Raw genomic sequence first — 72089 nt, 5'->3', positions numbered from 1 at the left:
ATCGGCACAGAGAAGGAGAGACAGGGAGGCTACCATGCTCAGGCACCTTGGTGCCATCAGCTGCCACATTCCCTGCGCAGAGGCTGAGAGCATGCCATGGACGCTTGGAAAGCAGCACAGGGAAGCCTCCTAGTGGCCTTGCAGTCCCCGTTTCTGGCTGTTTCTAAGGACCAGACATGTGCCTGTCCTTTCTAAAACTGGGAATGACCCTTTATGAGGGGACATTCACACAACATAGAATTAACCACTAACACGTACATGTTTTAGGGGCATTTAGCACATTCACGATGTTGTGTAAACAGAATCATACAACATGTGACTTTTGTCTCTGGCTTCTTTCACTTTGCATAAAGTCTTCAAGGTTCAACCACATAGTGTGTATCAGAGTCTTTCTTTCTTGTGGCTGAATAACATTCCATTATATGTATATACCACATTTGGTTTGTCCATTCATCCATTAATGGACATCCGAGTTATTTCCACCTTGTGGCTATTGTGAGTAGTGCTACTATAAACATGTACATACAAGTTTTTGTCTGAGCCTCTGTTCTCCATTTTGAGGGCTACACATCTAAGGGTCAAATTGCTGAGTCACAGGGCAATTCTTTCCAACTTCGCCATGCTTTCCTCCAAGGGAATCTTCCTGACCCAGGGATCGAACCCGCATCTCTTAACGAGTCACGTATTGGCAGGCAGATTCTGTACCACTAGTGCCACCTGGGAAGCCATTTTGTTGTACACCTGAAGCATTGTAAATCAACTACATTCCAATTTGGAAAAAAGTTGTACATGTTGTATTTCTGTCACCTCCACCAAGAATACTCCTGTGGACTTCCCTGGTGGTCCAGTTAGAAATCTGCCTGTCAGTGCAGGGGACACAAGTTCGATCCCTGGTCTGGGAATTAAGATCCCACATGCCGCATGGCACCTACTGAACCCATGTGCTTCAACTGCTGAAGCCATATACCTAGAGTCTGTGCTGCACAAGAGAAGCCACCGCAGTGAGAAGCCCACACACTGCAACTAGAGAGTAGCCCTCACCTGCTGCAACTAGAGAAAGCCCCCATGCAGCAATGAACACCCAGCACAGCCAAAATATAAATAATTTTTTTTAATTATGCAGAGGAATATAGTTAAAAAAAAAATAATACTGCTATTATGGGCTCAAATCAGATTTCTGGTCCATTCAGCCACCCGTCAATTCCTTTACAAATGCCTAGTCCAAACACCCCCACAGCAGCAGCAGGACAGGATGCAGGGCCAGTCCTGTCACTGTGTCCTGACTCTACCTGTGCTCCACCCTCCCTGCCCTCCTTCACCCCCTCACTGCTTGCTCCTAAGCACCCTCCTGCTACCCTAAGTGCTGGCTTGGGCTCCTCATTCATCCTGGCTCCTCCCTGTCCCCATTAATTGACACACTCATTAACCGCAAGCCTCCTTGTCTTCCCCTCTACCTCCAGCGTGCTCACCTACAGTCATCCTAAGTCCCTATAAAGCTCTCTACCCCTAACCCTATGGGCCCCAGTACTCCCATCCTCCTGGGTACACCCACAGCACCCACAGCCTTTATTATAGGTTTCCACCCAGCTCAGCCATCAGTCTTGTCGTTTCTGCCTACCACTCCTATAATTTCAGGTATCAGACAGTAATCTTTGCCACCCCTTTCTCTGATGGCCCCCACAGCCTCCAGCAAGGCAGGCACTGGGGAAGCAGGTACAGATGGTCAAAATGAAGCAACAACCTCTCTGATGCAATGAACCTCCACCTCATCTCCTGTGTGATCCCAGTACATTCCTTCCCCTCTCCAGGCTTCATAAAACAAGAATGATACTTTCCAGCGCCTACTTCATAGGGAGAGGTATTCTGAGCATCCAAGGCGATAATGGACAATGACAGTTAATAGTTTCTTTTGAACAAAACAACCCTGCAAGGTATGGATTGTTATACTGATTTTACAAAGAGGCCATCAGGGCTGAGAGATTGAGAAACTCACTGAGGTCAACATGCTATCAGTGCTAATGTTGGGTTTTGATCCAGACCAGTTTGACTCCAAATTCTAGATTCCTTTCTTCACATGAAGCTGAAATTGCATTGAAATTACAACATATTAGACTATGTATTAGTAAGAGGGCAGGGAAACGATTACATTCATTAATTGTACCTCATAGGGGAGATTGGTTGGATTCTTTAGAAAAGCAACTTAGCAATAAGTATCAAAGTCCTAAAAGTGTTACCACCTCTTGACCTTGATGAATTTATTCTCAGAAAAAAAATTTTATAAAATAAGAAGGTACAGTATAAAGTATTTATTTCTGCATTATTTGTATCATCAATAAATCGGGAGTAATCTAAATGTCCAAACATAGAAGTTGATTAAGAAAATTACAGTTTCAGACTTCCCTGGTGGTCCAGTAGTTAAGACTCTGCCTGCCAATGCAGGGAACATGGGTTCGATCCCTGATCCAGGAAGATCCCACATGCTGCAGGACAACTAAGCCCATGCTGGACAACAAGAGAGGCCACTGCAATCAGAAGCCTGAGAGAGCAGCCCCTGTTCGGGCTTCCCAGGTAGCTCAGCTGGTAAAGAATCGCCTGCAATGCAGGAGACCCTGGTTCAATTCCTGGGTCAGGAAGATCCCCTGGAGGAGGGCATGGCAACCCATTCCAATATTCTTGCCTGGAGAATCCCCATGGACAGAGAATCCTGGCGGGCTATAGTCCATGGGGTCGCAAAGAGTTGGACATGACTGAGCGGAAAGCACAGCACAGTAAAACCCCATAGCTCACGACCTCTAGTTTACCGTAACTAGAACAAGCCCATGCAGCAACAAAGACCCAGCACAGTCAAAATCAAATTAAAGAAAAATCACAGTGTTAAGTCAAAGGAGGCTTACACAGCAATAGATCTCAAGTGGGGACAATTTTGCCCCTGCAAGTAACATCTGGCAGTGTCTGAAGACATTTTCTGTTGTCTGAGCTGGGGATGGAGGGTGAATTCCATGTGATCTAATGAGAAGAGGCCAGAGATCCTGCTAAACATTCTATGATGAACAACACAGGCCCCAAAATGTCAATCATGCCAAGAAACAGAAATTTAATGTTATGAATATGAAGACCTTACAATTTCACGTTAAGAGCAAAAGCAGAATTCTAAATTTGAGCTACACTATGATTATAACTATGGAAAACTATCTTGCATATCAAAGGAACACTAGGTGAAAACAAAACAGAAAAAATACATTGTTAAAGAGTTTTCAAAGAGAAACCCACTGTAATATTTTTTTTACACTAAACAAAAATTGGAAAAACTTGAAGGACAACTTGCTTCAGATAATGAGCTACAATTGTTACTTCCAGATCTAACATTGTACCTGGCACATTTTTCTGCTCAATAAATACTTTTGGAAAGAAGAAAGGAATTTTTTTTAAACAAAAGCTATGTTAACAGATCTGGAGCAGAAGTGGCATTTTTAGAAAATCATCCAAATGTCATATCCACCACAAAGATCAGGACTTCTAATAAAAAGGACAGAAGTCAAACTGAAACTAGCTTATTCCAGAGAAGAAGTATGTTGGGAAAAAAAAAAGTGGTGAACCAGGCATTAGGTCAGATGGATTCAAGAGCTCAAACAGTGCTGCCTTCAACCTGGTATGTACTGTACTCTCTCTCTGAATCTCAAACTACCACCACACACTCCCTCTCTAAAGGTGACCCTTATTCTCTACTGCATACAGCCCCCTCAGGCAGATGGGTGGCAGAAAGAGGCACAGGTGGCTCTAGACTTAAACACCATTTCATGCCAGAAAACTACTACACCTGCAGATGGACACACATTGCCTTATGTGATGCTCCCAGCAGGACCAAGTACCTAGTAGAAATCAGTGGTAAAAGGTGTCATTGCTCCCAACTCTTGGCTCCCTTTCTTGAAACATGATCACACATCTCACCATTGCCATGTGGCTTAAGAGCTTTCCTACAGGTGGGGTTCACACTGTCACCTATGTCAGGGTGGCCTGTGTCACTTTCTTGAGTCAATGGGATGCGAATGGAAATGACAGAGGAAAAGCTTTAGGGACAACAAGAGTTTCTCCCAGTTCTCCTGCTCTTTCTTTCAGCCACGGCTCGTCTCAAATGAGGGCTTTACCTTTGGCTGGGGTCCCCGATGAGAAGGCAGAGGGAGCAGAGCCATAGCTGATCTGGAGTGTTCATGACATGGAAACAAATCTGTTTTCTAAGCCACTGAGGTTTGGAGGTTGCTTGTTACCACCACAAAACTGATTAAAACAGAGCCCCACAAATAGAAGGAACAGCAGGAGGAACAGGAAGTGTAGAACAGGAGAGAAGGAGGAGAAACTTTTGAGTACCCAGTGGTGCTCAGAATCATGTGAATTTGTGAGAGATGAAAGACCAAGGTTAGGAGGTCTGTGCTGTTCTCTAGAAGCTTACAGTCTAGCTGGAGTGGAACCATGGACAAATGAAATGGCCTAACTACAGGGATAGCAGAATTTAAGGGCCAAGCGTGCTCCAGGCCTAAGGCTACCATAATTCCAGGTGTGAAGCGTAACTGTTAGTGGTGTGGACAGAATGTCAAGGACTCAGGTGAGCCCTGAAGGATGGATAGGACTCGGGGGAGGGTGCTATTGGCTGAGAAAAGGGCACAGAGCATGAGTGAGAACACATCAAGGGGACAGGCCACGGCTGAGGAAGACATTCTCGGCTTGAGGAGTCCGTGACTTCTCCTAGGGGTCATCCCAAGCACGTCCCCAATTTTCATCAAGATTTTACAGAGCTCGCTGGCCCTCCTATCTCTTTGTGGGTGAAATAAAGACTGCTGCTGCTAAGTCGCTTCAGTCGTGTCCGACTCTGTGCGACCCCATAGACGGCAGCCCACCAGGCTCCTCCATCCCCGGGATTCTCTAGGCAAGAACACTGGAGTGGGTTGCCATTTCCTTCTCCAGTGCATGAAAGGGAAAAGTGAAAGTGAAGTCGCTCAGTCGTATCCGACTCTTAGCGACCCCATGGACTGTAGCCTATCAGGCTCCTCCGTCCATGGGATTTTCCAGGCAAGAGTACAGAGATCTGTAAAATCAGATACAAGCAGGTCCCCAGAGGTACATGGAATTCTGGAGGCTGTGTCATGCTGTGGGATGGGGGAAGCGGTGGTGAGGGGTATTCAGAACAGCTGCTGGTCTTCTAAGAGGTGAGACAGACCGAGAATGTAGGGTCTTGACAAAAGATGTGTTTGGCTTTGGTTGTGACCACAATCTCCACCCAGTATGACTGCATTTCTGGTCAACGAGCCCCATCTTCCATTTCTGGAACATCTGCCATGATGTCCTGAGAAAACTAAACCTTGTCACTGGAAGGTATTGATTGCATGTAGCCAGTGAGAGAGGAAAGTTTTGCAGAATTAAGATGCAAACAGATGCTGACCTTTGTTCTCTAAGGAGAATACCTCCCCTTTGCTTTTTCCTCTGGAATTTACCATGCTGACCTTCATCAAGGGAGAGGAGGCTTTTACAAATTTAGACCCGCCCTGATCTGCTTATAAAGGGATTTGTGCCAGTTACATATATCCATATGGTATAACTAGAGTTTTGTTTCAATGAGAAGACTGAATTGAAGAGAAAATAAAGCAGACAAACGAGAGAAAAGCAGGGAGTAAGACAGAATGCTTGCGCAAAGTCCAGGAGATAGTGAAAGACAGGGAAGCTTGGTATGTTTCAGTCCATGGGGTCGCAAAGAGTCGGACACAACTTAGTGACTGAACAACAAGACACAATGCTAAGCAGAGAGACACAAATTTGACAGTATGCTTCCCAGGGCAAATACACAGAGGGTAATACAGGTTACAAGTCTGCTGGTTTCTAAAGGGTAAAAACAGGTCCCCAGATGAAGCACAGCTTGTACTGATACTAAAACCAGGGAGTATTTTCTTTGGGCCCCAGTGTAGTGCGTTGGAAGGGATTCCACCTGCAACAATGACCCACAGTGAATACAACAGCAGGTTTCAAGGGGCTCTTCTTCAGTATAGACTAATGTGTGTGTGCTAAGTCACTTTGGTCATATCCAACTCTTTGGAGCTCTCTAGAATACAACCCACCAGGCTCCTCTGTCCATGGGATTCTCCAGACAAGAATGCTGGAGTAGATTGCCATGCCCTCCTCCAGGGATCTTTCCGACCCAGGGATTGAACCCACATCTCATTACATTTCCTGTGTTGGCAGGTGCGTTCTTTACTACTAGAGCCACCTGGGAAGCCCACAGACTAATGGCCCAAATGGATGTATAGACAAATTTCAACTCCTCAAAGTGAATTACTTGAAAGACCAAGACAATGCAGTCTAAGTCTGCCCCCATCGGATGATATCCTTTGGCTCTAGGATAATATTTAGAATAGAGAGAAACAGATGAATGACTTATCCTTCAAGTCATCCTCCTTGAACATTATTTCTTTAAAATGAGCTTCTGATAAGAATAGAGCTGCAGAGTTTGAAGTTATCAGGCAAAAGTCTGAGGTTTAAGATAATCCATTGTTTCCATTAAGGGAAGACTGAATATGCTTTGGCCACAAACCAAGTGGAAGGTGGGGCCAATGTCTCCTTTTGCCAAGTTAAGGAGCCTAATCAGGACTGGAGCCAGCATGAAAATCCACTGAACCTCCACCCAGAGGGGGCCAAGAAGAGCAGTGAAGTTTCCCACAGGAATTAGTTCTACATCTACTCCAACCTGTGGCAAAGTCCCAAGAGGTGTACATTATAGAAATCAGCCACTGGCGTGTTAGCCTAGAAAATGTTCAAAGCAGCCATTACCAACTGTCCATTAAGTCCACAAAACATTTAATAAAATGCCCAGGGTGCTTAGAATCTTAATACCAGTTCACAGCTTAAAAAAAAAAACAAAAACACTGCATTGACCCAACCAAAATGAGTTACATACTGTTATCTTTACAAGTCACAAAATGAGAGTGCCAGCGTGAGAAAGAGGGAGAAGAGTATACCAATGTTAAAAGAGAAAGAAAGAAAAGGTTTGGATATCACTGTGAATTATTGTCTTTGAAAATAGATACTTGTCCCCACAAAGTCTTCTGATGACGTGAAAAGAAAGTTATAAGGAATTCTAATTTGTTTTACCCCCTCCTGCCCACTGTCCACAGCTCCCTCAGCTCACCCAGTAAACCCTGAGGGTCTGTTTCACTTTTTCCTTCCCACACACACAAGCGTCACACTGACAGTCTGGCCTTTCCAAACCACCACTAGAAACTTCAACTGAACTGATCATATATCAGGCCAGTCTTGACGCCAGAAAACTGTGACATTGTCCCCGCCAGGAATGACAACCCTCATCTGCCAAGCTGGACTCATTGCCTGGGCAAGTGAAAGGACAAAATTTTCACTTCACTCCATCTGAAGCAACAACTTCAGGACACAATTGAAACTAGCCTTAAGTATCTTAAGACTAGTTTATACGCTTATCTGATTCCCCATGACACCTAGGTATTGTGTACACAGTGGGAGCTCAATAATTGCTCTCATTTGATGAATACTTAATTTATTCCAGGTGCTGTGCTTGAAGCTTTACATAATTTATTTCAAGCAAACACTTTGTCATTCATTTTAACAATTCTCCTAGAAAGATATCATTGTCCCCATTTTAAAGATGGGGAAACAGAGGCTTTGACAAATCCACTGATTCATCCAAGACAGTACAGTTAATAAGTAGCAGAGTGGACTTTGATCCCAAGACTGCCCAAACCTAAAGCCTAAGATCTTTCCACTCCACCATGAAGCCTCCCTAAAAGCATATCACGAAAGCTACAAGCTTCTCCAGTGACTGCTGAGCCCATGATGGAAGTCAGAGGTAGGCAAAACTTGGGTAAATATCACATAAACCTTCTAACAGTTACAAAATCCAGCAACAGAATAGGTCATGAGACAGTGAAGGCTTCATCACAGAAACAACTTTCTTTCTGAGATAATATAGAGGGAATTGAAAATCTGCTTGAAAAGCTGGACTAGATGATCTCAATATATGACAGGGGGACGGGGGCGGGGAAGGCAAAACAAAAACAAGGACTGAAAGTCTGATTCTGAGAAATGAGGTCAAAGTTAAATTCCAGGTCCTTTCATAAGTACCTTATAAATGAGACATTCTGTTTCAAGAGATAGAGATGAAAAAGACAATTCCCAGTATGGAAAAAAGGTTATAATTTGAGCTGGGTATCAGAAGAAAAACTGAATTTCAGAAAATGGGAGTGGATGAAAGTTGAATATTATGCCTAGTTCCAAATGAAGAGAACAGAATGTTCAAACACAAGATATGAGAAAGTATAGAACATGTTTTGGGAAATAGAGGGTATGTCAAGAAAGTAGTGGGAGAGAAGCACAAAAAGGTAACATGAGGCCAGATAATAGAATGCTTCAAATGACTAAGGAATGTGGATTTTAGTTGACTGCACTTGACAGCCATTGAAGCTTCTGAACAAGGGAGTAATTTATTCATGGCTGTGACTTAAACAGTTTAATCTGAATCCTCAACAAAATATTAGCAAATAGAATCCAACAACATATTAAAAAAAATTAGTATAACCCACAACATCGATAGGCTAAAAAAGAAAAACATATGATCATAATAATTGATTCATAAAAAGCTTTTGACAAAATCTAACATCCATTCATGGTAAGAACCCTCGGCAAACTAGGAAAAGAAGGGAACTTCATCTGCATGATAAAGAACATCTACAAATAACTACAGCTAAGCAATGGCACCCCACTCCAGTACTCTTGCCTGGAAAATCCCACGGACGGAGGAGCCTGGTAGGCTACAGTCCATGGGGTCGCTAAGGGTCGGACGACTGAGTGACTTCACTTTCACTTTTCCCTTTCATGCACTGGAGAAGGAAACGGCAACCCACTCCAGTATTCTTGCCTGCAGAATCCCAGGGACGGCGGAGCCTGGTGGGCTGCTGTCTATGGGGTCGCACAGAGTCGGACACGACTGAAGCGACTTAGCAGCAGCAGCAGTGACATATTTAATGGTGAGAAGTGGGTAGTTTTTCCCCTAAAATCAGGAACAAGGCAAAGATGTCTACTCTCACCATTCTTCTTCACAAGCACACTGGAAGTCCTAGCTACTGCAATAAGACAAGAAAAGGAAACAAAATGTATACTGATGAGAAAGGAAGGAATGAAATCCTTTGTTCATACATGGCATGATTACCTATGTAAACAGATTGATCTGGCACCCTGTATAGGAAGGATCTTAATTTGGTGGAATAATTTTGAATCAAGAAAGTAGAACTAATGTCCTTTTTTTTTTTTAACTTGAGCAAAATGTTTATTATAACATTCTTTACAAAGGCTAACAGCTAGGGGAGAAATAGCCAACCCTTAAGGTTTGAATCACACAGATGCTACATCAAACAGTGTAATAGGATATAGCCATTTAGAGTTGATGAGGTAGAGACATTTTTCTCTGTCTCCATATTTTTTAATTTTTCTACAACTGAAATGCATCATTTTTTGCAAAACACGTAATACATAAATAATAGAATAAAATAAATTGGGGGTGTTTCAAAAATTAAACTCCTATAGAAGAAAAGATCTACAGTTTATATACTGTTCTGTGACAAACAAAATTAGAATTTTAATGCATTTATTTTGCTTCTTTTCTCATAGATAACCTTCTTTTCAAATAAAGAAGGGCTCTTTATTTTTTGTTGTTTAATTTTTATTTCATATTGGAATATAGTTGATTTACAATGTTGTATTAGTTCCAAATTTAAACAAAGTGATTCAGTTATACATATATCCATTTTTTTTCAGGCTCTTTTCCCATATAGGTCATTACAGAATATTGAGTAGAGTTTCCTGTGCTACATAGCAGGCCCTCGTTGATAATCTGTTTTATATACAGTAGTATGTATATGTTAATCCCAAACTCCAAATTCAGCCCCCTCACCTTTCCCCTTTGTAAACCATAAATTTGTTTTTGAAATCTATGAGCCTGTTTGTTTTGTAAATAAGTTCATTTTATCATTTTTTAGATTAGACTGGAACTAATTTCTTAAGCTCATGCTGGAGTAGAGACTTGCCAGAGGCCACATTAAAAACAAGCAAACACCACCAAATTCCCAATTTAAATAGCAAACTTGAACTGCATTGATACTGATGCTAAGGCACTTAGAAATTTCACTACATGCCACGTATCAGGTCATCTGTCTGTTTAGGCCAGCTCAGTAGCACTGTCCCTCTCTTCCTTCACCCTGGAAATAAACTTCTTATTCTGGAGGGTAAGGCATGATGCAATAGCTGTGTGGTATACTAATAAGCTGCTTTATAAGGGTAGTGTATTAAAATCTATCTCATCTTTTTCTCCATCTTCTTCCAGGCTCAACCCAAGCAATTAGAATAACATTAGAAACAAAAATGGCCACAATACAATCCAAAATTTCCATATTTCTGTGATGGCTTCCAAGTGACTATGTCTTTCTATAACTATCAATCTGGACAGAAAACTTGAGAACAATTAAATCAATGAGAATGTCATTGACAATGTGTACAATTCAATACAGTATAAAAGGAAATTTAAGTATAAAGCGGTGAAAGAGAAAAAGCAGGAGACTCAGAGTCAGATGGGCAAACCAGAGTTCTGAGTTTTGCAGTTACCACCAGCCCTGTGACAAGCAAGTTTCTTTTTTAAAAAACTTTTTACTTTATATTGGCATATAGCCGATTACCAATGCTGTGATAGTTCCAGGTAGACAGCAAAGGGACTCAGCCATACATACACATGTACCCCTTCTCCCCCAAACTCCCCTCCCATCCAGGCTGCCACGTAACACTGAACAGAGTTCCTTGTGCTATACAGTAGAACCTTGCTGGTTAAAGTTTCTCAATCTGTCTGAGCCCTCAGTTTTCTCCCTTTTGCAATGAGAATGATAACACCAACCTAACATTAAAAGAATGAAATGTGAAAATACACATAAATTTGATTGACAGCAAATGGCTAAACAAATGTTTAAATACATAGCTAAACCAGTTGCTTATCCAACTGGTAAGGCAGAGCCTATCCACTGAGAGGATTGTGTACAAAACAGATGATGGGAATAGGCAGTTCCAAGAGCAGTGGGCTAGGATGTGCGATGCATCCCGAAGGATGTACGATTCCGGTTGAATCCTAATGGAATCAGAGTAGAATTCAGATAGGTAGGGAGAGCTGCTGGCATAACAGGAGCTCAAAAATAATTATTGAGTGAGTGAATGAATGGAAAGCATAGAGAAACAAAAGAACAAGTTGGAATGTCCACGATACATTCTAGAGACAGCAAGAGGCCTGAGGTTAAAAATTAAAGATGGCCCTTGACTCTTTTGTTTCAATGAGTTTTTTCTACAGGTGCCCACAAGAACACTACGGAATTTTCTGGAGATGGGCATTACTGTTCCTCCCACCCTGGAGAAGCCACAAGTCTATGAAAGCACACTGGGGCTGGTCTGACCCCTGGGGCCTGGGCTGTCCCTCTCACCTACCGGTGACCTGTATATTTGGGTGAACACACTTCCTGTAGCCCCAGTGGGACAAGATAGCTCTTGTACCTGCTGACATATTTAGACACATACATTATCTCAACGGCCACTGCTCTCTCTTGATAACCACCACATCACCTAGATTGCTAAAGTCAGCTTCCTTCACAAACCACAGCACAAAATATTCTCATGGGAAAAAAAAAGTGCCAAGGCATCTTTTGACTTGGGTGTTTGAGTTTTCAAAATGAAGCTTTCGGGTAAGAGTAATGGTCAGAGGGACACAGGTTTCGTGGCCTGAGAGGGGAAGTACAGAGGTTGAGTCTGAAAACATCAGAGGAGAGACGGAGAGGCAGCAGAAATTAATAGAAAGAACCCTAGAGATTTGGTCTCTAGGTTAGGGCCTGTTATTAAATCTCTCTGTGATCTTGGGCAAGTCACTTAAACTCTCTGGGCATTCATTTTGTCATATGACAGTCAGTTGTTTGATGGAAGTAACCTCCAAGAATCTTGCAGCTCTCACATTCTGGGACTGCAAATGAAAGAGACCCTATTTTCTGTCTGGGCAGAGGTAGGTTAGGCCCAACTCTTCTTTTCTGATGCTCCTTTATCCATTCTCCCCCTCACAACACTTAATGACCCAGAAAAGTAACCAGCCCCATTATTCAGACAGCCAGTGAATAACTAAAGTGAGGCAGAATCGTAGGTCTGCTTTTTTCTGTTTGTTACTCTCACTGTCCCACAAAGAAGAAAAAGTCACTGTGGGGAGGTTTCCCCTCCCATTTGAGGCTTTAAGTAGGATTGCTTATCAAGCCCTAGTCACCAAAACATCATTATGAGCCTCACACTTTTTTCTAGGTATTGACAGACTGGCCTTCACTGGTGGGACACAGAACAGGGTGGCAAGGGTCTTGTCTAATGAACATGCAGGAATGAGGGCACTTAGGCTGAACCAGAGCAGACTCGAGAGAAGCACGATGATGACCACAAGCAGCTGAAAGGTGGACAGACAGGGTAGGTTTGCTTGGTGTCGCTCCACAGAGCGGAACTGACGGCCACCACAGGAAGCTCCAAGGGAGACAGATGACATCGCCACTGGAAGAAGGGCTCGCCCACACTAAGATCATCCAAAGGCATCTCATAGGGGTAGTGACCTCCCTGACCCAGGAAATGTTCTTGACCCAAAGGCTCTTTGCCCATCTGCCAAGAGACCTCAGACACTCAGCAGGGCAAGGGGTCAAAGGCCGACATTCTGCAATTCTACCTTAGAACTGACACTGAAGCTCAGCAAATGCTGTCTGCCTTATTTTCTAGCTGTTTTTTTGTTTTTTTGGGTTTTTTTAACTTGCCTGAGTTCAAACCACAGTTGAATCTTTTGTTTTGACTGTGCTCATTGCTTTTTCCATCAATGGAGCAGGGACTGGCAGGCTTTTGCTTTCAAGTTTCCCCTAATTTTCATTTCCTCTCCCAATCAGAATTCTTTACAAGTGTGATCGAGTATAAGTTTTGATGCATAGAGATGATCAGTTAAAGGTTTCGCAAAGTCAACTATCCTTTTACAAAGTAGAAAAATACCATTGTTAGTTTCTGTTTCTCTGATCAGGCTATTATAGAGAGGGGCCCACCCTTCTTGTGCTGTACAGAGAAGAATAAAATGCAGTCACCGCAAGTACATAGCAGCTGGGTGGACCTCACACAGGGCAGTGGCAGGGATTCAGAACAAACTCCAGAGCATCCTGGAAGACAGGACAGCTGACTGCAGCCATTCTTACGCTGGTTTCCAGTTTTTGTGCCCAATTACGGAGTCCATGGCTCAGATTGCCTTTCTTAAATTGTTTTCTAATTTGCACCTAAGACATTCCTCTTCAAGAAATCATTCAATTTGACATGGCCACACTGTGTATAAACAGTAACAACCAGCTCTTCAATCCAAGGGCACTATTAATATCTTGTTAAAGTTTGAACTGTTCATGCATTGCAATGTTATGCAGCCTGAAGAAAGAATTATTTGAAATCCATGAAGAAACGTGTGCTGGACAGTCAGGCTCTCTGGACCCCATCCCTGTCTTCTGGTACCCTCAATTCTTACAAAAGAGAACACAATCAAAGAATTCAAAATAGGACCCTCTCCCCACAGTGTTCCTGAGTTATCACCTAACATTCCCCACAATCTGACAGTTGAAGAGATCTCTCCCACCTTTGAGGAAAGCTAAAGAACTTTTACTGATAACCTCAACATTGCAGACCAAAGCCAATGCACTCCCCTCTCCCATCTCCCTGGAGAAAACAGTGCCTAGAAATACACGTGCAGCGGCCCTGGACCGCTCACCTCCCACCACTGGGCCTGATGTCCCCCCCATACAGTGATCCTAAGGGGTCTTCCCAGATGGAGCCACATAGACATTTCTAGTCCCTTAAATCCTAAACCCCTAGACACTAACTTTTATTCACTTGGTTGATCAATCACGTCAATTTCATTGGAGCTGTTGAACATTTCATAACAGGGGGAAAGTCATCGCATGGTGGCCAAATGGACCATGGAGCCCAATGTTTGCCCTCTGGTATCCATCCTACCTCCGCTTGGCTTAGGATCCGTCCTTTCCCAAACTCCAGCCGACGCTGGCCCTGCCTCTGTGAGTCATACTCTGTCAATCTTGTCTCTCTTTGATCCTCCTCTCATTTGCCCCATTTCCTTCACTGGACAGAAAGCTCTCGCTGGCAGGGCCTGGAACCCAGGCCCAGGGAATCCAGCACAGGCTGGGGACCCATAGCGTGTGCTCCCCAGGGACTTGCGGAATTAAACTCTAAACAGAGGCATTCCCAAACAGCCTAAGTAGCCCTTAATAATCCAGTAGGAATGCCATTCGTAAGCTTATCTATAACACACAAATCAAGTAATTTGTCATACAAATCCTTCAAGGTATTAGCTTCTGGAATGTGGCTGGCAGCCATGGCCCCCTGTGCCAGAATCATCTATGAATATCTGAAACACAGAATAAATCCTCTAACCACAGAGGAATGTCAAAAGTTTAAGTAACAGAGAATATTCTGCAGCACATGTATCAGAAAGCACCAAGGCATCACGGGCCCCCTCCTCTTCTCTCCCCAGCTCCTGGGCACTCATGAGCCCAGAGGCACAGCCCTCCTGAAGCCCACTCTGTGCACCCAGCTCGCTCCAGTGTCTCCAGTCCTCCTGCTTCTCTCTCTGCCAGTGTCCTTTTTGAGTCTCCCTCAGTCCCCTTCCTCCAGTGGTCCTGTTTTGTTTTGTTTTTTTTTTCCTGTTTATACATTTCTCAGGCAATAGGGGTGAGCCTTTTCCCAGGCACCTAGCTCCCAGCCAGTGACCCTCTAGAGAGGGCACTACGCTTAGTCTGCACTAATTAAAGTGGGACAGTCTAAGATGTCCTACATTCAAGTTGTCCAGGACTCCGGGGAAAGCACCCCATCTTACACTGGAGCCTCAGCTCTGAAAGCCCTTTCTTGGGGCAGGAGCAGAGCCCCAGGAAACATGGGAGCTCCCAGTCACCCAGCTGACTCCGTGTGCGGACTCTGCTCCCCCCATGTGTCTTGCAGGAGCCCCTACAACACGAGCACTTGTGACTTCCCACAGCCGAGAGCCTGTGACAATAGTGACACTTGTGACACTCTTAATCCCTGCAAACACTCAGAAGCTTGGAGTTCTAAACAGGAAGGGAACTCCAGCGGTTTCAAGTTTTTTATATCCATACACTCAGTCCTTGGGGAGGACAGACCTTTCTCCTCAAGCACTTGGCATTCATGGAAAGGAAGCTTCCTTTTCATAAAACTTTTAAAATATTTTAATGATAGAAAACATGTGCAAAATTTCTCATGGGCACACACACAGGCACATGAACACAGAAGCATGCATGCTTGCTTGAAAAACAGGAAAGAAAGACAGCTTAGTGAAAATCAGCATGTGGTTGAAAACATAATTCTAACATAGTTAAAGCACATTTAAATTCAGTTTATTTAATACCCAAATTATTCATTTGAGTCAAAATAAGATACTTTGTATCTTTCAAAGAATTTTTTCCATTTCAGCTAAATTGTCAATTTACTGACATAAAGTTGTTTATAATATTTCCTTATTACTCTTCAAAGTGACATCACCTCTTATTCCCAATATTGGAATCATCTGTGCTGTTTTTCCTGATAAGCCTGACAAGGGGTTTATCATTTCTCTTGATCTTCTCACAGAATCAGCTTTTGATATTTTTACATTTACGGAGTCTGAGTATATTTACTTTTTCACTGATTTCCTCCTTGGTCTGTACAATTCCCCTTTTCTGCTTACATTTTGGGTTTTATTTGCCCTTCTTATTCTGCTTTCTTAATGTGAAAGTCCTCTGTGCTATCATTGTCATACATTTTAATTCTACAAGTTATAAAACACATTATTATTTTTGCTTTAAAATTCGACTATCTTTTAAAGATATTTAAATAATAAGAAAAAAGCCTATACATTTACCCACATAGTTACTATTATCTCTGGTGCTCTTTATTTCTCACATTGATCCAGGATAACATCTGATATAATCTTCCTTCTAATTGAAGAACTTCCTTTAACCTTTCTTGTGTGCAGGTCTGCTGGTAATGAATTTTTTTAAGCTTTTTTAGGTCTGAAAAAATCTTTATTTCACAGTGAAGGATATATCACTGGGTAAAGAATTCTATGTCAGTATTTTTTTTAAATTTCAATACTTTCAAGATAGTGTTCCACTGTCATCTTACATTGTTTCCAATGAAAATCCTGTTATCACTCTTATCTTTGTTCCTCTGTCCTTTTTCCCTGGTCCCTCAGTTGGTTTTGTCTTTGCTATACGTAGTAAGCAATTTGATTATCATGTGCATTGATTTAGTGTTCATGTTTTTGCACTATACTAAATGCATGTATAACTGACTCTTGATGTTGTCCCACAGTTCACTGATTCTGTCCTTTCTTTTCTCCTTTCCAGTCTTTTTGCCCTCTGCTCCATTTTGAATAGTTTCCATTATTGTCTCAAGTTCATTCATTTTTTTTCTTCTACGATTTATAACCTGCCATGAATTCCATCTAGTGTACTTTTTACCTTAGACATTATAGTTTTCACCTCTAGTAGTTCAATCCAAGTCTTTTTTGATATATTTTCCATGTGTCTACCTAATATATTCCAACTTTTATGTAGCTTTTTAACGTACTGGATATTGTTACAGTAAGTGTTTTAACTTTTGTTCACAAGGTCTATCATCCATATCATTTTTTTGTCAGTTTCAATTGATTGATCTTACCAATTATGTGCTGTATTTTCATTTGTTTCTTTTGCACACCTAGAAAATTTTGATTGGATGCCAGGCATTGTGAATGCTATCTTGCTGGGTACTGAATATTTTGTATTCTTACAAAAATTTTCAAGCTTTGTTCTAAGATGGAGTTACTTGGAAACATTGATTCATTCAGGCCTTTCCTTTATCAAACAGAACTGCATTTTGTCTAGGGTTCATTTTCCCCATTACCAAGGGAAAGCCCTTCGCAGTTACTCTAACCTGTACCCTGTAAGTTATGGGGTTTCTAGTTGGCCACTGGGACTAAGCACTATGCTCGGCTACATGTGCTGTCTGGTGACTATCTGATCCTCTAAACCTTCAGGTGGTTCTTTCCCAGGCCTCAGGTAGTTTCTTCACATGCATGCATTGATCAATACTCAACAGCATGTTTGAGGGGGACCCTCTGTAGATCTCTGAAACTGTGTGCAGTTGTCGTCTGGTTACTGTTCCAAAAAGTCTAGCCATCTTGGCCTCCCTAGACTTCAGTTCTATCTCCTTAACTCAAGACTGACAGTTTCCAGGTTCCCCTTCCCTAATGCACAGCCTGAAATTTTTCCCCAGGCAGTAAGCTGGGGAAATTATAGGACTTACTCATTTACCAGTCCTTCAACGATTAATGTTCTTTGTTGTCTGATATCCAAAGTCTTGAGAGAGATAGTTTCATGTATTTTCTCTGGGTTTTTTGTTTTTTTGTGGTTTTTTTTTTAAGGAATTTTAGGCAGGAGGACCAATCTAGTTCCTGTTATTCCATATTGGGCAGAAGTGGCAGTCAGGACTGTGGGTCATTTTACTCTCTGCTCTAGTGGAAGCCATGCCAGAGTGAAAAATGCGGGGGATAAAAAGGAGGTTTGCTGCTGCTGCTGCTGCTAAGTTGCTTCAGTTGTGTCCGACTCTATGCGACCCCATAGGCGGCAGCCCACCAGGCTCCGCCGTCCCTGGGATTCTCCAGGCAAGAACACTGGAGTGGGTTGCCATTTCCTTCTCCAGTGCATGAAAGGGAAAAGTGAAAGTGAAGTCGCTCAGTCGTGTCGGACTCTTAGCGACCCCATGGACTGCAGCCCACCAGGCTCCTCTGTCCATGGGATTTTCCAGGCAAGAGTACTGGAGTGGGGTGCCACTGCCTTCTCCTAAAGGAGGTTTATCGGCTCCTAAATCAGATGATAAAATTCAAAGAGGTTATAAAATTATTTTGCAAGGGCATAAAGAGCCAGGAGCAAAATTCATTCAAACATGTCAAGTAAGTCTAAAAATGCAAACTTTAACTGAATTGAGTGGCAGAGTTTGTTGTAACCTTGGCAAAGTAATAAACTGTCACAAAAATTAGGCAATGTGTAACTTGCTACTAGATGTAGAGGAATGGGCTTACAGTGCCCAGCTGGAGGTCAGGGAACAGAACTGTGTTCCAGGATCACGGGCAAGAATCAAGCCCTGTAGCCTGGTCGGGGTTTTCTCTGATTGATGAGAAACGTGTGTCAGAAGCCCTGAATCACTCAAATTGAAATAATACAACAATACAAATAATACTATTGGATAAGGGCCTTTCTAACACTGTGTGTGCTTAGTCGCTCAGTCAAGTCCAACTCTTTTCGACCCCATGGACTGTAGCCCACCAGGCCCCTCTGTCCGTGGGGATTCTACAGGCAGGAATACTGGAGTGGGTTGCCACGCCCTCCTCCAAGGGATCTTCCCAACCCTAACACTAGGAGATTAAAAATTAAGTATAGGGACTTCCCTGGTGGTCCCGTGGTTAAGACTCTGCGATTTCACTGCATGGGGCATGGGTCCAATCCCTAGTTGGGGAGTTAAGATCCTGCAAGCTGTGCAGCACAGCCAAAAAACAATAATTTTTTAAATAAATAAATGCATGGTTTTACTGAAATCCTAGCTCATTTCAAACTTATAATAATAGTACTCTTAGAAAGCAGGTAGCGTGTGTAACCCCCATTTAGGAATGGGAAAACATACAAGAGGTTAAATTACCTTCCTAGGTCACACAAGTCAGAAAAGATCTAGAACAGTCTCAGTCCTAGAGGTTTCTGAGCACTCCTCTGAACCTCCTGTGGAGGCCAGCTTTGCCAGAGACGCAGAAGTCAAAGGCGGCCCTGGGGGCATTTACAATCTGTTTGGCAAGACGAAGGGTAAGAAATATGGAAAGCTTGTGGTCATCCCCTAACACTAATTTTGGAGGCAAAGGAATTCAAGTGGGTGAAAGTTTGGGTTTGAAAGGAGCCTTTCCAAAATAGACACATCCTCTGCCTGGGCCCAGAAGACCTAACTGCAGGAGAATTAAGTGACATCACTTCCCTTGTAACATTTGGATTCATACACGGAGCTACAGGTGACCCAGAATCTCAAGGCTTGTGTTGATCTGAGTGTGGAAAATGGTTCAAATGTGCACAAGTAGATGGCCTGGGAAAGAAAGAATCGACTTTCACTCATCTCAGGCTCCTTGCTGCCAAGGTGCTCTGGTCACCAGGATTTCTCAAGGTCCAAAGCTGGCCAGCAGCTGCCATGACCACACCAGCCCCATGTGTGCCCATGTCCCATCATAGGTTTGAACCCTGGCCAGGGAACTAAGATCCCACATGCTGAGTGGCATGGATTATTATTTTTTTAAAATAATAAAATTAAATAGGTGCTGTGTTTAGTTGTGCCCAATTCTTTGCAACCCCATGGACTATAGCTCACCAGGCTCCTATGTCCACGGAATTCTCCAGGTATGAATACTGGAATGCATTGCCATGCCCTCCTCCAGGGGATCTTCCCAACCCAGGGATGGAACCCAGGTCTCCCACATTGCAGGTGGATTCTTTACCACCTGAGCCACCAGGGAAGCCCAAGAATATAGGAGTGGGTAGCCTATCCCTTCTCCAGGGAAACTTCCCAACCCAGGAATTGAACTGGGGTGTCCTGCATTGCAGGTGGATTCTTTACCAGCTGAGCTACCAGGGAAACTCAAAATTAAGTAAGTATAGAAATAAATAAATCAAATCGATACTAAAGGTAAAACGTTAAACTGAGAAAAAAATGTGTTAGTCTAAGTCCATATAATGTTTAAGTCCATATAGTCAAGTCCATATAATGTTTAAGAGGATTTACATATTACAGTATCTAGCAAATTAGACTTGTGATTCTAATTTATAATGTGTATTACTTTTAGACTAATGATTTTAAGTTGAAAATTCTAAGATGCATTGGGTTTATATATCAGGAATTTTTTTTAAAAGAATATCAGAAATGGCCTTATTTATATGTTTAATTTCACATATTTTAAAAATTACAAATACCTCAGAAGATAGTGTTGATTAATTGGACAGTTGTAGCACTTAATAGCGGAGAAGGCAATGGCACCCCACTCCAGTACTCTTGCCTGGAAAATCCCATGGACGGAGGAGCCTGGTAGGCTACAGTCCGTGGGGTCGCTAAGCGTCGGACACGACTGAGCGACTTCACTTTCACTTTTCCCTTTCATGCACTGGAGAAGGAAATGGCAACCCACTCCAGTATTCTTGCCTGGAGAATCCTAGGGACGGCAGAGCCTGGTGAGCTGCCGTCTATGGGGTCGCACAGAGTCGGACACGATGAAGTGACTTAGCATAGCATAGCATAGCACTTAATAGAATTTGAATTTTAAAGGCAGTTTGAATATTTTAGAGGACGTTATATGGGCCCCCTTCAACATGATTCTAAATATCTGCTAGACTAATTATGAAATTTGCAAGTTAAACTTAAAAGCCCAGGGGAAAACTAGTGTTTTCGGTCTAAAATGTAAATTTTGAAAGGAAAGTAAACCCTGAATAATCTTTTGTGTGTTAATGCTCCCTCCTTCCTCCAGAATCACAAAAAACTCACCGACACCACAAACCCCAGCCCTCCTAAAGCACAGTGTGAAAACGCTTGCTGTGAGCTGGGGGCAGACACTGAAGGGTTTTCATAAGGCTAAAGGCAACTAACCCTTATTGGACACTAACTCTGTATCAGGCATTGCTCTTTACTGGTCTGCTCACTGAACTATCACCATAACCCTCTGAGGTAGGGATTATTTTTAGTCCTAGTTTTACCAGTGAGGCAACTAAGGTTCACAGCCAGGAAGTGGTACAGCTGGGGTTCAAATCAGGCCTCTTAATCCAGCGACTGTGCCTTCCAGAACCATGCCAAGTGCAGCAGGATCCCGTTAGTTTGGGTTTTATTTGTCTTTTGCTTTCAAAGAGTATTCCAGCAATAATACAGAGGATGGGCCAGCAGGAAGACAGTCTGGGAAACCAGCTGAGAAACGGCTGCCCTCATCCAAGTGATGGGTAACAAATACCTGAGTTATGGCTGTATTCCTGGAGTTGGAGAAGAGAGGACAGGGTTAAAGGAAAGTTGGGAGAAGTACCAACTTGAGAAGGAACCAACAGGCTAGCTGAGAGGCAGGTGACCCTAGGTTACTGCAAGGAGCCGGGCAGGGGAACCTGGGAGGGGACAGGGTAGAGAGGAGGAGAGAAGGATTGAATCTGAAGTGTCTGTGGGACTGGCAGGAAACTGCTGGGCATGTAGGTCCAAAGGTTGCTAGGACAAAGACAGGGGCTAAAACTCGAACAGGCCAAACATTTGTTAGCATGCATAGCGCTATGAAAAGAATATGGCGAATCCAACTCAACTCATAACTAGTTTTTGGCGAAAGTTATGGGTTTGTTCGCTAATAAAATGAAATTATTATGCATCATTTTATCGCCCCCTTGAACAGAGTCACTCAACTTGTTTTTCCTGGCGGATATGGAAACCTAAGTCGTTAAGGGCTAACATGGAATCATGGTGGGAGATAAAACTGGCTTTTATAACCATCCTAAGGAGAAAACTAGTAGCCAACTGCACCAGAAACACAGCAAAACAGAGCGTTCCCCACACCGACTATGGCCATTGTCTGTGCCAAGGGTAAGAGGATACTAAAGAGTGTTAAGCATGGCACCTGCCTTCAGGGGGCAACCAAACTCCTCTGCCCGCAGCATTCAAACACGTGCTACCACTAGGGAGCTAATTGGGTCAGTCCAATACTTATTAATGCATCTGTAGTATCTTTCACAATTTAGGATCTGGTCTTGTCTTAAAGTTGCCAGGTTCTAGAAACTTTGTTATTTCTTTTATTCACTTGGATCATCAAAGGGGTAAAACACCTAATCATTTTTCCATTGTTTGAGCAGAACCCATTACAGTCGCAGAGAAGTGGTAATTGAGTTTATCAAATGAAATTACCTCCACTCAGCCCACCTCCTCTTCAGCTTGCCTTTCTCAATCAGGAAGAACCAACACCACCTTTCACACAGGACACTTGCATATTTGAATGGCTTCCCAGGAGTCGTTGAGTGGCATATAATTACACTTAATTTAATTTTTTTGTCATTAGTCCCAGAGGCTTTGATCCAAAGTCTGTATTATTCTGATATAAGGAAAATAAAGCCCCACCTTAAATTAAATATTTTCCTTTGAGTAGTTTGCTGTTCATTGTACAACTGATCTTCTGGTCGAGTTTTCGGTTTCCAGCAGCCACTTCTGGGCTTGGCATCTTTTCCAATTCCTTGTGTTTCCCCATCAGTTGTCAGGTCACCAGGAGCCTGAGCACACTTGGGTTTCAGAGACACTTGCAGACACAAGGTCCCAGGAGGTGACACATACGGGAATCTCATCTCTCTTGTATCTTCCATGTGAGGCCAGCCATCCTGACCTTGAGTTTAGGGGATGGGGTGTTTGTGTTGAAAACACACTGATGGACAGATAATGAAGCATTTTTGTATTTGTTTCAAGTAACATAAACAACACCAGTCACAATCTGGCCAAGTTTCCATTTCTAAATGAACATTTATTAAGTACCTCCAATATGAGAATACATCATACCTTCCCTCGGAGAAGGCAATGGCAGCCCACGCCAGTACTCTTGGCCTGGAAAATCCCATGGATGGAGGACCCTGGTAGGCTGCAGTCCATGGGGTCGCTCAGAGTCGGACATGACTAAGTGACTTTACTTTCACTTTTCACTTTCACGCATTGGAGAAGGAAATGGAAACCCACTCCAGTATTCTTGCCTGGAGAATCCCAGGGACGGCGGAGCCTGGTGGGCTACTGTCTATGGGGTCGCACAGAGTCGGACACGACTGAAGCGACTTAGCAGCAGCAGCAGCATACCTTCCCTCAAGAGTCTAACACTATTGAAAAAGAAGACTGAAAAAGGTCAGCAGTAGGAGGCGGCCAAATGAAGCACAGGCTATCATAGAGGTGCAAAAAATATACAGAGGAATCTCAGAAAGAGGAATGAACTTACCAGGCCATTCTTGTTCAGCTTTTGGGAAAAATCTCCTCCCTTCTTGGCGGCTAAGCCAACTATCTCATTGTCCCCAACTGCCTATTATCATGATTCTCTAGGAGCTGCCTGAATTCTCCCCAACTTAGATTGAGGAGTTGATCATCCAGACCCACTGATTTCCTTTTCACCCTAATTCCCAGCATCATCTTGGGAATTTTGCATCCACGCAAATAGCTAGCATCCCAGTTTCCAGGTCCTTCACATTCTCAGCTCCAGGGACCTTCACCTCCTTTCCATATTGGGCTGCCCATCCCCTTGGTCCCACCTCCTATATTACAACCACCCAAAACCACTTCATCCTTGGTCTTAACCTTAATAATCCACTCTCACATCTTTGATTTCTCTAGCTCTCACTCAGGTCCTCCCACTACACCTACTCTCTGACCTCATCTTGACCTCTGAGCTCCTAACTCTACCTGGCTCTCCACTTCTGTCAGCAGCTCCTGACCTCACTTCCTTCTCCATCTACATAGTTTCACTTCCATTGTTCTCTCACTCCAGCGCTATCATCTGCTTGTCTTTCTATCACATCTTATCATCTACCCCATACACTCCTAAACCTGGGTCAACCTAAATCTCTGCCTTCTTTACCATGGCTACTTTCAGGACTATTGGAGAAGAGCTCAGGGCAGTGAAGAACTGTGCTCCACAAATTCACAGCATCAGCTGCACCCTCACCACTCTCAGCCACTCAACTTCTCCCACTCCCCTCAAGGTTTCCAACTTTTGTGTTTTTCCTCAACTTCCATACTCAGTTCCCTTCTCTTTTAGTTGACCCTAATTCTTATCTCGGAGAGATATAAATTGAAATCTCTCAACTTTTTGCCCCTCCATTGCCACTACCTAGAAAACTGTCTAGGTCTACCTTTCACATGGCCCTTCCTCAGAAAACAAGACATTCTGGATGTTCAGATACATCCATTATCATGGACTTCCTCAAGGACTTCGCTCCATTACGAACAATTTCCCTTCTGTACTTGTCAGCCTATGAATTCCTTGTTATTTCTTCCTGTAAACAAGCTCACACTTCTTTGAAAAAAAAATTCTCCCAGTCCATCCCTTCCCTCTCACTTTCACTATCCAGACATACAGTATACCTTTCTTCCACAGGCAAGCTTATAGCACAGTCTCCACTTTCTCACTTCCAATCCACTCCTCAATACGGACAATCTGGAGTCCACCCGCCCCCCATGCCCCTGAAAATATCTAGTCAATATCTACACTCAGGTACCTTGTAGACAGCTCAAACTCAACATGTCCAAAACCAGACTTCTCATATCTGAACCCAAACCTTCTTCACTCACGACCCTCACCAGCTCAGCTGAGGGTAATGCCATCCTTCCAGCTGCTCAAGCTAAGAAACTCAGAACACTCCTTTTCTCCTTTCTCTCATACCCTACATCCCAATCCACCAGGAATTCTGTAGTGTGTATCTTCAAAACAGATCCAAATCGGATATATCCCAACACAAAATAAAAAGTTCAGAGTCTGAGGGGACTAAAAAGGGGGAAAAAACAAACAAAAGGAAAACAAAACAGAACCATAATTTGACACTTCTGACTATCTCCACCATCCTAACTCAAGATATCACCTCCTCTTGTCTGGATTTCTCCAATAGCAGGTCTTTCTGCTGCTCCCCACCCCCACCTATAGTCTATCTTCAATGCAGTAGCCAGAATAATCTGTATTTTTATAGCATAAGTTATACCATTTCTTGGCTCAAAACATTCCATTGCTACCCAAAGTTAAAGTCCTTCCAAGGGTCTGCCAAGCCCTAGAAGGCTTGCCTCCACTCCACCCCTTACCTCCTTGATGTTATCGCCTACTGTTCTCTCTCCTTCACTCACCTCTAGCCATGCTGGCTTCCTTGCTATTCCAGGCAGATTCCACCCTGAGGCCCTGTCACTGGCTATGCTTTTTGCCTGACATGCTTTTGCCCAGATATTCATGTGGTCTCATCACTTTCAAGTCTTTGCTCACATGTAACCACCAGATTAAAAATCACAACCCCTACCCAACATTCCTGGTTTTCCCCTTAATATGTCTGACTTTTTTTATCTATAGCACTTATACACCCTTCTAGCATGCCGTAAAAATACTTGTTCATTCTTTATTAGCTGTCTCCCCTTACTAGAATGGAATTGTTTGCTGAAAAATCCCACGTTTTAGGAATAGTATAGTAGGTATACAATATATATTTGTTGAAACTGAACTACAATGTTCACCAGTGATCCCAATGAAACATTCCGAGTTCCACCTGTATAGATACCCCTGCAATTCTAACACTGTGCCCCCACACATCTCCCCGAACCTCTTTCTCCTCCTCTAATTTTCCTTCTATATCTTTCTCTACTCCTGTTTCCAGGTTTCTCTTTAAGCAGTGATGGTCCTCAATCTTCCTTTCTCCCCAGCCTTCATATTCTCCCTAAACAAGCTCATCTGCTTGAGGATTCAACCACCACCTGAACGTGATCTAACACTTACCCCCCCAGACAGACCTCTCTCCAGCTTCAGACCCGTGAAAAGCATCTGGTTACCAGATAATCTGAAACTCAGTAAGTCCAAACCTGCTCCTCTTCCCAAGCTCCCTTTCTCAGTGAGCACCACTCACCCAGGTGTCCAAACCAGAGACCCAGGAATCATCCTAGATCACTCCCTCTCTCTCTCTCACCCCCCACATCCAACACCCTTGTTTCCACCCCCAGCACCATCTCTGGTCACCTCTTCCTTGAACTGCCATATAGACTACTCACTCTTTCTGCTTCTAAACTCACCCCTCCAGCCCTTTCCAGCCTCAGTATGATCATTCAGGTTGCTTCCTGCCCCTCGGCCATCTACAGGGGAAACAAACTCCCGCAGGCAGGAGTCCCAGTCCCTATCACGTCACAGCCCTCCCACTGTCCACTCAAACAGTCTTGAACTCATGGTTGCATCCTCCTCTGAACATGTACGCCTGTGCAGGATTCCAAGCCTGTGCACATGCTTTCCCTCACCCGGCCTCTCTCTCTTTAGACATCATGTTCTTCAAATTTCAGGTGCCATGTCCTCCTAAAGCCTTGTCCAATTCCTCCAAGCAACACAGAGCATTCCACTCATTCTTCAGCCACATTGTGTACATGACTCCACTATGCCAATTACCTTGTGGGCTTGTATTGATGATTATAATAAACCCTCCCTTTGACCTCCCATGGTAGTTGTTAAGAGTCAAGTCATAAAAGGAGAAAGGGCTTGGTAAGCTGTAAAACCTGAAATAGCTCTTAGTCATGGAGGGAGGCAGGAGTCAATGGTGAGAGATACATGGAAACAATTACAATACAAGTAAAGGATTATTACTACCATGGAGCTTCAGATATGAAAACTGAGGTTCAAAGACCCTTCAATCTTCAATAGGAAGCAACAAAACTTGAATCTAAGCATCCTGACAACCACGGAACATTAGTCAGGGTTCAAGTACAGGGAACAGAAATCCCTCTTGCTTGTTAAGGAAATATGTTGTAACATAGGGGATTCAGTCCTTACAGAATGGATCATGGAAAGAGTGTGAGGAGAGAGCTCTAGGCTAGGCCATCAGAAATAGCAATCAGAACTGGCCTATCAGGGGAGCTGCCACCTCTGCCATAATCAGGATGGCAGAGAATCACATCTCAACACAGAGAATCATTGAAATCAAGAGCACACTGCCATGACTCCAGTTTCAAAATCTGGGAGGCACTGCCAGCCCACCAACACCCATGGAGCTAGTGACCAGACATGAAGTCATGACTGCAGGAACACTCACACCCAGAATCACCCTGGTCACCAGCACGAGCCAGTGCAGCATGAAAATGACCTCCCTTCACTTCTGCCTCCACATACTACATTAGACCATCTAGTGGTGGAAACGAACGTAAATCTAGAATCCTAGGAGCAGGGGAACCTGGGAAATGGTGTTTTTAACTTTACAGTCTCTCAGGCACAGGAAGACACGTATGAGCTTGAGATGGACACCAAGAGGCAACACATGGCATCTACCACACAGCACAAAGGAAATCACACATCTTATTAATGGATATGCATCTTATTATGGAAAAGTTCCTCTCAGGCGAGACAGTGTTTGCTCATTGGTCGGTTGTTTGTTTTAGAACAAAGACCCAAAGGGCACTTTAGTTCCTAGGGAAAGAAAGTTTTTCCTCATACAAACTGCTGAGGGAAATTTCTCACCTGGGAGCATTCCATGGAGGACACTGCATGAACCAATGTACAGTGTCTTCACCAGAAACCTCACAGCAGATACAGAGGCGGCATTCATGTGCTGGTCCTTAAGTTACCTTTGCTAAAATCAAAAGTATGACATGGACATGGAATCAGGGACCTCACTTGTCCCCAGAGCTGTCATTAGACTGTCTGACCCTCAGGCTGGTCACTTTCAAACTGTGCTCCAGAGCTTGCAGGTTCACAGAGGAGCCTGGGGACTCTCAGTCCCCCACTCCCAGGATAGCCAGAGTTTTATCTGTCCTATCTCAAGTCCACATAAAATTCCCTTTGAAGAAAAGGGTTTAATTGCTTTTAAAATTTTCTGAAAATTAATCTTTGCTCATCTCTCATAAAAGTTACTTCTTACAACCAGTTTGTGATAGTAGCCAAACTGCAGACAATGTGAAAACTGACACTGGCCCGCACAAGACCAGAATTCTGTTCAGCTGACCAAGACGGATTCAAAAGCTTTCGAGAGGCCCACGAGGGCCAATTCTGAGGTGGCCTTTTCCAGATGCCAAAGTCTGTTTGTTTTTCTTCACCACTGCCCGCAGAACCCGGGTCCAGGCTAGGACCATGACACAAAATAAACTATAGAATCTCCAGGTACAGAAGGAACTTGGAGGTCCTCCAGCCCAATACCCTCACTTAGCAGGTGAGAAAACTGAGGTCTAGAGGGTGGAAGGGGCTGGTGAGCCACAGAGCTGGGTGCTCCCTCCCCCACCCAGCTCCTTTTTGCGGGCACTTACACCTATCTGCTCCTGCCAGTTCTATATTTAATCAATGTCTTGCCTGCATCTGCAGCTCCGTTAGAATGAAAATGCACACCTCACAATGCTAGCAGTGTTCTCCTGCAGGGCGCTGAGCATTTACTAGAGATTAGCGATTCCAAGAAAACTGTGCAAATAAACATCTCCATCAATCATACGAGCAGCTGTCTGAATGACTCTGAATTGAGGGATAAAACGCCTCCGGCTACCTTTTGCCCTTCCAGAAAAGGATCTACCACCTTTGTTTCTCTCCCCGCTTTTTAGGCAGAACTCCTGGTCTCTATTCCCAAAACAGTGCCTGCCAGATGAGGTTCAGCTGTCAACCTATCCAGCAAAAACAGCTGAATCTGGTTCAGCGGGAAGAGGAACAGCAGCCCCTGGTGAAGTGAAGCCCAGGCACAGCCTGGATCTTTCCAGTTAGGCCAAGATCTGCCTTCCATTTCTTCAACTGACTGGTAGCTAGAGGCCGAGTCAGGATGTAGGCGCAGGGTGGAAGGCACTTTCTGAAAGGCCCAGGAGACCAGAAGAGTGAGGACAGCCTGCTAGAGGAGTCCCGTCAGTTGAGGGCTTTCACTCTCCTCCTCACCGGTTATGGCTTATATTTGGCCAAACGAAATCAGTCACTTTGGGTGGAGTGCCTTTGAAGCTGAATTGTTCTCCCCTCACCAGGCTTTCTTCTCTAGCCTTGCTGGTTTCTTCTACAGTCCCACCAGCCTCCCATCTCAGAGGCCTAACTTCAGTCAAGTCCTGTCGACCCTTCCTACACAATGGGTTTCATGTATGTCCCCTGGGGTGCCATCCTGGTCTCTCACACCATCCTCTCTGGCCTGGAACTTACAGAGGCCTCCAAAATGGGTCCCTCCAGTTGATCTCTCCAATCCTCTCTCACACAAGTGGCCACATTCTCTTCCTCACACTCCTTTGCATGTGATCCTTGCTCATCAACTTGCAATGTTGCCCAAGGTAATGAGCTGTGACTTCAAGGCTCCCCCAATAACTGGGCCACCAACCAAATTTCCAGAATCGTGTCCTCATTATGGGCACACTTGCATGGGTGTGTATACACACACACACACACATTCACAGAGCTTTTGATTAAGCCAGAATGACGTCCCCACTGTTCCTAGGAAATGTTCCATGGATTCCTGTCATTGTGCCATTGTTCCCACCACTTCCCCAACCTGGCACTCCCTTCCCCATAATGTGAACTAAGTCCCTCTCATCCTTTCCACCTTCCCTCCTTCTTCCACCTTTCAGGTCCACAGAGAGCCATGTCCATCCTGACTGCACACCCCATTTTTCCTGTGCACCAGCCATACTAACACAGCCTGCAACCAACTGACAAGTTAGAGCATATATCATTACTGCCATTTAGCAGGAGCAGAGCCTGCACACAAAGAGCTGAAAGAGCCATCTCCCCAAGTCCACACAGCAGTGGGTAGTTGCAGCACAACTCGCCTGGGTCTCCAGCCCAGTCCAGCCCTCTGCTGGGACCCCTGCAAAGCCAGAGACAGAGGAGCTGGAAGGAGGAGGAAGAGGTAGGGGGAGGGGAGGACGGACCATGGTTGTGCAGGGTGGGGGAGAAGCAGTGAGTAATGGTTGGCTTCCCCAGTCAGCCAGAAAAAAATAGGGCAAGCTCAGCTTGCGGAAGCACCCAGCACAGCACCCGCCATGTGATCAGCCAGAGGCGGAGACCGCGCAGGGGGCCGCTTCCGATAAACAAGCCTATTGCCTTGTGGTAAAAACACGAGGGGGCAGTGTTTCTGGTTTCCTGGAAGGCAGCCCAGAGGCCCCTGCCATTTTTGCATCTTTTTGCGTTATCACATTGACTTGGGGGATTTGGACACAGTTTGTTGGGCTGTATAGGAAAACACAGTAGCCAATCCTTCCAAACAGGGCGCTTTTGTCCACAGCTGACACCCTGGCTGGGAGCCCAGCTTAGCCTCAGGGAAGATTTAGGTCAGAAGGAAAATGGGGGCGGGGGTGGCTGCAGCCTTAATATCTGGCCTAGAGCAAGATGGAGACGGTTCCCACGGTCACACCTGTGCCCCTCCGGCAGGCACACGGGGTGGCTGGCCTTTCCTCACCCAGTACTGCGGACTCTAGGCGGAGATGTGGGTAGGCCTCATCAGCCCTGCAGAAGAGCTAGTTGGCAAATACCCATCGTGCTGGAAAATCCCCATTTTGCCATTTCGCTCAGTTGTCACCACTTCCCAGTTAGCTCAAGTCAGAAGCTCTTCCCTTACCTGTCTGGAGTGTGCAGACCTGTGAGGAGGAGGAATTGTGACCCAAGAGGAGCTTCCAGTCGGCTGGGGAGGTGGCCAGGGAGCCGGGAACCATTTCCAAAGCAAATGAGCTTCAAGAGGCAAAAAAGCATGTCGTCCTGAGTCACGGAGAGTTTGAGAGCTGTGCCTGCTTTATAGAAAGTTCATTTTCCACAGTGTTTTTCCTCATTCAAAGGGGAGTTTTTGAGGACCTGCCCTTTAACCACTTGCTGCCATGTTCCCCCTGAAACACCGTTTCAAAAAAGGCTCCTTTTCACGGAGAGAACCTATCCCTTAGTTCTTGTCGCCCATGCGCATTTATGGGGTTGGCAAATAGGCTTCAGGTGCCCGCATCTTTTGTTAAAAAAGGGTCACCTGCGCAGGCCTGGCGCCTGGCTGCCTTGCGAAGCTCTCTTGCGGGCCTCGCCCGCCATCTTCTGGACGAAGGTAGAACTGCTGCCAGCGAGAGGCTATTTGGACAGAAGATTCTCGGGCCGAGGCTTCCAGGGCAAACTTGAAAGCCAACCAAGGAGGGGCAATGAAAAAGAACTACTCTTGAACTCCCAAAAAACTGTCACGGACTTCATTTTCAACAGCAAAGATTCGCGTAAAGATACATCTCTTTTTTTTTTTTTTTTTTAATCATTCCCAGTGTGTCTTGCCTCACTTATCACCAAACAAGCATGCATTTGAACCCCGGCTATGAGCCAGAGGCCATGCTAGGTGCTGGGAGTGGGTGAATCACACAGTCCCTGTTTTAAAAGAAAGCCTGGAGTCTTCGTAGGAAACTAAAACTTCTCCTTAAAATTCAATTTAAAAAATAAAAAGTCTGGAGTCTCTTTGGATGAACCAAAAATTTCTCTAAAAGATTAACTTAAAAAAAAAAACAACAAAACCTAAAGTCCGAGAGGTGCAAACACCCATGAGGCAAGGGTAACATTGCAATGTGATCAGTGCCACGAAGGGGTGTCCCACGTGCCATAAGGCCTGGGGAGGAGGAAGTCTGCCTGGGACAGAAAGGGAAATTGTCCAAGGGGAACAGAGAAGGTGACATTTGACTGGTGGTAAGCAGCCAAAAAGGGAGGGCAGGGAAGGCTCAAGTTAGTCTCATCAAGTCACCGGCCACACCCCCTCTTCCTCCCCTTTCCAAGGTGGCCAGCAACATTGTTAGCAGAAGGGAACATTGTTAGCAACTGGTCACTGGGAACCTTGGAGGGTGTTGAACTTGGGTGGGAACGTTGGGGAGTCTAGAGAAGGTGGAGAGGTGAAAGGTTATGGGATCTTTTTGAAACTGATTTGGGGGAGGGGGTTGCTGAACAGCCGCTGGTTCAGCCCAGGGGTGTGGGACAGACAGTAAATGCTGTGGCCAAGAGGAAGTAAAACACCAGACTTTGGAGTAAAAGGAAACGGTTTGGCTCTCAACTTGGCTGCGTCACAGCTGTGTGACATGGGCAAACCACTTAACTTCTCTGAGCTGTGGTTTCTTCATACATAAACAGGAGGGATGATAACAGTCTCTGCTGAGGGGAGTTAAATAAGGCAATGCCTGTGGAGCCCTAGCCCAAGGCCTGTCAGTGACTGGCTGTGGAGGCCTCGGGGCGTGATACTGAGGACCCAGTTTGGGTCTTCTGTAGAGCTCTGTGTCCACTTGTTCCCAGAGGCACCCACACCTCTCAGGCATCTTCCAAATAGGGTTGGCACACCTCATGAGACATACTTATGCTAAAACACAATTACTTGTTTAGCTTTGTTGTTGTTCAGTCACTAAGTTGTGTCCAACTCTGTGACCCCATGCACTGCAGCAGCACACCCGGCTCCTCTGTCCTCCACTATCTCCTGGAGTTTGCTCAAACTCATGTCTACTGAGTCAATGATTTTATTTAACCATCTCATCCTCTGCCACCGCTTTCTCCTCCTGCCTTCAGTCTTTCCCAGCATCAGGGTATTTTCCAGTGAGCTGGCTCTTCGCATCAGGTGGCCAAAGTATTGGAGCTTTGCCATCAGTCCTAGCTGGTCCTCCTGTATTTTTAGTGGCTAAATCTGGCAAACCTACTTCCAGTCCCCTTGGGGGAGGAGCCAAGGTAGTAGCCAAGATAGATAATGGAAGTAGTTTGACGCTGCTATGGAAACCCCAGGAAGCTGCTGGGAACTCAGGCACACCAGAGTCAGAGATTTTCAGGAAGCTTCTGCAGGTCAAAGCTCATTTCAGCCCACCCTGTAATAATGACCCAGCACCCATAAGATGGGGCCCCTTGAGTTTTGTAGGCAGTTAGTTCTAAGAGCAGGAAACACAGAGCACACAAGGCAAAGTGAGTCTAGATCAAATAAACTTGCAGGTTAAACAGGTTCCTTCATGGCTAGACCTTTATTATGCTGATGTGAACTGGGAGTTTCTAGAAGGGGGTGGGGGGGTGGGAGAATGTTTGCAGTGCTTCCCAGGTCCCATCTGGTCCTGGGAACTTGATCTTCACATGCATCCCTTAGGCTTGGCTTTCCAGGAAATGCTGCTCAAAAAGGACAGCTGAAAGCAAAAATTACATCAAAAACTCCTGTAATCCACAGGTGAGACACAGGTGCTAAGCAGTCCCTGTCGGAGTGAACCGTTTTTGATCCTGCCAGCAATGCAAGTGGCTCCTCACCAGCAGAGACACCATAGCCATGCCCACGTGTAGGCTTTTAGGGAAGCTCCCACTGTGAATTCTGGGATTTTAAGCTGATGGGGTTTTTGTCATCTGTGGCACAGCACGGAATTTTCAGAGGCCTTCCCCAAACTCCCAGCCATCTCTCCCATTATTCTGCTGCTGCTGCTGCTGCTGCAGCTAAGTCACTTCAGTTGTGTCTGACTCTGTGCAACCCCATAGACGGCAGCCCACCAGGCTCCTCCGTCCCTGGGATTTTCCAGGCAAGAGTACTAGAGTGGGGTGCCATTGCCTTCTCTGCATTATTTTGCTTCTGCACCTAAAACTCCATCATCGGCGTGTGGAGGCCTTGACACTAGTTCAAGTGCAAATATGCCTGGGAGATGCTCCTGAGCCTCCATCAGCCACACCACAAGGTCAGTAGATGTGACCCGTCTCAAGTGACAGGTGGCATCTTTGTTTTCTGGGCTGGGAAGTTACTCTGAGGCTCAGAGCAGGTACACAAGCTGGGGGAGGGGACAGTGTGGAGCCGACCTGAGCCATCAGAGGGGAGCCAGGGTCCTGCTAGGGCCAGCAGAGAAGAAACACAATCTAAGCTCCTTCCGAATTTGCCAAGTCCATGGCTTACCTGGAACCCTGTAAACATCTAAACACTGGCCTGAAATGACATCTCCTCACTCACAGCGAGAGGCCCTTAATCCTTTCCCACAGGTTTGACTCCCCTCTGGAGACTTCCATCTATCCAGAGGCCTCTAGTCCCTGTGAGATGACATAGCGTTTATAGCACAGGTCACACTCAGGGCCAGGCCTGCTCTAACCTAGCCCCCAGTTCTGGAAACCCAGCCACCTGCTACCCTAGGTCCAAGACCTGAGTGCTTTGGTCCTGCCCCATCACCTTATTTCCCAAGCCCAGAAGTTGATTCCCTGCCACATTCACCCCTCCTGGTATCTTAATTTTCTGCCTGTTATTCCACTTTGGGTCTTGCAGCCCTGTAGCCCTTCACCCCTGCAAGGATTGGGGGTTGTACCCCAGGGCCCAGGACAAAGCCAGACGCTACTATAATAGTTCTCCTGTGCCTCCTCCTACTGGAAGGCTCCCGACTCCTTCCTGCTAGAGGTCCCCATGGACAAAGACCAACCCCCCCCATGGCTCCTTTGCTGGTCTCATTCCCATGGTTCTGTTTATAATCAATTGATGAGCATTCCTGTGTATGACATGTTCCACCCCACCTTACTCTCCCCTCTGGAACACAGACTCCACATCCAGTTCTGGAGCTCTGGGTTGCCATCAGAAGTTCTTTCGAGCTGGAATCCCTCCCAGGGGGCTTGTGGATTTAGCTTTTCTGGGGTGACCTGAGAATTCTGCAAATGACCTGGAGCAAGAACCTCCGAAGAACTCCTAGGCTGAAAGCTGCCCCATAAGGACAAGCTGGACCACAAGGGGGCAGTGTTGGCCAACGGTACTTCACTGAATTAAGGCCGCCTTTCTCTTGTAGCTGTGAGGGAAGGATGGAACGTTCTTTACGGGAATAAGTTTATGTTAAGTTACATGAAATGAAAAAGGAGTGTCTGATGAAACACTCAAGGCTTTTGGGGGGCTACTTCAGCATTAGCATAGGGGAGACGTTCCATACCTCATTCAGGACATTCTAGAATACCAGCTCAGGGCAAGTGTAATAGCAGCTGTACCATCTAGCTCCTAGCTCACCTGTGGTAATGTGGAAACAAGGATAACAGGCCTGTATGAAGCAGGGCAGGTTTCATGTCCCCACTGCTTATGTGCAGAAACTGCGTTCCTGGAGGATTCCAATAACTTACCAGGGTCTTGGCTTAGCCAATGGCAGAGCTGGACCCAGGACCCCAGGATCTCAATCCCTGGGTCAGAACATTTTCCACAGTGCTCCACTGGGCCCTTCCTGCCACCCCAGAGGAGTTATTCAGAAATTGGTGCTGAAAGCCACTGAGGCCCAAGCTGGAGGGTCTCCACACCCCGTTTCCAGCTCTGAATGATGCAAGTCAAGAATTTCACCCTTATGCCAACTCTTCATTGGAGTAGGCCTCCCATCAGGAGCTCCCACCTGGTTAGAACATAAGAGCACCTGTATTCAGGCTTTACCACCAGTGGGCTTTGCTTCAGTAAGCCCAATATATAAACGGCCGCTGGATTTATAGAAATTATAGATTGGGGGGGGAGCAGCTTTGTGAAATGATACATATAATTTTTTTAGATACCAAGGTTCCCACACCTATCACCCTACTTCCCAAGCATTTAATTTATACCTGCTTTTGTGGGGATTCATCTGCTGCTAATTTACTCATATCACAGTAGAGAGATCAAACAAGGAAAGTGGTCAGAAGTGAGGCCTCTGGTTCTCCTTGGAGGGTATAAGGATGAAAAGGAGAAAATGCAGCTCCTTGACCCTCTGGCCTGCCACTCTGGCCTACCCTTTGGCCTACCTACCTCCCACTCACTAGCCGGAAGGGAGCCACAGCCTGACCAGCGCCACCAGCTACACTGACACTTTACTGCCCCTGCTGTGAGACAGCATGCCCTGCCCTCATCCAACTGCTGCTCTAGAGGGAGAATGAGACAAGCACCAGGTCACTTAACACAAGGCAGCCAGAGACACACAAAGGACACAGTTTCACAGGCGGCAGTAGCTGGGATAGGCCTTGAAGTCTGGAGGGACTTTCATAGGTAGAAATAAAGGAGAGAGGGTTTTGTAGGCTGAGAAAACTGCCAGCAAAAAGTCAGGAAGGCATGTGAACTTGAGTGTGCCTAGGGGACGTCAAGAAGCATTGTTCCTCTCCAATGAGATCACATGCTCCACAAAGGTGAGAAGTACATATGATGAGCCTTGGTATCCAGCACAGCACAGGGTCATGAACCTGGAAGGGGCTTGTGAAGTATCATTTTGGGTGAACTTCTCAAAAGACAGCACCTTCCCCTGGGGTACTGAGGCAGCTGTGTTGACAGGGAACTGAATTCCTAGTACCTACATGCTGTGTCAGTTATCAATTTACTGCTTCTCAACAGTAAATCCACCCTTAATTGCCCAGCTCCTGATACTGAAGCAAAGCCCTGTAAGCATCTCTCTTGCCAGCCCCTGATATTAAGCTTTGTAAGCAGAGGGCGCTGAAGAGACCTCATACTGTTCATGGGTTCTCAAGGCAAGAAGACTGAAGTAGTTTGCCATTCCCTTCTCCAGTGGACCACATTTTGTCAGAACGCTCCACCATGACCTGTCCATCTTGGGTGGCCCTACACAGCATGGCTCATAGTTTCATTGAGTTAGACAAGGCTGTAGGCCATGTGATCAGATTCGTTAGTTTTCTGATGGAGAAGGATAAGAGGCTTATGGAAGCTTCCTGATGGGAAAGACTGACTGAGGGGGAAACGGGGTCTTGCTCTGATGGGCGGGGCCGTGCTCAGTAAATCTTTAATTCAATTTTCTGTTGGAGCTGGAATGTTAGGTCCGTGAATCAAGGCAAATTGGAAGTGGTCAAACAGGAGATGGCAAGAGTGAACATAGATATTTTAGGAATCAGCAAACTAAAATGGACTGGAAAGAGTGAATTTAACTCAGGTGACCACTATATTTACTACTGTGTGCAAGAATCCCTTAGGAGAAATGGAGTAGCTGTCAGTCAATAAGAGTCCAAAATGCAGTACTTGGATGCAATCTCAAAAACAACAGAATGATCTCTGTTCGTTTCCAAGGCAAACCATTCAATATCACGGTAATCCAAGTTTGTGCCCCAACCAGTAATGCTGAAGAAGCTGAAGCTGAATGGTTCTATGAAGACCTATAAGACCTTTTAGAACTAACACCCAAAAAAGATGTCCTTTTCATTATAGGGGACTGGAATGCAAAAGTAGGAAGTCAAGAAACACCTGGAGTAACAGGCAAATTTGGCCTTGGAGTACAGAATGAAGCAGGGTAAAGGCTACTAGAGTTTCGCCAAGAGAACACACTGGTCATAGCAAACACCCTCTTCCAACAACACGAGAGAAGACTCTAAACATGGACATCACCAGATGGTCAACACCAAAATCAGATTGACTATATTCTTTGCAGCCAAAGATGGAGAAGCTCTATACAGTCAGCAAAAACAAGACCGGGAGCTGACAGTGGCTCAGATCAGGAACTCCTTATTGCCAAATTCAGACTTAAATTGAAGAAAGTAGGGAAAACCACGAGACCATTCAGTTATGACCTAAATCAAATCCCTTACAATTATTCAGTGGAAGTGAGAAACATTTAAGGGGCTAGATCTGATAGACAGAGTGCCTGATGAACTATGGATGGAGGTTTGTGACATTGTACAGGAGACAGAAATCAAGACCATCCCCAAGAAAAAGAAATGCAAAAAAGCAAAATGGCTATCTGAGGAGGCCTTACAAATAGCTGTGAATAGAAAAGAAATGAAAAGCAAAGGAGAAAAGGAAAGATACAACCATTTGAATGCAGAGTTCCAAAGAATAGCAAGGAGAGATAAGAAAGCCTTCCTCAGTGATCAGTACAAAGAAATAGAGGAAAACAATGGAATGGCAAAGACTAGAGATCTCTTCAAGAAAATTAGAGATACCAAGGGAACATTTCATGGAAAGATGTAAAAAAGATAAGTTTCTGACAAGATCCAATACTTTGGCCACCTGATGCGAAGAGCTGACTCATTTGAAAAGACCCTGATGCTGGAAAGATTGAAGGCAGGAGGAGAAAGGGACGACAGAGGATGAGATGGTTGGATGGCATCACTGACTCAATGGTCATGAGTTTGTGAACTCCAGGAAGAAAAGGCTCCTCTCCTGGCTCTGGTGCTCTTTGCTTTCTTCTTCCTCTCTCAATGCTGGGCATGTCACTCATCTCCAGAGAATCTCAGGGGCACCTTAGGAGAAGCTTGTCCCAACAGGTTTCCTAGCTAAGGTTCTCCAATGACTTCCTGTAAAGTTTAACACCAGCTTCTAGGCAGCTTCCAGGTGAGATTTGTTGGCACCCCGTGGTCAGTTTCCAGCTTGACCATGACCTCAGTGAACAAGGCTTGATGACTCCAGCCACACCTCTCCAGTGAGATCTGAATCTCAGCCTCTGAGAGGCACCACTCCCAAATTCATTCCTGTATTTACAGTTGTCTTTACTCCTAAGTAGCCAATTCCCTGTCACTAGTTAGTAATTCTTTACATTCTGCCTTCCCTGTTAGAATTTCTGTGTGGCTTCTGTCTTCTGATCAGGCCCTGACTGATAAAATGCTTATATACATGCTGTGGGGCTGCACTCCTCCGGCCTGAAAGTCTTGTTATGGCCCAGTCTGCAGGCCAAAGGAAGAGCCTGGAAACAGCGACAGAGCTGTTAATATCAATGGTTTGTTGGATAGGGTATCTTACACTCCTGAAGTCAGGGAGGCTACCATTCATAGGGGGAATTGATGTCAGGTTGGTTCATCAGTTACCAGGGAAATCAGCTGCTGGGGTACAGCCCTCACAGCCCCTTCGGTTAACAGCCATCATGAGGGTGGACGTTTCCCTTTAATAAACTAGCAGGTGGCCCTGTTCTGGACTAAGGATTAGAACAATCACTAGTTGGGGCAACAGGCAAACATGTAGGCAGTTACTGGTTAAGTTCCATGATTAGGAGGTTTGGATAGTCAGGTAAGGAGGGTGCAGGTGAAGTGGGGACTGCTGGAGAAGGGGACATACAGAGAGCAAGCCATACACATGCCTTCACATACATCCTGGCATACACCCTGGGGGCATGTGTCCTTACGTCAGATGCACCCAACAAATCCTCTGAGCATTTAGGTCTCCTCTTCCTCTTGCATACTCACTGTATATCAGCCAGGGTTCAGTCAGGAAAATAGAAACTGCTCTCAGTATTTCCAGCAGGAAGGGATTTAATACAGGGACTCTGGTGCTTAAGTTCAGGCTTCACCTGATCCTACCTGCATCACTATGGGCAGGCGACTTAGCCTTTCTGAAACTCAGTTACTACTTCTGTGAAGACAGATGTAATCATAGTACCTAACTCATAGGATTTCTCTGAAAAATTACGTAAAATTATCCATGAAAAATTCCCAGCACCTGGTAGATGGTTAGTGCCCGATCATTGTAAACTATTGTCGGTGTTACTATTCAGTTCAGTTCAGCCACTCAGTCATGTCCGACTCTTTGTGACCCCATGGACTGCAGCATGCCAGTCTTCCCTGTCCATCACCAACTCCCGTAGTTTACTCAAACTCATACAATCCTCTAAATGCTCTAGCACACCCGAGCTGAAATGTCTCAAAATCCCAGCAGTCTGCAGCTGAGGCAGCCAGAAAGGGAAGAGGGCATGTTGGCAGTTGGACATCTGTCCCCAGTGGAAGTAAAGGCAACCCCAGATGGGAGAGGGGGCACAGCGGTGGGGGGATGGCATGTAGGTTGGGTATGACCCAGTGGCTTAAAGAGCCTACCTGTCTTCAACTAGAACAGATTACACAGCCTAAACTTCCTTTCACCCATATTGAGCAAACCTCTCTCTTCCAGACACTTTTTAAAAATTTTAACTGAAAACATAATATATGCACATTGCTTTAAAAAAAAAAAGTTTAAGAGTACAAAATGCTATACAGTTAGGAATATCTCTGTTCTACCCCAAACCCTCAATCCCTCCATCCTCCCACCTCAGGCACAGCCATCAGGAACCAGTTTCTTTTATGGTTTTACAGGCGTATTCTAGGCATATACCAGTATAATATGTTTCCCTATTTTTAATATGCAGGAAAGCACTGCTTTTGCTTTTCCACTGGGTAATATATCTTGGAGAGCATTCCATAATTGTGTGATGCATCTACCTTATTTGTTATTTTTTTCTTTAGCCTTATTCTTTTAAAAATCGCATAGTATTCTTGATATGGATACAGCACTAACCAGGTTGCTTCTAGTGGAAATTTAACTTTTTTCCAGTCTTTTGCTATTATAAGCAATGTTGTCATACACATCCGTGTACACCGTCTTTCTTTTTTTATTTGAGGTAGAAAATCATCTTACCTCTTAGAGTTGGAGCCCCAAAGACCATCCTATGGTCTAGTATAAACACATCAGGGAAGGAGACGGGAAGCCCTCATTCCAGTTGTAGCTCAACCACTAACATCCTCTGCACTCAGACACTGATCACTTCATCTCTCTGTGTGACTCAGGTTCCTTGCTTGTCAGGAAGCAATAATTACACCTGCTTTAAATGGCCTCATCAGGCGTTCTGAGAATCAAATGAGATAATGGGCATGGAAGTTGGTGAGTGCCATACTAATATACACACGCATCTCTCATCGGGTTATTTGCCAAAACATTGACACTTTACTATATGAATCTGTCCATCAACTTTCAACATGGTGCCTGCTGTACCCAATGGACCTTCTAAGGGAAACTGACCCCCCACCCACCCTCAGCTCCTGCTTAGGAACCACCCAAGGCTGCCGCACACTGTTCTGTATGACGCTGCCTCCCCATCCCTCCACTTTTCCACTGCCCACCCAGCCAGGCTGGACACCTTTCCAATCTACGGGCTGCCCAGCAGCTAGAATGAGAAGCTCTGCCCACATAGAGACAAAGCAGGTCATTCTGATTCCTGCTCTTGGGAAAGTCAACTAGGAAATCATGATGACTAAGACAGTTAAGACAAACACAACACTGAATGCATAGAGAGAGGCCACGCAGTCAGGGCTGTGAAGGGTTATTAGAAGCTCAAGTTACAATATGCTGAAATTGGGAGGAAGCAGAAACCTTACATACATTAAAGCTATGAGACAGGGAAAAAAGTGAGAAAGGATGTTGATTAAAGTGAGAGGACACAGAGAAGCAGAAACATCAGAGCCAGCCAAGTAACAATGACAAAGCACATGAAGGTGCACCAGTGCTGGCTGCTGAAGGCAGCACAGTCCCTGGGGGCTCCCACGTGATCCTGTCTCCTTGTTCCCTCAAGAGGCTTTACTATAGCCTCCTTTCCCTGGGCTCAGTGGAGGAGGGGAGATTCTTTTCATGGTGAAGAAGTGCCAAACCAACCCAAAGCTCATGAGAACTATCTCCCCAGCTTCCTATAGAGTCCCCGAGGGACAGGTATGTGCAGTTCTTACCTTGGGACAGGGGAAATGAGAGTACATCTTGCTTGCTTGGAAAATACTGCTTTGCTTAATGAATTCATGCAGTTTCATGGAGGACAACCTCCTAGGGAAAGGGCAGGATGGAGAAGGGCAGAGAGCAGAAATGGAAAGACAAATGGATAATAATTAGCAGCCAAGACTTTGCTCATGCTGATCCTCTTACCCAAATCCCACCTGCCCTTCATGTCACCTCTTCCACCAAACCTTCCCCAGCTGCTCCAATCAGAGCAGCACCAACCTTCTTGACTACAACAGGAGATTGCTTTATGGGCCCCAACTCTTCTTACTGCCGCATATCGACACTTTTTACACTATGTCTTCACAGTTCTTCCCAATAAAAGGATGGAGTACATTTCCCCATCATTCAACATTGAGTTTGGTCAAAGCCAAAGCCAATAGCTTAAGATGGAAGTGATGGTATGCCAATTCCAAGACCTCTGGTGCTTCTCCCATTGCCATGAAAAGAGCATGCCAAGGCCAGCCCACTAGCCCCAAGAAGAGGAAGAAGCTGCCTTGACCAAGAGGAGCCTAGCCTAGATCAGTCAACTCTTAGATGTCTGAATTAAATAAATGTTTATTGTTGTTACATCACTGAGATTTTATGGTTGTTTGATATACAACTGATACAACTACACTTAGCACTTATTATACACTTGAGTACTTGGTGATTTTTAATAGCAGCTCATTCAGTTCAGTTCAGTCGCTCAGTTGTGTCTGACTCTTTGCCACCCCATGAACCTCATTAGTCATATATGATTGTGTCTCTTGGCAGGTCTCTCCTAGTTAAGACCATCAGATTTAGCAAATGAAACCACAGGATCCCCAGTTACAATAAATTTGAATTTCAGATAAACAATAAAGAATTCTTTAGTATAAATATGTCCCATGCAAGTTTCAGAACCTATTTATACTAAAAATTATTCATCTAAAATTCAAATTTAACTGGTGTCCAGATAAATAGATTTATCTGGCAATCCTACTCCTAGTGCTTTAGGCAGGATCAACATCTTACACAATAACTGTGAGATAGTTCCCGTGGTCACCATCATAATTCTTGGAGAGGAAATCCATGGTTCAGATAAAGATGTGCAACGGGGAGTTCCCTGGTGACCTAGAGGTTAGTATTTTGGGCTTTCACCGTTGTGGCCTGGGTTCAATCCCTGGTTGGGGAACTAAGCTCTCTGGCATGGCCAAAAAACACCTTTCAAGAAGGTAGATGTTGAGCACTTTCTTCTCTCCAGTGACAAATCCTCTTATAATAGAGATGGTGTAGTTATCATGTTCATAGCTCCTGTATAGGCAGGTACTGGGCAAAGACAGTAGCTTAGTTTCACATCAGTGCTACAGTGCAGCGTAGTGCTTAGTCATTCAGTGATGTCCATGTCTGACTCTTGCAACCCCAGGGACTGCAGCCTACCAGGCTCCTCTGTCCACGGGATTTTTCAGGCAAGAATACTGGAATGGGTTGCCGTTTCCTCCTCCAAGAGATCTTCCTGACCCAGGAATCGAACCCACATCTCCTGTGTCTCCTGCATTGTAGGCAGGTTCTTTGCCAGCTGAGTCATTGGGAAAGCTACAGGGCAGGGGAGTGGGCAAATCCTTATTCCCCTCCACAAATGAGTACACGGAACATCAGAGATATGAAATAACTTTCCTTTGGACATCCAGCTAGAAACAGTAGCAAAGCTAGAATTCAAATGCAGCCCTTTCTCTCTCCATATGCAACCCTGCCTCCAACTACCAACAATGTTTTTTTGTCATTTCCACAAAACTGAAGACAACAAAGAATATTCCCCAGCACCCAGTCTCTTTACTGTTCCCACTCAACGCGTTCAAGGAATAATCGAGGTTGTATCAGTTTGCTAGGACTGCCATAGCAAAGCACCATAGACGGGGTGGCTTAAATGACAGTGGTTTATCTTCTCACAGATCTGGAAGCTAGATGTCCAAGGTCAAGGTGTCAGCAAGGTTGGTTTCAGCTAAAGGCTGTGAGGGAAGGATCTGTCCCAGGCTTTTGACGGTTAATTTTCTGTGTCACCTTGACTAGGCCGTGGGATGCCCAAATATCTGGTTAGACATTATTTCTGAGTATGTCTGTGAGGATGCTTCTGGAAGAGATCAGTATTTGAATTGGTGGGCTGGATAGAGTAGACTACCCTGTTTCAGTGTGGATGGACATCATCTCATCCTTTGAAGGCCTGAATGGAGAAAAAAGGCAGAGGAAAGCTGAACTGATTCTCTCTGCCTGAGATATCAGTCTTGGACCGGAACTTACACCAGCAGCACTCCTGGTTACTAGGCCTTCAGACTCAGGCTGGAAATTATACATCAGCTTTCAGGAGTCTCCCACTTTCTGACAGCAGATTATGCCGCTTCTCAGCTTCCATAATCACCTGAGCCCCTTCTTGATAAGTTCTATTTGAACGTATAAGATTGGGCTCCTGTTGGTTCTCTGGAGAACTCTAATGTGAGACCTCTCTCTTTGGTCTTTAGATGGCCATCTTCTCCCTGATCTTCACATCACCTCCTCAGGTGCACATCTGTGTTTACGTTTCCTCAGTCATACTGGATAAGGACCCACCCTAATGACCTCATTTTAACATAATCACCTCTGTAAAGACCCTTATCTCTTCACGAAGTCACATTCTAAGGTACTGGGGGCTAGGACTTCAACATATGCGTGCGGAGGGTGAGAGGACAAAATCCGGCCCATAACAAGGTTTGTGGAGCTAACTGTGACTCATCTCAATACAGCCTGCATTTAAAAGAGGAACTTCAAGAGAAGAGACTTCAAATGATGGAATTCTGGACTTAAAGTGGGGGGAATTCTAGTTTTCAAAGTGGTCCCTAGGGGTGCTGAAGGCCCACCCTGTAGTTCTTCATAAAAGGCACCTCAAAGGTACCCCACCCTCTGCCAAAGGGGCCTGGCGACTGGTGGAATGTGGGTTATTATGAGGACAGGCAATTGTGATGGCAGCCAGGCTGTAGAATCTTGTGAGGCCAAATGTTAATGCCTCAAAAAATGTCCTTTGGCCCCAACTGGCAGTGTTGCGGTTTTCTAGATGGCAACAGAGGATAGGGAAATGATGGAAGGCCGAGGGGCAGGAGAAAGTTGCCCAACCTTCCCCAAGATGGCGCCTGATGACCCCATGTCTGAAGGAAACCCAAGGGCTTCGTTGGTAAGGAGGATGCCTCTTCCCACTGCTCCAGCCCGTCGCCTCAGTGAGGGGAGGAAGAGCACAGTGGGTACACCACGAGCTAGGGGCTGAGTGCTAGGAGATTCCAGACAGCTGCTAAGAGGAGGGTGACGTGCACCCCGTCTCCACACTGGCACCTGGCTGTATCCCGGGACTAGGTAGCCTTCATAAGATTGTGAAGTCACCTGAAGTTGGCTTTGCTCTCCTCCATCTACCTCTCCACTTCCCAGGTGGCTCATCTGGTAAAGAATCCGCCTCCAATATGGGAGACCTGGGTTCGATCCCTGGGTTGGGAAGATCCCCCTGGAGAAGGGAAAGGCTACCCACTCCAGTATTCTGGCCTGGAGAATTCCATGGACTGTATAGTCCATGGGGTCCCAAAGAGTCAGACTCGACTTTCACATACACACACACACACATCTACCTCTCCATGGGTTGGAGGCGGGGGTGGCTTTCTTCCTCCTACAGATGGGGATCCGGGTCCTCGTGTACAGAGGTACTCAGTGCAGAGCCTAGGTTTCTTCCTCCCTCTGTAACCTCTAGACGACTGGGTATCTAACTGATCTCAAACTAGCTGTGGAGGTGGGGTGAATCTCCTGCAAGCAGCGATTTGAAGATCACCAGGAAGACAGACTTCTACTCAGTTGCCCCACCACACCTACTTGCAAATTTAGGGCGCCATTCCTCTGTCAGTTTGCCCTCTCCTTCTTCTTAACTCTCAAGATCCTGATAACTCCACGTAAGTTTCTCCTAAGAATTCAGTCTAGATGCTTACAGTTCACAACACACTTTCAAGCACCCCTGGGGGACTGTGCCTGGGGCTGCGGGTGCACGGCGGGTTGGGAGGCGGGGCCGCCCCATACTGACTCCTCCCATCCCCTCATTTACGTCTCCCCAGTCCCAGGAGGCAGACATCCCAAAGCCAGACTCCTCCTACGACTACCTGGAGGAGGTGGAAACTTGTGAGGACGGAGGCTGCCTGGGGCCACCTAAGTCACTGTCCTCCAAGGCCGGCCCCGCTGCCACTAAAGGACAGGCGGGCGATGGACCCGAACCCGCGGAGCTGCCCTCGGTCCCAGCCACAGCGGCGCCGGGGACCCCAGTGCGCGAGCGCAACGCCGAGATGGAGCTGGAGAAGGTGCGCATGGAGTTTGAGCTCACGCGGCTCAAGTACCTGCACGAGGAGAACGAGCGCCAGCGGCAGCACGAGGAGGTGATGGAGAGGCTGCAGCAGCAGGCGACGCCCCGCCTGGTAGGTGACAGGTCCCGCCCGGCGGCCAAGGGTGCGGGACACTGAGGGTGAGGGGAGCCCGTCGCTGACCTGCACGGGAAGGCTACTTTATCCATTTGGCGGCTGCGTCCCACCCTACCTCCGCTCACAGCTTTAGAGCTTCCATATTAATTAAACTCAGATCCAACTCTTCAAGGAAGGTTGACCCCAGAGGGGGCGCCAGAACCACCTTGTCCACGGTTTTCCTCCTCAGGGAAAACTCAACTTTTCCCCTCTGGCTGGATTCCCACCCCTCTCCTCTCTTCTCGGCATCTCTTAAAACAGGATACCTGGGCCTAGACTGCAGACCCCCCACCCCCCACCCTCCACGCACCCCTCCATGTCCCCTCCAATGCTCCCCCACCCCCCACCCCTACCCCCGACACTGCAGCCTGGCCGGTGGATTTTGACAGAACCATCACCCGCCCCACCACACACAGACACACACCTCCCCTGATCAGGGCGGCATTTGTTCTATTGGATCACACTGCCTTGCTGTCAACTAAAACTTAGGTATCTTTTGACAAGAAATGGACCACTCTCCCCTAACCTAAACAGGGATAAGAAAGCCTGTGTGTGATTAAATGGGATGGGAAGTTCCTAACACTGTGGCTGGACCATCATAAGCACTAAATAATGAAAGATGTTATTGTTTAAAGCAGCACTGTCTGAGCTTTAAAGTCAGACAGTTCTAGGTTAAAATCCTGGCTCTGAAACATATGAATTGCATGACACTGGGCAAATTACTGATCCTCTTTGAACCCTGGTCTGCTCATCTATAAGGCAATACCTACCTCATAGGGTTGTGGGGAGGATTAAATGAAAGAATGCACGTGAGGCACTCTGAAATGAGCCTGGCACATTGAGGTAAGCACTCCATAAATGTTTGCTATTACCATTTTTATGTACTCATGCAATTCACTTCTTGACCCAAATGCAACAACCTACCTTCATCACTTTTTAATTTTATTGGGATGTAATGTATTAGCTATGCTTCCCAGTTCTGAGTCATCCTCAGTTCTGAGAAAAGTGCCTTCTGGCTTTATCCAAGTCATTGCTATAATTGTTGAGGAGGATATGACCTAAAGTAAATACCACTAAAAGATCTCCCTACAGGTTAGCAATGTTCCATTAATCAGCACCCTTGAGTTACATTTTCTCCAGCTCACATTTCTCTACCTTGTCCAGAAAACTACTGATACACACAGTCAAATGGTTTCTCAGAATTAAGATATTACGTGATAGCATTTCCCCAACTGACTGGTCCATGTTCTTTTTAAAGAAAATTAGGTTGGCTTTCCATGATTTGTTCTCAATGAACACACACTGGCTTCTTAACAATTATCTTTTGTTTTTCTTGCTCATGAAATACTTGCTTTTTAGTTTGAAAATCTTTCTCCTTGTTGGAGGGGATGGAAATCTTGATAGTCCTATCTGTTCTCTGTCTTCCACTTAAAAAGAGACCACTGGAAGTGTTTTGAAAAGTCTAAAAGGTTTCACAAATGCACAGTTATCAAAATCACAAATGTCAGTCATTAGTGTGCAGACCACCAACAGTGGCAAAGAGTCCATGGACACAGAGCCACACCAGGTCTGCAGAGAAACATAGTATCTGTTCAGCCCTCCACTCCCACCCCAGAACACAGGGTTTCTTCCTCTGGTCTTCTGCCTTCCTTGCCATTCATTTTGGAGGCAGCTTTACTGGAATCATTTTCTGCCCTGCTCAGTTTTATTTAGTTGCCCTCACATTTTATGTAGTTGTTTCAACAGTATTGTGTCCAAAACCCCACCTTTAACAATATCTTACAAAAGCGTTTTACTTCTTGTGCATTTCCTTGGAGAGTTGAGTTTTTAAATTCCCATCTCTCTTTTTCCGGGTGGGTGGGTGAGTGAATAGGTAGACAGTTGTTATTGTATTAAAAAATACCTCTGAGTATGTTTCTAGTGAATTCAGAGCATCACCAACCCTGCTTACAAAAAATGTGGCATGAGTTGAAAAGATACTTTAAAGAATGAACCATAGGTGTGATGCCTTCTTAACTGCAGATCGTAATAGTTACATCATCTTTTACTCCATTTATATGTTAATGCTTTCTACAGCTTAAATGGGGATCTGTTTGACCTTAATCATATAGATCCTGGAAAAGGGCAACACACAGGCAGAATCAGCCAGACAGCTCAAGCTGATCCTCCCCCACACCCAAGACCCTGAGGGTTTAGGGAGGCCCCATCACCTGTCTACTACCTGTCCACAGGAGAGACACACCCTGGGCTGAAGGACCGCAGCCTGTCCCGATGTGACACACGCCAGCACCCAGAAAATCAGATACAGTCATTTGTGCCCAAGGGATGCCCTCTCATTGGGCCGCCATCCAACAAAAAAGGTGGGGCATCAGGGGAGACCGTCCAGGGAACTAGCCCAAGACCCAGTGTCCAGATGTGGGGATCTCTGAGTAGGAGAGAGACGGCCCACGTGTGGGACCCACAGGCTGCATGGAGCATGCAGAGAAAGGAGGGCGGCAGCCTGACTCGGGAGGGCTAAGGCCGGGCTCAAGAAGTGAAAATGGATGAGTCCCCTCTGTGCCAGTAGCCTTGCCTGGAATTTTTCATTCTTGTCTCACTCTTCCTCCTCACCATCTTGTGAGGTGGGCACAATTACCCTCACCTTGGGTGAGGAAGACAGCCTGCCTAAGGTCACATTTGGGAAGGGACAAGAGCAGGAAGGAAGCCCAGGTCTGCCTGGTGCCCAGGCCCTGGTTTTGCAGGAAGGAAGCCCAGGTCTGCCTGGTGCCCAGGCCCTGGTTTTGCAGGAAGGAAGCCCAGGTCTGCCTGGTGCCCAGGCCCCAGTTGGCTGTTTCCACTCTCTTCTTTCTCCACAGTTCTCAGGAGGCCTCCAGGACCTCCTGCTTCCCCAGAACCAGTTTGCCATGTTCCTGTACTGCTTCATCTTCATACACATAATCTATGTCACCAAGGAGATGATCTTCTTTCTCTTCTCCAAGCACTACCTGTTCTGCATTGCGGCCATTTTGCTCTGTTTGATTAAAACTTTGTGGTCATACTTCCAAGTGCCTTCGCTCTCTCTCCATCACTGGGCACCTCCTTCCCTCACCTGTGCCCACCTCCCCCAATCAGAACTTGCTGTTAGGAAAGGTTTGCTGTCAAACATTTACACCTTAGTGTGAAGAAACCTGTTTAGGCCTTGTACTAAGCCTGAGTTCTCACTGTGGGTGAAGACGCTTTGTTTCCCAAGAGGAGAATTTCAGAAGGTAGTGGGTTAAGGAGGCATCTGTAGGGAGAAGGGGTTTAGAAAGCCTTTCCAGAATCACAGAAATTATACCGTGACTGGGCTGACTTGGGATCCACTGAATCTGCTCATTTAGGCAGATCTTGTCTGAGGTGTGGGGAGCTGAGGGAGGCTTGGAGGTAGGCCCCCTAAACAGGTCCACATCCCAGTTCCCATATGTTACCTTATGTGATAATATATATATATATATATATATATATATATATATGTATATATATATATAGTAGACATATATAGCTGTCTACAATATAAAATATATATATATATAGGGATTAAAGCAAGGCCTTGAAATGAAGAAGTGATCTTGGATTATCCAGATAAGCACAGTGTCATCAAAAGGGTTCTTATAAGAGGGAGGCAGGAGGGTGAGAGGCAGAGAACACATGGCCATGGGAGCAGAGCGGGGAGTGATGTGAGACCACGAGCCAAGAAATGCAGGCAGCCTATAGAAGTTAGAAAAGGCAAGAACATGGGCTCTTTCCTAGAGTCACCAGAAAGAATGCAGCCCTGCCAAAGCCATTTTAAATTTCTGACCTCCAGAACTGTAAGAGAATAAATGAGTTGCTTTAAGCCACTACACTTGTAATAATTTATGACAGCAGCAAAACTAACACAGGAAACTAATACAAGAGCCAAAACTCTACAGAGCTCCTTCCAGCTCTGCAGACATGTCAAGATGGCATCACCACGCCATTGGCAAGGGTCCATTTAACCCTGGCCTCAGCAGGACTGCAGACAGTCCATCACACAGGCTCAGAGCCTGCCCTCAGCAACATGCAATTCAAGAATAGAGATGCTAAAGCTCCAGGGAGCCCAGGATGGGCCTATTGGGTATCCTAATCATTGAGCAGTACAGGCCTGGGTGAGGTGGGGGCAAAATCTGGGCACACTCCTAGGGGCCTTGGGAAGGAGGCACTGATGTCTGATTAGAACCACAACAAGTCAGCAATGCTGCTCTAGTGGAAAAGTAGAAGGAGGGGGGACAAAACCAAACAGGCCACACAGCCCAACCCTCAAATCACACACACACACACACACACACACACACACACACACACACACACACACAGAGCTAATAGCTGTCTACAATAGACAAGTACACAGATAAGCAGACAGCAACGACTAAAAGGAACAGACTTTGGGCACTAGAGGGCTCACAGAGGGCACAAATGAAGTGGCCCAGTGTGTGTGTGTTCCACTCCCCTATCCCCTACACACACACACTTAGAGAAGGTTGTCAGCTGCCCGACCCCACCAGCCCCATCTGAGAATGATGGCCAGTGCAGGAGACTTCAAGAATAATGCAGCAAACTGAATGGACACAGCTGTGCAATCAGTCAAGTCTTTTTTTTTTTTTTTTTTTTTGACCCCTCCTCTTCCTGGGCATGAGGCTCTGCTTTAAGAGGAACAAAAGAATACGTTTCTGTCTTGTTGGGCTCTCTGAGTGATGCTGAGTGAAAATACATGAAAAGAGAAGACCATCCTGGGATTCAATGTCAGGACACATTATCGTGCACTTCAGTCCACAGTGACTTCTTATTTTCCACCCAGTTCAACGCATCCATTCCCATTTATAGCTGCATGTGGCAGGTATTTACTTGAAGGTAATAAAACTGTCATTTCTCATTAAACTTTCAATAGAATTTTTTTGCTATACGTCACCTATCACAATCTCTTAATTTGAGCTGGGTTTCTGGGGGGCAAGGATTGAGGCAAAAGAAGGAGGAGGTCTTGCTTTATTGACTACAGCAAAGCCTTTGACTGTGTGGATCACAACAAACTGTGGAAAACTCTTAAAGAGATTGGAATACCAGACCACATTACCTGCCTCCTGAGAAATCTGTATGCAGGTCAAGAAGCAACATTAGAACCGGACATGGAACAGGAGACTGGTTGCAAATAGGAAAAGGAGTACGTCAAGGCTGTATATTGTCACCCTGCTTATTTAACTTATATGCAGAATACATCACGAGAAACACTGGGCTGGATGAAGCACAAGCTGGAATCAAGATTGCCGGGAGAAATATCAATAACCTCAGATATGCAGATGACACCACCCTTATGGCAGAAAGTGAAGAAGAACTAAAGAGCCTCTTGATGAAGGTGAAAGAAGAGACTGAAAAAGCTGGCTTAAAACTCAACATTCAAAAAACTAAGATCATGGCGTCTGGTCCCATCACTTCATGGCAAATAGATGGGGAAACAATGGAAACAGTGGCAGACTTTATTTTGGGGGGCTCCAAAATCACTGCAGATGGTGACTGCAGCCATGAAATTAAAAGACGCTTGCTCCTTGGAAGAAAAGCTATGACAAACCGAGACAGCTATTAAAAGGAAAAGACATTATTTTGCACAAAGGTCCATCTAGTCAAACCTATGTTTTTTCCAGTAGTCATATATGGATGTGAGAGTTGGACTACAGAGAAAGCTGAGTGCTGAAGAATTGATGCTTTTGAACTGTGGTGTTGGAGAAGACACTTGAGAGTCCCTTGGACTGCAAGGAGATCAAACAGTCAATCCTAAAGGAAATCAGTCCTGAATATTCATTGGAAGGACTGATGTTAAAGATGAAGCTCCAATACTTTGACCACCTGATGTGAAGAACTGACTCATTGGAAAAGATCCTGATGCTGAGAAAGATTGAAGGCATGAGGAAAAGGGGACAACAGAGGATGAGATGGTTGGATGGCTTCACTGACTTGATGGACATGAGTTTGAGCAAGCTTCGGGAGTTGGTGAAGGACAGGGAAGTCTGGCGTGCTGCGGTCCATGGGGTCACAAAGAGTAGGACATGACTGAGCGACTGAACTGAACTGAACTGAAGGAGGAGATCAGTTAAGATCCAGAGATTAGGTCCAAGATTAAGGTCCTTTACACTTAATCCAAGATTAAGGTCCAGAGGTTTAACCTGCTAGAGCAAATAGAATTGAGAGTTTGAAAAAAAAACAAGTGCTATAATACCATTTATTTAATCAGCGTATTGCCAGGTAAAACTAGATTAAATACATCCATTTTCCTTATAAATCTTTAGAGAAAGACTGAGTAAACTTTCAGTTGTTAGCATCTCTTCTCACCCCCTTTGCAATGGGCATGAAATCTCCCTTCTGTCCCTCTTCCTACTTTGATAGAAGACTGGAGCCAGTAAGGGAAGTTGTGCCCTCAGTAAAAATGAGAGCAACTCATGGTCACTCCCCAAACTTGGTATAGGCCTCCCAGTTCAATTGCAAAGCATGAAATCAGAAGGAAGGGAGAGAGAAAAATGAAGAGAGATGCAAAGGATAGGAAAAAGGCACAGCCTAGAGTTACCAAGCAGGCAAGAAGTCAACACACAAGCCCTTCTGGAGCATCTCCAATGTGCCTGGTACTTGGTTACATGCTTAATGGAGGCCTGGGATGTAGACATGTATATCACCCCCATTTCACAGACAAGGATACTGAGGTTCAGAGAGGTTAAGTGATGTGCCCAAACCATCTTAGATCTCAAGTCTGACTCTAAAACACATGATCTTTATACACTTACACACTCCTAAAATCCTGTCTTGGAGGATTTCACAGCCTTGCTGGGGATTTGCAGCTGATACACACTAAAGTGTAAAGAAACTATCAGGCACATAGACCTCAGTGATGAAGGAGATTAAACAAGAGGGCCCTGGAGCACAGGGTGATCGGAAGTCTTCTCAAAAGAGCAGCTCACAGGGGCTGGTAAGCCTGGGACAAGTAGAAAGGAGCAGGGAGAACTCACCTGAATTCAAACCAGTGTGGGATCTTGATTCAAAGAAACGAGTAGGCTCATCCTCACTCTGGTGAATAGTAACAGACCTGGAAAAGTGATTTGGAACCAAATTTTATAGTTTTGAAAGTTGGTCTGAGGAATGTGAACTTAATCTCTTAGAAAATAAGGAATGTTCAAACTACTGTGCTATTGCACTTATTTCACATGCTCAGAACCTTCAAGCTGGGCTTCAGGAGTACATGAACCAGGAACTTCCAGATGTACAAGCTGGATTTGGAAAAGGCAGAGAAACTGGAGATCAAATTGCCAACGTTCACTGGGTCATGGAGAAAGCGAGGGAATTCTAGATAAACATTTACTTCTTCATTGACTATGCTAAAGCCTTTGACTGTGTGGATCACAATGAACTGTGGAAAATTCTTAAAAAATGGGAGTACCAGACCACCTTACCTGTCTCCTGAGAAATCTGTATGCCAGTCAAGAAGCAAAAGTTAGAACCAGACATGGAACGATAGACTGTTTCAAAATTGGGAAAGGCTGTATATTATCACCCTGCTTATTTAACTTGTATGCAGAGTACATCATGTGACATGCTGGGCTGTATGAAGCACAAGCTGGAATCAAGTTTGCTGGGAGAAATATCAACACCCTCAGATATGCAGATAGTTCAGTTCAGTTCAGTTCAGTTCAGTCGCTCAGTCGTGTCCGACTCGTTGCAACCCCACGAATCGCAGCACACCAGGCCTCCCTGTCCATCACCAACTCCCGGAGTCTACCCAAACCCATGTACATCGAGTCGGTGATACCATCCAGCCATCTCATCCTCTGTCGTCCCCTTCTCCTCCTGCCCCCAACCCTTCCCAGCATTAGGGTCTTTTCCAATGAATCAACTCTAAGCATGAGGTGCCCAAAGTATTGGAGTTTCAGCTTCAACATCAGTCCTTCCAATGAACACCCAGGACTGATTTCCTTTAGGATGGACTGGTTGGATCTTCTTGCAGTCCAAGGGACTCTCAAGAGTCTTCTCCAACACCACAGTTCAAAAGCATCAATTCTTCAGCGCTCAGCTTTCTTCACCATCAACTCTCCCATCCATACATGACTACTGGAAAAACCATAGCCTTGACTAGACGGACTTTTGTTGGCAAAGTAATGTCTCTGCTTCTAAATATGCTGTCTAGGTTGGTCATAACTTTCCTTCCAAGGAGTAAGTATCTTTTAATTTCATGGCTGCAATCACCATCAGCAGTGATTTTGGAGCCCAAAAAAATAAAGTCTGACACTGTTTCCACTGTTTCCCCATCTATTTGCCATGAAGTAATGGGACCAAATGCCATGATCCTAGTTTTCTGAACTTTGAGCTTTAAGCCAACTTTTTCACTCTCTTCTTTCACTTTCATCAAGAGGCTCTTTAGTTCTTCTTCGCTTTCTGCCGTAAGAGTGGTGTCATCTGCATATCTGAGGTTATTGACATTTCTCCCGGCAATCTTGATTCCAGCTTGTGTTTCTTCCAGCCCAGCGTTTCTCATGATGTACTCTGCATATAAGTTAAATAAGCAGGGTGACAATATACAGCCTTGACGTACTCCTTTTCCTATTTGGAACCAGTCTGTTGTTCCATGTCCAGTTCTAACTGTTGCTTCCTGACCTGCATACAGGTTTCTCAAGAGACAGGTCAGATGGTCTGGTATTCCCATCTCTTGAAGAATTTTCCACAGTTTATTGTGATCCACACAGTCAAAGGCTTTGGCATAGTCAATAAAGCAGAAATAGATGTTTTTCTGGAACTCTCTTGCTTTTTCGATGATCCAGTGGATGTTGGCAATTTGATCTCTGGTTCCTCTGCCTTTTCCAAAACCAGCTTGAACATCTGCAAGTTCACAGTTCACATATTGCTGAAGCCTGGCTTGGAGAATTTTGAGCATTACTTTACTAGAGTGTGAGATGAGTGCAATTGTGCGGTAGTTTGAGCATTCTTTGGCATTGCCTTTCTTTGGGATTGGAATGAAAACTGACCTTTTCCAGATAATGCAGATAATAGCACTTTAAAAGCAGAAAGTGAAGAACTAAAGAGCCTCTTGATGAGGGTGAAAGAGGAGAGTGAAAAAAGCTGGCTTGAAACTCAGCATTAAAAAAAAGTGAGATCATAGCATCTGGTCCCATCACTTCATGGCAAATAGAAGGGCAAAAAGTTGAAGCAGTGACAGATTTTATTTTCTTGGGCTCCAAAATCACTGTGGACAATGACTGCAGCCATGAAATTAAAAGATGCTTGCTCCTTGGAAGTAAGCTATGACAAACCTAGACAGTGTATTAAAAAGCAGAGACATCACTTTGCCAACAAAGGTCTGTATAGTCAAAGCTATGATTTTTCCAGTGGTCATGTGCGGATATGAGAGTTGGACTATAAAGAAGGCTGAACGCTGAAGAACTGATGCTTTCAAATTGTAGTACTGGAGAAGATTCTTGAGAGTCCCTTGGACTACAAAGAAATCAAATCAATCATTCCTAAAGGAAATCAACCCTGAATATTCATTGGAAGGACTGCCGCTGAAGCTCCAATACTTTGGCCCCCTGATGAGAAGAATCACCTCAGTTGGAAAAGACTCTGATGCTGGGAAAGATTGAAGGCAAAAGGAGAAGTGGGTGGCAGAGGATGAGATGGTTAGATAGCATCACTGACTCAATGGACATGAATTTGAGTAAACTCCAGGAGATAGTAGAGAATAGAGGAGCTTGGCATGCTACAGTCCATGGGATCACAAAGAGTCAGATACTACCTAGTGACTGAATAACAACAATAGTGACCCTCCCTCAAAAAGGGGAAATTCTTCACCCATCCCCTCTCCTGGGGACCATGTTCTTGCCTTGATCTTCTCTTCCATTTCCAATCTAGGAACATTCGTTCTAACATCCCCATGTGAAGATTGCATTTAGCTGTAAAAGAAATTCAGTCACAGTGGCTTAACAAAGTAGTTTACATGTCTCACACACTAAGAAATCCCTGGTAAGGCAGTCCATGATGGTGAAATTTCTCTAGGAAGTCATGGAGAACCCAGTCATAAAGGACCCTTCTATTTGTTCCACCATCCTTAGCATATGGCTTTTATCCTGCTCACTTCATGGCTTTTAGCCTCATAATCTCAGTATGGCTGCTGTGGCTCCAGGTATCAACTCCTGGTCAGCAAACGGGGAAAAGAAATTAAGCCACCTTTTAAAAGCTTTCCAGAAAAATCCACTTAGAGACTTCTGCTTGCACCTCATGGGTCAGACTGGTCATGTTGCTGCTCCTAGCTTCAGGACATCTTTAGTATAGTAAGTTTTTTTCCTGGACACTGATAGTATGATATCAGTATGATAGATTCTGATAGTGTGGCGAAGAGGGGAAAGAGAGGGATGGATATTGAATAAGCAAATAACTGTCTGCAATACCTTGCTGCTTTCTTAGGCCCAGCTCCCACTCCCTGCCTCAGGGCTGAGCCAGCATCACAGTCCTGTCCGGGTTGAGACAATTGGGTGGAGCACAGCTGTGGCCAAGCTGGGTCTGGCTCACAGCTGCACTTCTGCCTTAAGGCCTCACTCACATACCAGAGCAAGAAGGTCACAGTTTTCTCTCAATATAGGACTGGAACAGCTCTGCCTTCATCCTCTTGACCTCTGCCTGAGGCCCCAGGATCCTACACAACAAGGGCCTCAGCCTTGCCTGGGGGCACACCCCTTGGTGCTGGGTTGCAGGAGGAGGCCAGTCTGCCCCCACAGTCCCTCCCCTTCCTGAGTCCCAGATCCCACAGAACAGAGCCCAGTGCCCCCAAAGTCTGTCCTGTCATCCCACTCACACTGTGATGCTGAAGACTGAGAGCGTAACAGATCCTATGCAGTACATTCCACTATAGCCCAAGCAATTAAGCACTAATAATAAAGTTTCAAGCAGTCTAAGGAAGAGAAAGATAGAAGAATCTTGCCTGCTGTTCCAGTGGAATCACATAGGTTGCAACCCTGAGCCCAGGGACAGGCTAGTATCCTGGAAATGCTCAGATCTGCAAGGAGGGAAGGAGGAGCAGGCTTGGCTTCCAAATTCCCTGCCATCTCTGTTTCTAATCCCACTTCAACAGGCGATGGCAAGCAAGATGGTTAAGCTTTCTAGGCTTCATTTGGGTGACCTACTAATTACCTAGGCTCTCAGTTTTTAAAAAAAAAAGAAAAAAGGTGGGGGATGGAGAGAATGGGACCAAAGGGCCTTGGGTCTGATTTCAGAAATTCCAATTTAATTGATCTGAGATCGTGTCAGAGAGTTTGATAACTTGAACACTGCCCCAGTTGACTGTAACATTTTCAGCTTCATTACAAAAACTAAATCCTTGTGACTCAACACATGATCTGAGGACCAGCAGCTCCAGGTATCTTAGAAATGCAGCACCCCAGGCCTTACTCTGGACCCACTGATCATTTGCGTTTTAGACAGTATTCTCAATGACTCTTGTACACGTGGACGTCACAAAAGCGCTGCTCTAGGTGAAGTGATTCAACCTCTGTTCAGCTACAAAGACAGTGCTCTCGGCCTGGAGGGTCTTGGGCTGGGGGCGGGGGAGGAGAGTCGGGGGTGTAGAGGCAAGACAGGAAGGAAAGGAGAGAGGATAACCGAGCGTGCAGCCCCTACTAGGGCTGTGGGAGCCCCCCTCACAGCTGGCAGGCACAGGCTGAGCGGCCATACTTCCGCCCCTCCCCGCCATACTCTTCACCAGTCTTTGCTCTGGGCTTCTGAGCAACCAAATAATTGCTCCCAGCACTCCACGATTCACCAGAAACTTCCGGAATCCCCCCAGGCCTGTCTCTGCCTCTGTCCCTTTTATGATCTGGCTCCGTTGTAGCTTGGGGAAAAATCTTGCTAATATACATTCATTCATTATTTAAAGGTTGCCACTGTTCTTTCGGGAAGGTTAAGCATGATTAAAAGATGGGATTTTTTTTTTCCACAGGGCACAGCAGAAAAGCTAGGACTCCCGCATTTTTAAGCTGTTTTGGCCAAGCCTTGTTGCATAATTTAAAGTCTGTGACTCATTTAGATTTAATTAGCCAAAGGAGCAGCAGCTGCAGGTTCATTAGTTGGTATTTATTAAGCACCCTCGGAGGGCTGGGTCTACTGCTCTTTAAGAGCTTCGGACTTGCAAATTTCCTATACTTTAAGAAAGAGGGGATCACAGAGAGGGTTAGGAGGCAAGCATTTTGGTTCCTCAAGATCAAAGGGGTGGCATCAAAGCACCTGGGGTCAGGAGACAAATCCCCCAAAGGCCTCTGCCAAGAGTCAGTGATTTAGGGATTCAAGGTGACAATGTGATAACAGGGTGCAGGCTCAGCTCTACAAATAAGAGGTGTTAGTTAAGAGAAGGGCAGAGAATGTAGGGGTCAGAGACCTGACTTTAAGAACCAGGAGAAGTGGAGCAATCAGAACTGAGCTCCAGGATCTTCGGGGCCCAGTGCAGAAGGACAGTGAGGGTCACTTGTTCAAGAACCACTGAGGATTTCAGTGGGGACAGAGGATCCTGGAACCAACTAGGGGGTCTGGCTAAGTGCAGGCCATCCTCCCCACCGCCAGCGAGCATAGAGCCCGGGGGCACTGCTGTGGTGGTCCACCCATGAGGCTGGCCCTCGAGTGAGTGTGGGAGACTTTCTGGGGCAGGGGGCTTTTGTGGATCCTCTGAAATCCCCCTCTGGTCCCTGAGACCCTATCAGCCAGAGGAAGGGGAACAGGTGCTATGCATTTTGAAAGGGGGTAGGGACCGCGGGAGCAGGCCCAGCTGCTGAGGATGCTGAGGTTGGTGGTCTAGGGGGACGAAAGGTCCCTACAGGCAATGTCCCGGGGGGGGGGGTCTCATATGCCCACCAGCTCTGGTGGCAGAGTCCAGCTGAGTGGGAGACACCTCTTGGTGTGCAGGTCACGCCCCGGGCTTGCAGCTGCTAATCTCAGGGCTAACACAAGCACTGAGTTCCCCAATTCTTGGCGTTTCCTCTCCCTCCTGGCTTCCTCCCCAGCCCCATTCAGCAGCTAGCTTTTCTCTGGGCTAGAAAATCCCCAAATAAGAGAATAAAGCTACACTTTTTACCCTCATGAGCCTCATTTGTATCAAATGACACAGTCACTTTGCCTCAAACTTTGCATCAAAGGAGCCTTTGTAGGGTCCTGGGGCAGAAAGCAGGTCTTGGAAGAGAGCCACCGGAAAGCCATGCAGAAAGTGCTGAGCAAGGCAACCCTTGGTTGAGAAGGTGGGGCTCAGTGGGAGGGAGGTGGGGGTGGTGTCCTTGGGAGCTTCCCGCACCCCTAGGTAGGGCATATGCCAGACATTCTTTACCATGGAGCCACTCTCCTCCCAGCTGGAGCAGCTAATTGTGTGCTGCCGGGACCACCCCTATTGCCGGGGCTTCAATCCATGCTTGAGGAGCAAATGAATGAACAAGTCGATGAACAAAAGGATGCAGCCTGAGAGAGGACTCCGAGCTCAAGCCTTCTGTGAAGATGTCCTGGAGAGGAGGGAAGGGCTCACGCACTTACCCAGCAGCTACTGTGTATTCTGCCCCATCCAACACACTTCATGTCAACTCATCTCATCCCACGGGCACCCCGTGAGACAGTACTATAACCATCCTCACTCTGCCAATGGGAATGAGACTCAGGTTCAGGAGTTGCCTGAGCTTCCTGAGCTGGAAGCCTGGCAGGGACCAAGTATAGCACGGAGCTGGAAGTTGCTTTAAAGAATGCTGAGAAATCTATCTCGTCTGTTTGGATGTTAATAAGATTCAGAGCTGCTTCGATAATAAATGTGAAGAGTGATGTTACTGTATTTCAAATGCTATTGTGAGGTATGCTGTATCTCTCTATATTGTGCACACCTAGAGGTAGCGGCTTCAAAGGTACTCGACTGAAAAATCTGCCCTTTTATTCCACCCATTCTCTCCCTTCCTCCCACTAAAGGTTGTGGAGGGAAATATCTCTGAGAGGAGACAAGTATTCAGTCCTCACTCACTGGCTCAGGTGGGGCAGGTGAAAGAGGGGAGCTGGCCAGATGGACCTAACAAGAAAGGAAGAATCAGTGTAAAAGAGGCAGCCCCCCTCCCCCACTTCCCCACCTCCTGCCCATTTTCACCCTGTGTCTAGTTCAAGGGCAGCCAGGAATCCAGTCTTTTTAAGTGATACCTGCTGATTTTTAACTGTTGACTCCATCTTTTTAGGCACTCTATGGACCTAGCAAAAGTCTGCAGGCCCACCAACTCACAACCTTTGAACTTGAGATGTGATTTCCTTTATGATACAGTATTCTGTTTCACCCAGAGACATGCTGGGGGAATTCTTTAAACAGAAAATACTCCTAGTTACAAAAATAGAATGTGATTCACTCTAGCCCTGCATTAAGCAGAGAAGCAGCAGTAAAGGATGTTTCTTCCCTTCACAAATTGCCTCACCTTGAGGTGTTTCAAGAGACAGATCTCTTTATGCATTTCAAATCAAGTTAGAATGGGAAAAATCTAATTTTCATACAACTTGAAAGAAAATGGGAATTTGACTCAAACCTGGGTCAGGATTAAAGAAGGGGCAAGGCCGGGGCCTGGGGCGGAGAAGTGAGGCAAGAGAGTGCATTGCAGGCAGAGGGCAAAGCTGGGTGCCCTCACTGAGGGATGTGGAGAGAGGCTGGCAACAGCCCTGTGAGATTGGTGAGACAGAGAGATGGAGCCTGGGGACCGGATCCAGCCTGAGAGGGGAAGAGGACGAGGGCACCTCATCAGTTGCCATGGCAACAAAGGAATAACGAAAGGGGAGGGGAGGGGAGAAAAGGAGGGAGGGGGGAATCTCAGAGAAGAGCTATATTGTGCTGCTACAGCCAAGTCTCTCCCCTCCATCCAGGCACCTTGTCTATAACTCCTGGGCCTTCTACCACCTCCCCCACTTGAAATAAAATACTATGAAATGAAATGATAAAATACTATGAAATGAAAATACTATGAACTGACATCAAAGACATTCAGATCCTATATGTGTAACTATAGGATTTATAACTACTTACTTTGCATCAGTCTCTAGAAGACCTCTTTTTAAAAATGTTTTTAAAAAATATTTATTTGGCTGCACTAGGTCCCACTAGTTGCAACATGTGGGATCTTTAGTTGTGGCATGAGAACTCTTAATTGCAGCACGTGGGATCTAATTCCCTTACCAGGGATCGAACCCAGGCCCCCTACACTGGGAGCATGGAGTCTGAGCCACTGGACCAACAGGGAAGTCCCTCCAAAAGGCCTCTTGAATTAAAAAATATTTTCTCCACTGTCCTGCTATGCTGCTGCTGCTGCTGCTGCTGCTGCTAAGTCGCTTCAGTCGTGTCCGACTCTGTGCGACCCCACAGATGGCAGCCCACCAGGCTCCGCCATCCCTGGGATTCTCCAGGCAAGAATACTGGAGTGGGTTGCCATTGCCTTCTCCAGTGCATGAAAGGGAAAAGTGAAAGTGAAGTCGCTCAGTCGTGTCCGACTCTTAGCGACCCCATGGACTGCAGCCTACCAGGCTCCTCCGTCCATGGGATTTTCCAGGCAAGAGTACTGGAGTGGGGTGCCATTGCCTTCTCCACTATGAAAGCCTGTAATTCAACTATCAGGGCAAAAATTCTTGGACTAAGGATTTGTTCATGTTCAGTTACAAACCCTCCTTAGAAACAGTAATATATTGGATATTAACTTCTAGAATCTCATAAATTAATTTATTATATGTAGCAGGGGTCTTGGCTTCAGCCTAGGTATGTCTACTACTAGGATTCAGGCATATCTAAACCTGTATGATAAGTTAGTAGGATAGACCCCAGACAGATCACTTTATAGGATGATTCCAGTGACATCTGCTATGTGTACGCAGCGTTCATTCCCCATTGATTTTCTTTTGGGGAACTCCCTGTTCATCAGTCTTTGTAAATTTCCAGTGGGCTGACTTCCAATTGAGGGTGGGCCCCATACCCAGACCTGGCCAATCAGAGCATTCCATCTGTTGGCCAAATGATAGGTTCTGGTGTGGACACATGACCCAAGCCTGACCAATGAGTCTCAGACTTAGGACTTTTGCTAGAACTCCTGGGAAAGATAAACTCTTCTTTGGGTACTAATTAGGCAGAATAAATGTCCAGAGCGATTGGTGTCTGTCTTGTTCCACTTGGGAAAGCCCGACCTGAGAATACAGCTTACATGGAGAAAAGCAGAGCCAAGAAGGGATGAGAAGACTCAGGGAAGGAGTCTTCCTGAGGGAGGGAGGGAGGAGAGAGAGTGAGACCTTGTTGGCATAATTTGAGCTCCTGGATCCACCTGAAATAAGAGACCTCCCTAAGCTTTTCAGTTTCTATTAACTTTTATTTAAATTGAGTTTCTGTCACTTGGAACTAAGAGTTCTGAAGCATGCAAGGGCTTTCCCATTTGGCTAAGGAGAAGAGAATTACATGAGTTGGAATGTGAGCTCAGCGATAGCTAATGGAGGAAACTTGGCATCTCTTTCCAGTCTGTCCTATAGAGAAAGCCAAGCAGATGAATCTAAACAAGGGAGTTTGAGACACATGGGGAGAAGTGGCACTATTAGCGGGGCACACATGAGAACTCACGTGTGGGAAGGGAGTCATTACTCCACTTCTGGAGGGAAAACAGCCCTGCTCTGGCACCATGAGGGCTTGAGGTATTGATGTCTCTGCCAATGGAAATGGTGGCAGGGCATCGCTGAGAGGGGATGCCCAGTGGAAAACCACAGACGAGCATAGTCTGTACAATCACAAAGGCTCCATGATAAGACCATGAACAGTCTGGAAGCAACCCAAGTGTCCATCAACTGATGTGTAGATAATCACCATGTGGGACAGCCATACTGTGGAATATTATTTGGCAGTAAAAAAGAATAAAGCATTGATCCATGCTACCACATGGTTGAGCCTTGAAAACATCATGCTAAGTGAAAGAAGCCAAACATAAAAGACTACAAATGTTATAATTCCACTTACATAAAATGTCCAGAATGTGCAAATCTCTAGAGAGACAAAATAGATTAGTAGTTGCTTAGGATCAGGGACTAAGGGAGGGATTGGGAGATGAGAGCTATGGGTGCACAGTTTCCTTTAGGGTGATGAAATGGTCTAAAATTAACTGTGGTGATGGTTGCAAAACCTGAAATGCTAAAAGTCATCTAATTGCACACTTTAAATGGGAAATTGTACAGTATATGAATTATATCTCAATAAAGTTCTTACCCTCCAAAATGGCTCTTGAGGTTTCTGCTGAGTCTACGTGTGGTGGGGATAAAGGTGAAAGGTTAGCCTCCAGGAGACTCCAGGTGACCCAGAACACTTGATGAAGCTGCTGAGACTCTGGGAGGGAGTCTGCCCTTCGATCTGACAAAAGAGACCTCACTCTGGGCCAGCACTATAAGAGGGCTCCCCCCTGACTCTTATCTGGTCTCACCCCTCCCCACAGGGTAGCAAGTCTGTAGGGCCAAGTGGATGTGCCCACCACACTCCACCTCCTGAGAACATACCATAGGCATACAGGACCGAGGAACTCCTTGCCCAAAAGGTCCCAAACCTGTTTCTCGAGGCTGCAGTCCTCTTCCCCAGGTTCATCCTCCACAGGGTAGACTGAATTGGGGAGGTGGCACATACAAGAGGTGTGACTGGAACTTGGATATGCAGGCTGGTTGCCCACACCAGGCCCCTCAAAGAATGAGGCAGAGCTGGGGGGGTGAAGGATAAAGGGACAGGCCATGGGCCTTGAGTGCAGGGTTGGGGGGGCCTGGGGCCCACTCTTCCCACAATCACCAAGTATTCCAGCAAATGATCAGAGAAATACGAGCATTCTCAATCCAAACTTGACCTTCCAGGTCAACATGAAGATGTATTTTTCAAGACAGAAAGCTGGAACATTTAACAATTTGTTAGCCCGCTTCATAGCTTTAAGATATGTGGCTTGTGGACCTCTATTTGTCTTCATGCTCTGGATCCCCGCAAACACAGAGATCTGATGCTGAGAGATGCTTCACTTGAGAGAAATCTATCAGAGCTCTTCTTTCTACAGAATCCTGCTAAGGGATTTCCCAGGCTGCGTTTATGGATTTAGGAAACAATTCATGGATTCTTTGCTCCAGGCTATAGAGAAAGCTTTTTGGGGCTCCAAAATCACTGCTGATGGTGATTGCAGCCATGAAATTAAAAGACGCTTACTCCTTGGAAGGAAGGTTATGACCAACCTAGATAGCATATTTAAAAGCGGAGACATTACTTTGCCAACAAAGGTCCATCTAGTCAAGGCTATGGTTTTTCCAGTGGTCATGTATGGACGTGAGAGTTGGATGGTGAAGAAAGCTGAGCGCCGAAGAATTGATGCTTTAGAACTGTGGTGTTGGAGAAGACTCTTGAGAGTCCCTTGGACTGCAAGAAGATCCAACCAGTCCATCCTAAAGGAAATCAGTCCTGGGTGTTCATTGGAAGGACTGATGTTGAAGCTGAAACTCCAATACTTTGGCCACCTCATACGAAGAGTTGACTCATTGGAAAAGACCCTAATGCTGGGAAGGATTAGGGGCAGGAGGAGAAGGGGACGACAGAGGATGAGATGGTTGGATGGCATCACCGACTCGATGGACATGGGTTTGGGTAAACTCCGGGAATTGGTGATGGACAGGGAGGCCTGGCGTGCTGCGATTCATGGAGTTGCAAAGAGTCGGACACAACTGAGCAACTGAACTGACTGATAGAGAAAGCTGATACATAGCTGCCCACAACCTGAAGTTTAACGATTTCTCTCAATGTCTTCTCAGCTGAGCCCACAGCTTAGGCACACAGTGAGGTGCAGGCTGGAGATTCAGTGGTTCTCAGAGCCATACTAAGGAGTCAGTGCCTGTCTGGCTCCTTGTCTTTCAGTTTTGTTGTTGCTTTTAAGATACAATGTAGTAAGAGTCCAACTGGCAAAGAATCCTAGCAGAAGCTCATGGGAAACGTCTGAGAGCAGGTATGAGGCAGGCCAGGGAGTATCCATACTTCCTTCCTCTACATCTTCCTGTTGGCCAAAAACTCTGAGGAATCGTGTGCTAGTGCCCTTGCAGGAGAGACCTTCAAGACACACAGTCTCTGTCCTCCAAGAACTTATCATCTAGCTGCAAACTACCACTGACACAGATTATTAAAACACAACGATCCCTGGTGGTCCAGTGGTTAAGAATCACCTTCCAGTGTAGGGGACCCTGATTCCGCCCCTGGCCAGGGAATTAAGATCTTACATGATGGGGCAACTAAGTCCAAGCCTCAACTAGAGAACCTGTTTGCTCTAGAGCCCATGTACTACAACTAAAGAGAAGCCTGCATACCCAACACAGCCAAACAAATAAATAAAAATAAATATTAAAAAAAGAAAAGATGCTCAACATTAAAAAAAAAACACACACAATATAAAAACCCCATGATATAACAGGGTGTGACATAAAGCATTTTCAAGACTAGAGATAATCTCATCCAGAGTTTCCCCTAGGCATGGCTGACCCTTTGGACTACATTACCCTTTACTTGGGCTTCCCTGATAGCTCAGTTGGTAAAGAATCCGCCTGCAGTGCAGGAGACCACAGTTCAACTCCTGGGTCAGGAAGATCCCCTGGAGAAGGGACAGGCTACCCACTCTAGTATTCTTGGGCTTCCCTTGTGGCTCAGCTGGTAAAGAATCCACCTGCAACGTGGGAGACCTGGGTTCGATACCTGGGTTGGGAAGATCCCCTGGAGAAGGGAAAGGCTACTCACTTCAGTATTCTGGCCTGGAGAATTCTGTGGATTGTATAGTCCATGGGGTCACAAAGAGTTGGACACGACTGAGTGACTCTCACCACCACCACCCTTTGCTTGGGAAGAGGGGGAGCTGTCCTGTGCATTGCAGGATGTTAACAGCATCCCTGCCCGCTAACCCACTAGATGCCAGTAACAGGCTCCCTGCCCCAGTTGTAAGAACAAAAAGTATCTCCAGACACTGCCAAATGTCCCATGGGGGTCAAAACTGCCCCTAGCTGAGAACTGTTGCCCCCCCCCATCATTTCCAGTATAATTAATGTTTATAGACAGATAATTACAGGAAGCCAGATGAGGAGGTCAGTTTTCATTCCAATCCCAATGAAAAGGCAATGCCAAAGAATGTTCAAAGTGAAAGTGAAAGTTGCTCTTTGCAACCCTATGGACTATACAGTCCATAGACTTCTCCAGGCCAGAATACTGGAGTGGGTAGCCTTTCCCTTCTCCAGGTGATCTTCCCAACCTAGGGATCGAACCCAGGTCTCCCACATTGCAGACGGATTCTTTACCAACTGAGCCACCAGGGAAGAATGTTCAAACTACTGCACAACTGCACTCATTTCACATGTTGGCAAGGTAATGCTCAAAATCCTCCAAGGCAGGCTTCAACAGTACATGAACTGAGAACTTCCAGAGTTCAAGCTGACTTTAGTAAAGGCAAAGGAACCAGAGATCAAATTGCCAACATCTGCTGGATCATAGAAAAAGCAAGGGAATTTCAGAAAAACATCTGCTTCATTGACTACGCCAAAGTCATTGACTGTGTGGCTCACAACAAACTGTGGAACACTCTTAAAGAGAAGGGAATAGCAGACCACCTGACCTTCCTTCTGAGAAACCTGTATGCAGGTTAAGAAGCAACAGTTAGAACTGGACATGAAACAACAGACTGGTTCCAAATTGGGAAAGGAATACATCAAGACTGTATATTGTCACCTTGCTTATTTAACTTATATGTAGAGTATATCATGAGAAATGCCAGGCTGAATGAAGCTCAAGCTGGAATCAAGGCTGCCAGGAGAAATATCAATAACCTCAGATATGAAGATGACACCATCCTAATGGCAGAAAGTGAAGGGGAACAAAAGAGCCTCTTGAAGAAGGTGAAAGAAGAGAGTGAAAAAGCTGGCTTAAAACTCAACATTCAAAAAACTAAGATCACGGCATCCAATCTCATCACTTCATGGCAAATAGATGGGGAAACAATGGAAACAGTGACAGATTTTATTTTCTTGTGCTCCAAAATCACTGTGGATGGTGAGTGCAGCCAAAAAGATGCTTGCTCCTTGGAAGAAAAGCTATGACAAACCTAGAGAGCGTACTAAAAAGCAGAGACATCACTTTGCTGGCAAAGGTCCATCTAGTCAAAGCTATGGTTTTTCCAGTAGTCATGTATGGATGTGAGAATTGTACCATAAAGAAGGCTAAGTGCTGAAGAATTGATGCTTTTGAACTGGTGCTGGATAAGACTCTTTTTTTTTTTTTTAATAAATTTATTTATTTTAGTTGGGGGCTAATTACTTTACAATATTGTAATAGTTTTTGCCGTACATTGACATGAATCAGCCATGGATAAGACTCTTGAGAGTCCCTTGGACAGCAAGGAGACCAAACCAATCAATCCTAAGTGAAATCAACCTTGAATAATCATTGGAAGGACTGATGCTGAAGCTGAAGCTCCAATACTTTGGCCACCTGATGAGAAGAGCCAACTTATTAGAAAGGAACTTGATGCCGGGAAAGATTGAAGGTAGGAGGAGAAGGGGATGACAGAGGATAAAATGGTTGGATGGCATCAATGGACATGAGTTTGAGCAAACTCTGGGAGATCGTGAAGGACAGGAAAGCCTGGCATGCTGCTGTCCATGGGGTCACAAAGAGTCAAACACGACTGAGAGACTGAACAACAACAGATGAGGGGAAGATGATTGTGGGTGGGAAGAGCTGGTTCTTGAAGAAAGTGGCACCAGAACTAGGCCTCAAAGGCTGAGTAGGAACTGGTGAATCTGGCTAGAAGGACAGCCCTCCAAGATGGGAGAGAGTGTGCTCAGAACAAGCAGCATGACCCACATGGTTATGAGGTTGTGCAATGTCAAAAGGTGCCCAGCCGAGAGGACAGGAAGGGACTGAAACACAGCTCCCCTCTCCTGGCCAAGCCATGCCTCTTGGCACCGGGCTGCGTCAGTCTGGAGGAGAGACTGTTGTTCATACAAAGGTGTCTTGGGCTCCCCACCTCATATGCTCATGGTGCTGTATCTGCCCAAAGAAGGCCATTTCCTAGTGACAAAGGCACCAAGGGCCAGCCAGGAATGAGCATGCCCTAGGACGGAGAGCAGAGCCCCAGCACAGCAGCCCGCCCTCCGTCAGGGTCCGATGGGGACGGCAGCATCTCGAGCCTCTGGTTGGCCCCACTAAGCTCTCTGCTCCAGCTGGTCTGTGGGGACACCTTCGCTCCTCCTGCAGAGGCCCTTCATGGAAGAATGAGAAGAAAAGTCTTTCAAGAGCTCAAGGTAGGTTGAACTAAAAGGAGAAGGAAAGCTCTAAGAAAAGAGTCTGGATCTGAGACACACAGCAGCCAGTGCGCCTGGACTCAGGTTATTGTTGCTTCTGCCCCTTGCTCAGAAAGACCCTACAGAGAGGTGGTCATCCCTCAGGGATGTCTCCTATGCCCAGAGAATCTTTCCTCCTACAAAGAGACCTTAAGACCCTGCAGGGAACACTCATCCCATCACCTTCCCTTTCTTTGCTCATCCATCCAGCAATGGACCAGCAAAAACTAAGGTACTGGTGCTCCTGGGCATACACGAAGAACCTCCCAGGGGTATTTTGGCATGGGCCATTTTAAGAGCCTCACGTGACAAGTCCTCACCTTTCACAAGCACCGTGTTAAACAGCTGTCTCATCTGAGTAGACATGTGAGAGAGGCTGCTGGTTCTCCCTCCTGCTTCCCTTACACCATCACCCTTCGCCCACTTCCCCAAAGAGCAGCATACTTCCTACCCATCCCGAATCTTCCCACGGGGCGCTGGCTTGAGGGGAAATGTATGGCACAGTGAAGTGAAAGTCTAAATTCCTGTATCCACTTGGAGAAGAATGGTGGCTAAATGACTGGGCAAATCAACTAGCTTCCAGTTCTCTGCTTTCATTCAAAGTGAAGGAGAATCTATTCTAGTTGTCTGTCAACTGATAGGTTTTTAATGATTACCCATATGATTTTTGACATATACCTCAAAAAGAGTTTGTAAAACTGAGTGACACTGTTATAACAAAACTCCTTACATTCTTTAGTATTTACACATGTGAAAAGGTTTCTGAGCTCAGTTCTTGCATCTATTTTTTAAAATAGAAATAATACTGAAACTTGACCCCTCCTAGCAATGAGTAATATTCATCTATGGATATATGATCTAATTGGGGTGGGAAAAAAGCACTTCATCCTCATTAAGAGATACATTTTCAATTAAGCTTTATTTTTTATGCTTCCTTAAGTAGCTATTAAATTTTCTAATAGCATTTGTTTTGATTAATTGTGATAGTTGCCATGGTACAAGTCCAGACAAAATATTCTCTAATATTTAGAATCTATGGTCACAAGAACATTTTAAAATAAATTCATTTTTATATACATAGCTTTGCTGGAGAGAAGTATGATTGGGTGAATAAAAGACATTCAATCATAAAAATGTATTAGGATAAAGTTCGGTTGAGGAAGTAGAAGGAAACATAAATTCAAGGAGAAAAAAAGATGAAATTTTTCCAACTGTTAAGGGAGAACTTCATGTATTTTTTAAAAGGATTATGCTGGGTATCCAATCACTATACTATTTCATTTAGAAACATTTTTCAGAGTACTGTAACAGTTTTATCTTCAAATGTCAATATTTGCATACACCAGAAAGTACACCCTATGTAACTAGTTAAACTATAGAAAAATTTTGAACGTTTGCTCCTAAAAATGTGCAAAGGGGTACACAGATTTTAAGGAAAAAAATGGAGTCCACAAGAAAAACGTTTAGAGATCAGGGTCACAGAGCTTAGCTCTTGCCTGCAAGGGGATGGCCTTCATGAATGCAAAATCAGCACCTTTAAGGATTTCCTAAGTCTCCAGGGACCTGGGGGCACCCTTCCAGTGTTGGGCTGGGGGGTGGGGGCCTCTCACTGGTGCAAAACTGGCCCGAAGCGCTCCCCCTTCATCCTCTCAACACTTTCCTCCCTCTTGATTTTCTTGCTTGTTTTATTTTCAGCTTTCCTCCCAAATCCCATTCTCTCCACTACAGACGCCCTGTCCGGTCAGGGTGAGATGTCTTCGGCTTGTTTGTATCCCGCCTCACCCTTCCTTTCTTCCAGAAGCTTTCAGGTGGGCAGTGCCCCCACCTGCCCTCCCTAGGCTCGCTGACCGCAGTCTAACACCTCTTGTACACGTGCGGCACCCACTGCTTCCTCCAGTTTTCTCTTGCTTTGGGCGAGTCCTCACTCCCCAGCTAAGCCATTCGTTTTCTCATCTGTGTCTCCAAGACTTTTCTCAGCAGTAAGAGGCGGATATAAAGAATTCAGCGAGATGAAATTCGTACTGGCACAGAGCCTGGCCTGCAGCCAGAACTGGGTACCCAGCTGCGTTCAGCAAATACTTGCTAATCGCGCAGTAGAATTTTCCCTCTGGCCAGTGATTACAGAAGTCTGGGCTTCCTATCGTCCTCCTTGTCCGCCCAAGGAACCAAAGAGAGTTTCCAAACCCCAGGTCTCCTTTCGACAGCTTGCCAAGCAAGAGTGATGGAAAGGCCCTCCCCCTCCCGCCACCGCTGCCGCCCCCGAGTCCGCTCTGGGTGCCCGAGGCCGAACCGTGGACGTGAAGAGTGTGTGGGGGGAGCCAGGAGCTATGAGGTCATGCTCGGGTCACGTGATCGCTCCCGCATCTGTCAACTGTGATACAATTACTAAGCCGGTCTGGGCGTGCGACATTCAAACCAGTTCTCTCTCCCTCCCTCTCTCGTAGGCTCTGGTCCCTTTCACAAGGGACCGTCTCAAAAGTGTAGGATCCTGAAGGATTTGGCTCCAAATGTTACAATTTAAAGGGCTGGGCTAGAAAGAAAGGAGGGGAGAGAGAAAAAAAGTCCAAGAGAGCACTTACTGCTGCTGCAGTTTGAAAATCATGCTTAAGGCTCCTTAAAATCTTTTCTTTCAAAGCAATTTGGCATATGTGTGAAACAGTCTTTTAAAAATCTTCATATGGCCTATTAATTCCATTTCTAGCCTGCTTGTAATTCAAACTGGGGCAAAGGTTTAGGTACATGAAAGTCACTTTGTTATTGAAATTAACCAACCATAAAAGGAAAGTGAATAGATTAGAGTACAAAAAATATATATAATATTGTTCAGTTGTTTAAAATGATTTCCAAAAATCTTTCATGACATGGAAAAGTGTATGAAACAATGACCACAGGGAGTATTTGCTGAGCACTTCCTATGTGCCAGATGTTCTGCTAAATGCTTTCTATGGATTGATACTTACACCCTTAGGAGACAGATACAATTATTATCCCTCTTCTAAAAACTGTGGCCTAGAGAAGGAACCAGCCTAAGGCTGACTAGCTAATAAAGTGGGAAAATTGAGGCTTAGTAGTTAATCCAAAGGGCTTACCTAGATAAATGACAGAGGCAGGATTTGAACCCACAAAATCTGAAGCTGGAGTCCAGCCTTTTAACCCCCATAATCTTAACTGCCTGTCACAGTAATAACTGGCAAGAAATCAGTATGAATACAGCACACACACCATCAGGTCAGTAGTGTGTACACACACACACACAATATATGAATAGCAAAAGACTGAAAGGACAGACACCCACATTCTCACAGTAGTATCCCTCAGTGGTACAATTACCAGTGATTTAAGTTCTCTTTATACTATTCTGAATCTTTTAATGCAGTGTGTCAGTATTATAAATTAATGCAGTGTGTATGTATTAATTTAACAAATAGACAAAATGTTATATACAGATAGATTTCACTAAAAAGTCATGTTTTAATTATGGTATCATTTATTATTAATATAATGAAAACTTCAAAGTAGTTCATGACAATTACTCTTTTAATAGTTAAATGAATTTTAAAACATATTAGGTGCAATAATTTGCAGGTACTGAAAATGAAAGGTACAGAGATCAAGTGATACCATTATGTGAAAAATCAAGGTACAAAATGGTAGGCATACTATACACAATTATTTGAAAATATTGTTGTAAAATCTGGAAGAAAAAACAATATCAAAAGATAACTATCAGGATGCTAAAATTATGTGTGATTTTTAAAACTTTTTTGAACTTCTATAATATCTTGTTTCTTCTATACTAACAAAATATTTTTATTATTTTAATATTTTATTTTATTATTTTTATAAAATATATAACACAATATTTTATTGTGTTAAGGTTCTGTATCAAAATTAGCACAGAGCACATGGGAATCATTTTTACCTTTCCAGAATGCTTTCTGTTTTATCTTACTTCATTGCCAACACACCC

General features: G+C 45.4%; 1 protein-coding gene and 1 long non-coding RNA gene across 2 annotated transcripts; one reads left to right on the top strand and one right to left on the bottom strand.

Annotated features, from left to right (window-relative positions):
* Window positions 1-40081: 40081 nt before the first annotated feature.
* On the bottom strand, window positions 40082-44143 carry LOC145546115 (uncharacterized). Its single transcript, XR_014082518.1, has 3 exons — window positions 43840-44143; window positions 41204-41294; window positions 40082-40329 (listed from the first exon to the last, which is right to left on the bottom strand). It is a non-coding gene; the product is annotated as an uncharacterized LOC145546115 (long non-coding RNA).
* Window positions 44144-44209: 66 nt separating this feature from the next.
* TMEM247 (transmembrane protein 247) lies at window positions 44210-63285 on the top strand. Its single transcript, XM_081590475.1, has 4 exons — window positions 44210-44409; window positions 45326-45679; window positions 48577-48765; window positions 63220-63285. Exons 1-4 carry the CDS (start codon window positions 44293-44295, stop codon window positions 63283-63285), a joined length of 726 nt encoding a protein of 241 aa, XP_081446601.1. The 5' UTR covers window positions 44210-44292.
* Window positions 63286-72089: the final 8804 nt, after the last annotated feature.

The sequence above is a fragment of the Giraffa tippelskirchi genome, chromosome 4, assembly GCF_054371585.1.
Source record: "Giraffa tippelskirchi isolate mGirTip1 chromosome 4, T2T-mGirTip1v1.2.pri, whole genome shotgun sequence".
NCBI lineage: Eukaryota > Metazoa > Chordata > Mammalia > Artiodactyla > Giraffidae > Giraffa > Giraffa tippelskirchi.
Note: the sequence above shows the minus strand (reverse complement) of the source record. Positions and strands in the feature narration are given on the sequence as shown.

Coding starts and splice junctions, on each gene's coding strand:
- TMEM247 (XM_081590475.1), top strand. CDS start 44,293: ATGGCAACAGAGGATAGGGAAATGATGGAAGGCCGAGGGGCAGGAGAA. Junction 44,410..45,325: donor GAAACCCAAGGGCTTCGTTG/GTAAGGAGGATG, acceptor ACGTCTCCCCAG/TCCCAGGAGGCAGACATCCC. Junction 48,766..63,219: donor CTTTGTGGTCATACTTCCAA/GTGCCTTCGCTC, acceptor CCCTCCCCACAG/GGTAGCAAGTCTGTAGGGCC.